General features: G+C 40.7%; 4 protein-coding genes across 6 annotated transcripts; 3 read left to right on the top strand and 1 right to left on the bottom strand.

Annotated features, from left to right (window-relative positions):
- Window positions 1–4,761: 4,761 nt before the first annotated feature.
- Window positions 4,762–15,059, top strand: LOC146568018 (bone morphogenetic protein 2-B). The gene is made up of 6 exons (XM_085283338.1): window positions 4,762–4,877; window positions 10,592–10,902; window positions 11,108–11,247; window positions 11,495–11,611; window positions 11,817–12,006; window positions 13,378–15,059. The coding sequence occupies exons 2-6, from the start codon at window positions 10,617–10,619 to the stop codon at window positions 13,782–13,784; spliced, it is 1,140 nt and encodes a 379-aa protein (XP_085139464.1). The 5' UTR covers window positions 4,762–4,877; window positions 10,592–10,616; the 3' UTR covers window positions 13,785–15,059.
- Window positions 15,060–16,049: 990 nt separating this feature from the next.
- On the bottom strand, window positions 16,050–25,503 carry LOC146568017 (uncharacterized). Of its 3 annotated transcripts, XM_085283773.1 has the most exons (4): window positions 25,382–25,503; window positions 25,228–25,311; window positions 24,875–24,962; window positions 16,050–23,887 (listed from the first exon to the last, which is right to left on the bottom strand). In XM_085283773.1, the coding sequence occupies exon 4, from the start codon at window positions 23,756–23,758 to the stop codon at window positions 17,594–17,596; it is 6,165 nt and encodes a 2,054-aa protein (XP_085139899.1). In that variant the 5' UTR covers window positions 23,759–23,887; window positions 24,875–24,962; window positions 25,228–25,311; window positions 25,382–25,503; the 3' UTR covers window positions 16,050–17,593. The 3 variants fall into 3 exon arrangements, with proteins under 3 accessions (XP_085139899.1, XP_085139897.1, XP_085139898.1); XM_085283771.1 differs by lacking the exon at window positions 24,875–24,962; XM_085283772.1 differs by having other exon boundaries at window positions 25,228–25,474.
- A 3,114-nt stretch (window positions 25,504–28,617) lies between these two features.
- On the top strand, window positions 28,618–39,349 carry LOC146568016 (uncharacterized). Its single transcript, XM_085283337.1, has 5 exons — window positions 28,618–28,685; window positions 35,054–35,104; window positions 37,689–37,796; window positions 37,929–37,954; window positions 38,978–39,349. The coding sequence occupies exons 1-5, from the start codon at window positions 28,625–28,627 to the stop codon at window positions 39,047–39,049; spliced, it is 318 nt and encodes a 105-aa protein (XP_085139463.1). The 5' UTR covers window positions 28,618–28,624; the 3' UTR covers window positions 39,050–39,349.
- A 2,072-nt stretch (window positions 39,350–41,421) lies between these two features.
- Window positions 41,422–65,824, top strand: vstm4b (V-set and transmembrane domain containing 4b). Its single transcript, XM_085283770.1, has 8 exons — window positions 41,422–41,515; window positions 43,344–43,751; window positions 58,571–58,624; window positions 58,864–58,971; window positions 59,084–59,117; window positions 59,235–59,359; window positions 62,267–62,331; window positions 62,838–65,824. Exons 1-8 carry the CDS (start codon window positions 41,422–41,424, stop codon window positions 62,961–62,963), a joined length of 1,014 nt encoding a protein of 337 aa, XP_085139896.1. The 3' UTR covers window positions 62,964–65,824.
- Window positions 65,825–71,333: the final 5,509 nt, after the last annotated feature.

Here is a 71,333-nt window from a genome sequence, read left to right as displayed (position 1 = left end):
CTGTCTCTTTAGAAATGTAACTAATTAAAAATTTCAATATTTCATGTTGCAAATTCAAGGAGACAGGCCCTAAGGTATGTCCGTATCACACTGGTTCAGAGGGTAGTGCCATCAACTCACACTGAGGTTATTGTGAGCACAATATCAGTTTTAGTAACAACCTGTTTAGTAATATATAGAAAACTAACACATTTATGAACTACAATGACTCTACATAAGGCCACTCTTGCAGTCATACTGATTACTCATGGTTAGGCTGATCAGGGATCAGATGAAAGCTGTGCCAGCTCTGGTGATGATCATTATCATGTGTGAAATATTGCTTCCTTTTTTTGTCTTTTCTGCATTTGTGTAAGATGAAGTGTAAAGACAGATACTTTTTGGGAGAGGTAAGGTTCTATTAAAAGGCCTGCAATTCATACCATCACAAATCACATATAAATGACAACATTAGTTATGGAGAGAATGAACACCCTGAAAAGGACAGCTAGCTGTTCTTGTTTGTGGTCACGGGCAATATGGATACACTTTTCAAAATAAAAAAGTAGAGAAAGAAAAAACATCAGATTGTAGCAGAGTTCGACATCCTTGTCATGTGTTTCCACTTGTGCTGTGACTGTATTCCTCTTCATTAGTCAGTCAAACAGAGGTGCAGCAGCACTGGGAAGCAAATGCCTTCCATGTGTCTCTAATTGCCTCAGTAGAGGTATTTAACACAAGGTGAAGCCATTAACACATGGACACACTTGTCAGATGTGGAGCCAGGCGGCTCTGGGTGAAAGAGAAGACAAGAGCACATAAAAGCTAATGCAAAATCCACAATGTCCATCCAAGGAACCTGAGTGATTGCTGGCCAGGATGCTGTGCATCAATTCAGGGCAATTCAGGAAAAGCAAATATAAGAGTGAAGCACTACATTTGTTTGTTTATCCACTGCAACCTAAGACTTTGATGAGTCTGAAAAAGTAAAATCTGAAACCGAAGAATTTTTTTCAATAAGGTTCTTTAAAAAAAAGTGTTCTTATAAAATAATATCTAAACTTTAAAAAATCGTGTATGAAACCATGCGCCCATACTTTCACCTCATGTAAACAAAGCGCATGGTTTACCATGTTTTAGGTAATAGCTCCACCTGGTGTTTAACTGGAAACACTGCATCATCCAGGAAAACAACTGATTATATATAAGAAACAGAATAGAGGCTGTAAACTCAAGATTAAAGTGTGAATTATCAGAGTAAAGTAAACATGATCAGTCTTGAACACATAGTAGCACGAGGGTAAAAATTAAAAGTGTAAAGATCGTTCAGTTTAATTCATTTTCACGGTACTGATACTGTGCTGGTTAAAGGGGACACAGAGCTGCTGTACCTTTGTTTAGTCACTCACTTTAATATGATACTGATGAAATTGTTTACAGAAGGAGGGTTTGGCTTTTAGAGATACAGGACAACAGAAGATTTCATAGCTGAGGAAGTTTGTCGCTGTAGCAATGTAGGGAAATCACATCACAAACTGTAGGACTACCCCAGGGAATGTTGGTATGTTGGAACGTATGGATAACACAGCGGGAGATTCTTATAACTCCTGTAAATTGATGGCTTTGTCATCATTTTTGCTGCCAGCAGGGGGCAGCACAGACCCTCCGTAAACAGACAGTAGCTTCACTCTGCAATGAACTGAAGTCGACTGCTGTCTGTCTCTTGATTGTACAGGTTTGTGACAAAAGTTATAACATAGAAGTTGATATATCCACTGGTCGGCATGTTTATTAAAGTTAAAAATGTTTTTTGTGTGAAGAAATTGTATAAATATGTGGTTTGGTGGGAAAGGTGGATTTGCTTTTGACTAAAGGCTGTGATGGTTCCATATTTGATACTGGCTCCTGAACGGGCTCAAAATATCCAACGTGAGAACAGGACACTGATCAGCATCTGTTGGAGAGTCTGATTAAACACTGCACTTAGTCAGTGCTTGACAGCCTCGGATGTTCTCTGTCACCCCTTCTTTCACACCTGTCTCTCAAAGAGCTTCTCCAGAGACACCTGCAGTGATACACAGCACCTCCTCGTCCTTCAGTAGAGGCTTTCGTCACACAGGGTGGCTGCAGCTTTGTACCAAAATGTCACCACACAGGAACCAACAAAGTCGGCAAGATCCACCCTGAAATTTTGAAACAGCTTGGATCCAGACACCTTCAGCATTGTGAACTGGTATGGCTGTTTCCTTGGCAGGGACCATGCTTAAATTTTGAACTACTTGATCAAAGCCTTTGTGACTACATACAAGACTGCAACCAAGGTCTCCCCATAACAGAGATGAGGCTGATTTTATAGCAGCTAGTAAATGCTCTGTCACATCTGAGTTCCATAGGAATACTGCATGTTGATCTCAAAGACATGGACTGCCGTTACTGCCTCCTTAAATTCAAAGTTACTGACATTAGTCTGGCACGTCCCATCTCTTCAGTGATTCCTGGTGTCAGCATGGCACCAGAGGTTATGCTCCACATTTCATTTAATGAACCCATTGATACGTGGTCTCTGGGCCATGGTAGCTGTGCAGCTGGCTCTATCAGCTCTACCCTGGAAATATGGAATATTGTCTCTTCAAGTTCATCTTGACTGACTGTGGTACTAATACTGAATACTGTTTCTTTACAAGAAAACTAAATGAAGAGCACTCGAGATTTAAATCATAAGAGCAATTTGAATATGAGATGAGGATTCCAACCACATAAAACCAAATGCTTAAAGCTTAAGGATCTTGATGAACTCGAACAGTTAATGAAGGTGAGAACAGGAAGCCACAGTGATCAGCATTTGTTGGTGAGTCTAATTTAAAGGATGCTGAGCTTGAATGCAAACCAGTGCATCACACCCAGCCAGTTCTCCAGCTTCCCTTCTTCCCCAGCCTCTCTAAGAGTTCCCTAGAGATACCTGCACTGAAAAGAAGAGCACATAGGACCAAAACCTTGTGGTTTCTCATCAGGTTTCCTGCTGGTAAACAAAAAGACCACACAACATCGACTGCAGTGTCCATCATCTGGCTGTATACCTGAATACTGCACTGATTACACTGTCTTACTGTTTTACTATTAGTATTTTAATTAAAAATGAATTACCAGATTACTCCAACAAATATCACTATGGGGTTTGTTTTGTTGTGCTGTTGTGTTTTGTTTTGTTTTTTCACTTTCCCCTCACCCGCTCTAACGGTCACGGCAGATGGCTGGCCCTCCCTGATTTCAGCCTGTCCTGCCTGACATCTTTTGCAAATTATGATATGAACGCACTGTTGTGCCAATCATTAGTTTATCCAAGACAACCTCTAGATTGTCTACAAGCTGAGGTCACACATTTCTGATAACAAATATGTGCCCACCCAAGAAAGAGAGACACCAAGATGAAGGATAAGAGCCCCAGAGAACCAGAAGCAAGCGACACGTACTCCTTCATAGGCTGGCTATCCTGGCATGAGCCGAGAACAAGGTGCCAGGCATCTGGGCCACCCAACAGTTAGGTTTAAGTCATGTTAAATAAAACAATGAGCATCAACCAATTGTTGTTTTTGATTCTTCAAAAAAACATGCAAGGGCCTTGACAACTAGCCTGTAGAAACTGAACGGTCACTTATAGAATTAGATGATTTTGGGTACACAAAGAATTCTGTAGTGTTGTAATATTGTAGGTTGCTTAACTTAAAGTTTAAATTGCCTTGAGGTAACAGCTGTTAGGATTTATACATGCAAACTGTAATACTTCCACACAATGCTTTGCTAGTTCTTTTAAACTGCGTGTGATTATGAGGTATTTTATAGCAGAAAACACTTATGATAAGATACTATGTGATAATATTATATGAAGATTATATAAAAATATTCAAAGAGATACGTCAGATGTGATACAGTTACATCACATAGATGTCAAAAAACTGCCAAAAAAAGACTGCTTATCTTTTAGATCTCTTCTCACCAGTACATTGCTAACATAGGTGGTTAATATAAAGTGGACTACAAGGCCCTGTCCACGTACAGGGGTGCTTTTTAAGCTTTAACTGTTTCTACTCTTCGTGCACACGTATACGACATTTTAGGTCGCTGAAAACAAAGGTTTTGGAAAAGTTCCTTATAGTGTATACATTTTAACAAACTCCATATCTGTGTTTGCATGTGGACAAGGAAAATACAAAAACAGTTGTCTTGCAATGTCAAGGATTTGGAGTCAGACTGTGTGTTATTGTGGCTTTTAATTTTTTCTTTGAATTGTTCTTTTTCCAGGTTTGAACGATTGTATAACATGTTTCTTTAATGACTTTAAAAACAAGAATTGGGTGAAGAAGTTCACATTTATTTTGGATTTTCTCTAAGCCACAGAATGCTAAGTGTATGGATGTTTGACAGTTTCGCTGAACAGAATTGGCAGAATTTATTTAAACTCTTGGGGTTTGCGGTATGGACCCTGCTTTTAAGCAGTCCCATAATTTTAAAAAACAATTGAGACCCAGGATGTGGAGGAAACAACTAACAAACAAAACAATAAAAAATTCAGAAGACTCCAAAATAATTAGTTCAAACAACTGCACATAAGTATATGTTTTTCTGATGTGTCACTACTTTGCCAAAGTTGGTAAGAAGAACAGGAGAGGTTTTTATTTTGTTTTCTCCCTCTGCCAAGTGTCTGATCCACACTCCCGTCCAGTGGGTGGCGATAATGAATCTTTAAACTTCTTTGCTAAGTGCAAGCAGACCCAAAAGATGAAGGAGAAGGCTTGGAAACCTTCCAATCATTTTTGACAGTTACCAATCAGCCAACAGCTGGTTAACTTAGTTTAGCACTGCAAGACTGGAGAAGGGGGCGCAGCTGATTTTGTCCAAAGGTAACTAAATTCACCTGTAAACATAGCAAAGGCTCACAAAACAGTATGTCTCACTGCTTTAGTGCTACCATAACAAAGATTTTTAAGGCTGTTATACATTCCAAGAAATTCCTTGAGCAGGACTAACGATTTTATTTAGGCTTGTCCTCGTCATGAAGGTGCCAGGCAGCAGAAACTTCAAAAGAAGTCACTGCTGCAGGCCAAGAAACGGATAGAAACACAACTTCTGTTGAACTACAGAGGCTTTTCTTTGTACCAGAGCAAATGGTGTGAAGGTTACATGATGTTTGGTCACAAAGCCCAGCGGCTTTCCTGGAGGCCTGTTTCAGACTGAGCCTGGTTACCTGTTTTCGCCTGACTTTACACTAAACTAGCTGGAGTTTCAAATTCAAATGTCAGATATTAGAATTACCTCTAGTCTGCAAATCTAAGACAGGAACGTGAAGTCCAGATGTCAAAATAAGGTCTTTAGCATCTATCGGTAACAAACACTGGGTGGAATCGCAAAACAGATCATTTATATCAGTGCTGAACGTTTTTCATGATCAACAAGGTTTGCATTTACAGGTTTGCATGTACTTCACTGAAAAGATGGCTTTGTAAGTTGATTATTTCAGAAAACATTTCTTTATGTGAAAGAAAGGGTGGCTGTGGCTCAGGTGGTCGAGCAGATCAGCTACTGATCGGAAGGTTGGTGGTTCAATCCTTGGCTTCCCCAGTCTGTATACCAAATATCCTTGGGCAAGATACTAACCCCAAGTTGCCCTCCAATGCGTTCATTGGAGTATGAATGTGTGTGAATGTAGTTTAGGTTGCACTTGAGCTTAGAAGTGCTTGTGTGAATGGGTGAATGAGGCATGTTGTTTGGACTCCGGGAGAGAAGAAAAGCGCTATATAAGAATCAGTCCATTTACCATCTTTCCTGAACTGCTTATGAGAACATCGGCCTTGCTTTAAATCAGTGTAAACGTCCAAGGGTATCCTAGTCTCACAAGCTTTTACATATACAGCGCACATGTCTAGAACAACAGAATTTTTAGAGAGGGGACTTTTTCTTGGGCATTAAGCACTCAGTACACTGCTCCATACCCTGACAAGACAGAAAAGTGGTTTCCATAGTTCCTATTTTAGTGTAAATTTTAAAGCAATTTATCTTTTTTTCTTCTTCCTCCTCCTTAGGTTTATTAATAGCATTTGAATAGTTCAATTAACTGTTGTTTCCAAATTATTTTGGGATTCTGTGCAGATTAAAACAGAATTCAATCGTTTGCAAATAATTTACATGATATGTTTAACTGAAAATATTACAAAGAAAACAGAAGCAGGAGTTACAGCAGTTAGTTTACCAATCAGAAGCTTGAATGAGTCGATCGATGGTCCCTCAAAGTCTGTATATCAACAACATACAGACAAGACAACTGATCGAAAAGCCAAACCAGTGATTATTCTGAGTAAGTAAGAAGAAAGACATAAAGTAAAGGCATAATGAGGCTTGTAGTAGAAAGTGCCTTCAGTGTGCAATTAGAATAGAAAACCAGTACCAGTTCATTTTCCATCTTTAGATCATGTAGTTGTGTGTTGTTGTTGTTTTTTTTTAGTTGTTGTTTTTTAAGTGATGTTAAGCCAACATTGTACTATTATAAGAGAGGATTTTGCCCACTAGGGGAAAGAAAAAAATTACCCTGACTTTTTTATTTTCCAAAGACTTGAAGGGGAAAAAGTCAAAGTTCTTTCTCTACTCTCAGAATTCTGACTTTTTTTTTATGCATTTTGTCTTTTTTCTCTTCATCATCTTGTTTATTTGTTGTTGTTTTTTTAATTCTCAGAATATAGATTTTTTTGTTTGTTTGGGGGTTTTTTTTTATCACGCTGATCACTCCATCTTCTCCTGTGTTGGAGACACACAGCAAATATGAGCCTCATTTTTTGAGGGTGATTTTTGATTGGTCAGACCACGGGCCGGTTGAGTTTGATCCCAGAGAAGGTGATAGTTTTGCTGAGTCTTATTTGTATGTCTGTATTGTTTTAAATTGCATCTGTGACTGTGGAGAAAAACTTACTTTAACACGCTGCTCGGTAGATAAGCCGTATGCCCCAGCGCGCAAAAAGCGAGCGCTTAATGCTCTAACAGCGCCGCTTTTTCTGCTGCCTTTATGGATTCTGGAATAATGAACTCCAACTGTAAAAGTGTTGAGGACCTTTCGGACATTCTTCATTCCTCCTGCACTGATATCTTGGACTCTATTGCTCCGCTCAGGACTGCGCGCTAAGCATTTATCAGAGCCATGGTTGAACGAACATACGCGACTGCAGACGCGCCGAAAGGAGATGGAAAAAGGACAGATTGCACGTTTCCCTACAGATTTTAAGGACTCGTCTTTCTGCTCACCAAGAAGCTGTAAAAACTGCAAAGACACAGTTTGTCTCAAACTTAGTGTCAGTAAACAGTCACAGGCCTCAGGTACTTTTTAATGTCCTTAATCGCTTTCTTGGTTTACGTGATAATGCCGGAGCCATTCCTCCACCAAGTATTTGCAATGATTTTTTTAGCTTTTTTTAATGACAAGATTCTATCGATTAGGGCTCTTGTCTCGTCGTCCGCTGCTTCAGATCCGAGTCTTTCTCCTATGTGCTCTTAGAGCAGTTTGATCCCGTCTCCCTTAATGACTTGACTGCGGTAGTTAGTAACCTAAGATCATCACACTGCCCCTCTGATTGTCTCCCTCCAAGCTTGCTTAAAAGCACTTTTAATACTGTTGGGCCTTTTATCCTGAGATTAATTAATACGTCCCTTGCTACAGGCTGCGTCCCATCATGCTTTAAACAAGGTATAGTTCAGCCTCTTCTTAAAAAAAAAAAACCTCGACCCAACTGTTCTGTCCAATTACAGGCCAATCTCAAAGCTTCCTTTTCTGTCTAAAGTTTTGGAGAAAGTGGTCTACTTACAGTTGCAGGCCCACCTTGACTTTAATATGATCTCTGAAAAATTTTAAGTTTTAAATCACTTCATAGCACTGAGACGGCACTTTTAAAGATTTTTAACGATATTCTTTTAACTCTGGACTCTGGCAGCCCTGCTGCCCTTTTATTGTTGGACTTGTCAGCAGCTTTTGACACGGTTGACCATGACATCCTGTTATCACGGCTAGAATTTCATGCTGGCCTAAAAGGATCTGCCCTACAGTGGTTTTGGTCCTACTTGTCAGAAAGGTCTTTTCATGTTGATATGGGCCCCCACAACTCCAAAATAGCCCCTCTTAAATACAGTGTACCTCAAGGCTCTATTTTGGGTCCTGCCCTGTTCGCACTCTATCTGTTGCCATTGGGCTCCATCTTCTCGCGGTACAGCATTTCATTTCAATGTTTTGCTGATGATTTGCAAGTTTATCTACCTTTAAAAGCAGGGTCAGACCATCCCCAGCTCTTATTACGCTGCCTTGACGATGACAAACAGTGGTTGGCATAAAAAACCTCGGTGTCTACTTTGATGGTTCTTTTAAATTGAATAAGCAGGTGAGTGCAGTAGTTCAGTCCTGCTTCTTTCAGTTAAGACAGCTAGCCAAGGTAAAGCCATACCTCCCGGCTAACGTCTTTGAACGTGTTATTCACCTTTTCCTTACTTGCAGATTGAACTACTGCAATTCATTGTATTATGGTCTAGATCAGGCCACCATCCATCGTCTTCAGATGGTTCAAAATGCAGCTGCTCGCCTGCTAACTGGTACCAAACGGAGAGAGCATATAACCCCAGTTTTAGCTTCTTTACACTGGCTTCCTGTCTCTTATGGGATCCAATTTAAACTTTTACTTTTTGTTTTTAAGTCACTTAACGCCCGAGCTCCTCCTTACCTATCTGAGCTCCTCTCTGCTTATGCTCCAGGAAAAACCATGACGTGTAGCCCAAAATTAATGCAGTCCATCCCACGGACTTATCTCAAATCTCGTGGTGATAGATCCTTCTCTGTGGCAGGTCCCAGACTTTGGAATAGTCTCCCCCTAAATATTAGATCTGCACAAACACTTGAGCAATTTAAATCATTACTAAAGACACATTTTTATGCCCTGGCTTTTGACACACTATGGCCCAAGCATTTTGGTCTTATTGGAAATAGTTTTAGTTATTGTTTTAATTCTTTCATTGTCCTATTATTGTTTTATATTGTTATTACTGGATTACATTGTTGCTTCTTAATGCCATTTTTATATTTTTAAGCACTTTGTGCAGCATCGGCTGTTTGAAATGTGCTATATAAATAAACTTGACCTTGACCTTTCTTTGAAATTTTAAGATTACAGCCATTGCTCCTATTACACCACCCTACCTTACATTCTGAAAGATTGAGCTTCTCTGGGAGGCTCTTTTAATACTATCCTGCTCCCTTCAGGGCTCGCCACAGAAGATCATCTGCCTCCATCTCACCCTAGCATTCTTTTCTGTCACACCAGCCCTCTCCATATCCTCCTTCACTACATCCACAAATATTCTCTCAGATCTTCCTCTTTTCCTCCTGCCTGGCAGCTCAATATTCAGCATCCCTTGTCCAATATGTGACTAACCCTCCTCTACACATGTCCAAACCATCTCAACCTTGCCGCTCTAACCCTCTGATGTATATATATTTCCTCTTTCACCTCAATTTTTTTTGTCAGTGCTGCCATCTCCAAGCTAGTAATGAAACTAACTAGTTATGCAATCTACAGCTTTTCAGTTATGTTTATTGCATTCAGGTTTTTACACACCTGTCTAGCCCTTTGGAAACAAGGTTGTATATCCAAACATGAATTTTGCCTTTTTATAGGAAGCAGTTTAAAAAGAAGTCAAAGCAGTTGAGTTAAATCCAAGTCTTGTTTTAGTAAATCCAATCATTTGATCCTCTTTGTTGCCTGGCTTTTTGCTTTTTTTGCTTTTGTCTGTTTTCAGGCTTATCTGACTGGATGGCTACTCAGTGATACGTTTTCTTTCATTGTCTTAAATGTGAGTAATGAGGGGGATCATCATTCCCGTGTAATGGTCGTAGATTTGATTAACAACGGGAGAGGAGATTGAGCCATCGATCAGCGTGACGAACCCGAGAGTTTGATCCCTTTTGTTGTACTTGATTGATCAGAGGTCAGCGGGGATTCGCCCTAATTGAGGAATAAACACGTCACGCTGTTAACTCTGAGTCACTGTCCAAACACTGGCAGAGTTTTTTGTGAAAACGTCCGCGTTAACAGGCAGCTTTTGAAAACGCGCTTCATTTGCGTCACGGCTCGGTTGTTCGTTTGCTCTCCAGCGACTGGCCTCATACTGATAACGCATGACGTGGGACAAAGGTGACAAGACATCATGATCGGATAATTTTATTTGGTCCAGCGAATAAAACGGTGGCACCGAAGGGCGAGGGGTGTAATACTAAATACGTGAAAGTTATTCTCTTCAATACATTTGAACCTATTTTAACACATGCGGTCAATCTGTCGTAAAACGTGCATAACAGCATGTCTGAATTAACTTTTCAAATGAACAGGAGCGTCTTGTAAACTACAGTAAGCCGGACAAATTAGTGGTGTGTTTATTTTTCTTTACAGCTGGATCTCTGCTCGTTTCCACCCATACTTTTGTGTATTTGTTTTTTTTGTGTGTGTGTTTTGTCATCAGTCATGGTCCAATCACCTCTTACTGTTTGCTAAATACAAGGGCACCCCCTCATTTATTACCTACCCTCACACAGGTGTAGAGCTCAGTCCAGTCTGGAGATGACGGCACGAGCTCCGCGCCTCTGCCTCCTCGCTCTCCTGCTGCTAAGATGCGTCACCCCGCTGGCGATCCCGCAGGACGGTTTGGACGCGACGAAAATGGCCAGGCAGAAGCTGGATCGTCTCTTCTATCTTAAGGATATCCCCAGACCAGCGGTGGCTCCTCAGAAGAAGGCTCCTCAGTTCATGCTGGATCTTTTTAACGTGGTTTCTGTCACGGATGGGACCCCGAAAAGCCAGACGGACATTCTGGAAGGAAACACGGTGCGGAGTTTCAGCGATAAAGGTGAGAAGCAACAGTAGCGGCTGTTCCGCGAGAATATCTTCCAATGAGTTTGCATCTAGGGCGCACAAAAATAAGAAGTAGTATGCGTATAAGTGCGTAAAGACGCAATCGCGCACGGCTATGTGTCTGTTTAAAAGCCTGCGCTTTTCCAGTGTATGGTTTCATCATTTCTCTAAATATTTTTATATTGTTTTGTCGTCTGCAGGACAACCTGGAGAGAGTTTTCACTTCTTCAACTTGTCATCTTTCGGCAGAGATGAGAGAATGATCAAAGCGCAGTTCCGCTGGTTCCGAAAGAAAAGGAAGTTTTATCCCGGAAGCTTTCACACGCCTCATTTCTACAAAGTAAATGCTTCTTGTTTGCTTGCTTTTAAAGACAAATCATTTTCACTTTTTTCTTATATTGTACAGGAAACATTGTGGCAATATTTTGGCGCACTAACTACTAAGTGTACTCGCCCGGTTTCTTTGTCTGCAGCATTTGATAATCGTGGGCCTTTAACAGGGATTCTGACGTTTTTGAAAACAAATAGTGATAGTTTCTGTTTGTTTGTTGGTGGTGGGGTTTTTTACTCTCTTTTTTTGTCTCCAGGTGGCTCTGTATGAGGTGCTGGAGAACCTTGTGAAGCCATGGCGAGGAAACCTCATCACCTCCAGATTGGTTCCACTATACACACAAGGATGGGAAGTCTTCAATGTCACTCAAATAGTAAAAAAAAATCCATAACTTCATTTTCTTTGTTTAAAATGAATGTTTGAGGCTTGTTGTGAGAAAATAATTCCTTTTAAGTTAAATCATTGGTCATTATTTCAAAAGTCAGATGATCAATTCCAAATAAAAACGTCTCATAATGATGACGATCATGGTTTGTGTTAGATTGGAGGGATGATGTCATGCTTGTTTTAAATGTCAGGTATCCAAGTGGATCCAGAACAGTCAGGAGGACAACGGCATCCTGGTGATGACTACACTTCCTTCCGGTAACTGGCTGGAGTCGGTGTTGCATTCATCTAAACAGAATGTAGAGCTGACAGACACAAGCGCCTACCTGGTCATATTCTCACACGACAAACAGACAGGAGCATCAAACCAGTCATACTTTGGTAAGGTGGTGAGAGAGATGTGGGCATATTGCACAGTGTGACCTTTCCTCTGTTAAAACAGTGATTGATTTAGGCAGGCAAGATGATTTTGCCATTTTTAACTTAATAAGAAATTCTAAGCAAATTGCAAGTGGAATATTTGGACTCCTGCAACTCATCTGGGCTTTGGTTTCATGCTTGGTGGGGTTTTTTGTTTGTTTTTGTCTTTTAGACTTGGGCTAATCAAGTCTCAGGGCAGATGATCACCATGAAAGAAAAAAAGTGAGGCATCTACACATCTCATGCTAGTCTGCTTAGCACCAGTTGACCGATCAATACAGTTTGTTCACTTAACCCGTCTCTTGACTGTGTGCTGTTCATGTGGATCCATTTTAATGCAGTTACAGTACGTTATACATAATACGGCTTAGTTTTTATCAGTGAGTAAAGTTCTAGCATTATGTCATTTAAATGCCAAAGTGAGATTCGAGTGAGTTTGAGGACGAGTAAATGGTGATCGTTAGACGACCGGGTCTAATCCTCAGCAGTTTTGTTTTCTGCAGTGGTCAGTATCTATTAAAAGTGGTCCAAAGAAGGAACCAGCGACAGGGTCGTGAGAGATGAAGGCTCACTGATGCACATGGGGAGTGAAGGTTAGCCGGTGTGGTCGATCCAACACATGAGCCACTGTAGCTCAAATTGCTGAAAAATTTAATGCTGGTTTTGTCAGAATACACATGCCATGCTGACCCCTGTCCACCGTCAAAAGCACCAACAATGGGCATGCAAGCATCAGAACTGGAGTATGGTGAATGGAAGAAGGTGGCCCGGTCTGATGAATTACGTTTTTTTTACATCACTTGGATGGCAGGGTGCGTGTGACTCTTACCCAGGGAACCCTATGCTCTATGGGAAGAAGGCAACCCAGCATAGGCAATGTGATGTTTTGTTCTGCTAGGAAGCCTTAGTTTCTGCCATCTGTGTGGATGTTACCTTGACATGTCCCACCTACTTAAGAATTGCTGGAGACCATGTACACTCTTTCATGGAAACAATATTCCCTGATTGCTCTGGTTTCTTTCAGCTGCGTCAAAGCAATAACGGATCAGGAATGGTTTGAGGAGCACAACAACAAGTTTGACCTCAAAATTCCCCAGATATGAATCCAATCGTGTGTCTGAGGTGTGCTGGACAAACTAGTCCGAACCATGGAGGCCACACCTCCATGCTTACAGGACTTAAAAGGATCTGTTGCTAACATGTTGGTGCTGATACCACAGCACACCTTCAGGGGTCTAGTGGCTGTTTTGGTAGCAGACTAACTGACTCAATATTAGGCAGGTGATCGAAATGTAAAAATGGTCATAATTTTCTATCCTAACCTCATCACAGGACAAGCCCAACCTGAACCGGCTGCCCCCGAGCACCGCAGCAGAAGGCCTCGTGCATCTTCCAGTGTCATGCCCCTCGACAGCTCCCAGCACTGCCAGCGCATTTCTCTGTTTGTTGACTTCGAGGAGATCGGCTGGTCGGGCTGGATCATCTCTCCCCGTGGATACAATGCCTATCACTGTACGGGCTCCTGTCCGTTCCCGCTGGGGGTAGGCATCAGGGCGACCAACCACGCCACAGTGCGTTCTATCATGCATGCACTCAAGGTTACTAGCGATGAGGTGGAAGCGCCCTGCTGCGTGCCGGACACGCTCCAGTCTATGAGTCTGTTGTATTTTGACGATGAGGAGAATGTGGTTTTAAAGCAGTATGACGACATGATGGCGTTAAGCTGTGGTTGTCATTAGCTGCCTGTGAGTCTCCTGGATTCTTTAACACTGGTCAACACATGGGCATGAAACAGTGAGGGTTAAGTTCCTGTGTTTTTGATGGTATTCACTGAGGTACTGAAAGAGCTATTTCATAGCTACTTGTTGCTAATCCTTTGACGATGCAAGTCCAATGGCCTGTTGTTGTTCTCCATTTTTTTAAAATATTGTTTATATAGTTTATATTGTGGCCCAAAGGCCCACTTCAGGTTCTTCTTCTGGAGTGTAATTTGAATGTTTCTGTGACACTGATATGTCCATGTGGTCCGTCCTACAAAATCATTACTTTTTATTTGGAATTAACTTTTACTGTTTCTCAGCAGACTGTGGTAGCTGCCACTAAAATGCTCAAAAATTACAATTAAAGGTGATGTTTTCAAGTATTCATTGTTTTGGTTCAGGAGCACATCAAATTAAAACTATTTTTACATTTAAGCAAAGAACTACTCCAACATTTTAAAGTAACTTATTTTGTAATTGGCTATTTAAAAAAACACATTTGGATAAACTGATTGAAAATGATTTCCAGGGACTATTATTTATTAAGTACCAAATATCAATGTTTTACAAGGGGATTTGGACTGAGTAATGAGTCAGTGTCAAAAGTTTTTTATATATATATATCTTTCAAAAACACAAATACAAAAATTAAAAAAGTGTGATGTACAAAAAAAAAGCTCTGGCTGTTGATTTCAAGGCCAAAAAAAAAGGACTTTGCAAGTTGTTACAACCTGATTCTGTAATGTAAGAAACAATGTTACATGTTTGTTTTATTAAAAGCAGGGGGGCTATGCTGAATGAACTGGGGGAAATTAAAAGACCCTGCATTGTGTTTTCAAGTTCTTATGGTATTATATTATATTAGAGCACACAGGAAATAAAAGAAGCACATCAGTGCCCAGAAACATTCTTGCTATTGTTCGGTGTCTTAGCATAAATTGGTCAGCAGGTAGGTAGGACAGAGGTGAAGCTGGAAGCTGCTAATGTGCTTAAAAAGAATACAAACTAATATTTGATGCTGTATTTAATAAAAGAGTTTTAAAGACAACTGCAGTGTTTTTAAATAAAAATTCTTTAAATTTGCTTTTTTTTAAATTCCAGTGTTTTAGAAACAGTCTACTTAAACTGTCAACAGAGAAAAACACTTGATTGCACTGTATGTCCAAAACATTTGTGTATTGTGTTAAAGGGAGTCTACAGAAGCTTGTTTCTGCCACTGGAATAAAAAATGCCATGCGTAAGAATAGAATAGAATGCCTTTATTGTCACTATACAGTTGTACAATGAGATACAGAGCATCTCCTACTCAGTGTAAACATGCTGGGGGGTACAGTTCTGCAGCGCTATGTACATATGGACAGTATTAACATAGGGAAAAACATATATATATATATATATATATATATATATATATATAAAATGTACAATATACAAGACGTAAGTAATATGTAATAAATAGTGTTATTTATATACAGTTGAGTTATTGCACATAGAATAGGTATTGCACAGTGGTGGTCCATAGAGGAAGTGGGAAGTGGGGGGGCTGTGTTATCTGTGCATGTGTGAGTTCAGAGTGGTTATCGCTTTGGGGGAAAAACTGTTTTTGAGTCTGTGGGTTTTTGTGTTGATGCGCCTGTAGTGCTTCCCTGAGGGAAGCAGGCTGAACATGTTGAAGCCAGGGTGGGAGCTGTCCTTGATAATGTTTGCTGCTCTGCTGAGGCAGCGGGAGGAATAAATGTCCATCAGGGAGGGGAGAGGGCAGCCGATGCTCTTCTGTGCTGTCTTGACCACACTCTGAAGCCTCACTCTATCTGCTTTGGTGCAGCTGCCGTACCATACCGTGATGCAGTAGGTTAGCAGGCTCTCAATGGACGAGCGGTAGAAGGTCAGCAGCAGGTTGGAGTTCAGCTTGTACTGTAACCTGTAAATGTTGAGCTAGGTATCTCAAGATTTTGAGTATATAAGTTGAAATTTTGAGAAAATAACTCAAAATTCCAAGTTTGCTCTGCAAATCAGAAAACTCTGTAAACGATGTCATCTGCTTCTGGGTGACAAGGAAATGACTTCAAATCCTTCAAAGATCTTCCCAATTGGCAGAGGCAACTTGAAATTTCAACTTACTAAAACAAAAATTTGAATTATTTTCTCAGAATTTCAAATTATTTATGTGAAATTTCTACTTATTAACTCAAAGTTTTTTCCTTTTATTTATTCCCCCCCCCCCCCACTGGCAGAGATGAGCTTCCATAAGTAACAGAAGCTGAACTATGGCTGGGGCTTTACTTCCATGCAATACCACTTTGTGCCAAAAGATGGTGCAACAAGTCAATGTAACCTTCATTTAAGCAGGCGAAAGTACTCACTGTTATTTACAAAGGCAGCCTGCGAAAAAAGGCTCAGCCCCGCAAGGAAGATTGAGAGAAATTGGGCTAAAAAGAAACTAAAGTTAAACAGCAGCAGGATGATAATTAGAAAAGGTAGAAGAATGGCTGTTCAGTGGTGCTGCTGTGACTCAGGTCGAAGAGCAGTTCGTCCCCCAAACAGGAAGTCAAAAGATATGTTTGTATGAATCTGTGTGTTACTGATGAATAAAGCTTATATTAAAAGAACACTTAGTATTATGTTGCTGGTTCAGCCTGTACTCTAACCATTCACTAATCCAATTTAAAGCAAATACCCATAACAGTAGTTATTTTCTTTTATTGGAATGCATCACAGACACAAGACAGCCCTGCTTGATTCTACAAACTTGCAAAACAAATTCTCCCTCATATCCTCTCCATACAAAACATGAATTCCAATAATACCAGTTGAAGCTTTCAGACAGTATAAATGCAAACATAATCAAAATGTGCAATTTGGACTTTAGCATGCAAAGGTTTCCAAAATGTTGTGGTATGGAGATAGTTAAAATCAATAAGATTTGGTTCAAGTATATCGAATGATAAATGACTGTATATGTCTGGTGAAAAAGGAACTCTCAAGACAACAAACCTTGCAGGTAGTAAAAGAAATGCTACAATATCTACACAGTTGTGGAGACCCAATACAACTGTAATATATAACAAACTGTCAGCATTTACAATAAATAAACATTTTACAGTGAAGCCCACCCTCTCTGTTTATACTTAAATACATTATGTACATGGAACATCCATGTCCATTTTACTCAAAAATCTTACGCAAACCCTTTCAACCACATTTAAATTAGCACATTCTACATCATTCATCCAATAAGTCGTCATCTTTTGTCAGGTTATGCTCATCTAAAAGCCATTCTCTTTTCACAAAGCCATTAATGGCTTCAGTAGCTTTACAAATCCAACACAACTTCAGTGCCTCCTGAAAATGGAAGGCAAGAAAAACAAAACCACAATCACAGATCTAAACTGCAAAAACAGTCAACACTGAAGGGAAAAAACGCCCTGAAATATGCATTGGCAATGAACTTTACATTCCTGGGAACATTTGTGGTGCATTTTTCCTCATTCTGTCTGTAACAGGCCAAATGTAGCAGTACAACAAAAAGTATTTACAAGAGCAATTATTTCTTTCTGGGATTGCTGTTTTGTACCAGCGTTCAACAACCAAACAGAGAAAGATCCATCACTACAGTGTTGTTGCTTTTTAATAGTCCTTCTGTCAAATGCCGGTATAGTATAAGAAGGCAAAGTTGGTTGGGAAAGAGTTTTAATGTGACAAAAGCATTTTTTAAAAAACTCCTGGAATGCAACAAACACCACAATTCAGTGATATAAAACAGCATTCCTTTTAAACCCTCTGGCCCATCAGCTAGGACAGTCGAGTTCCTCAGTGCCTATGAACTCCCCTAACATGTGTTCGTTCTGACCATAGAGAGGTTCCAAATATGGATGTGCATCTTTACAGTACATTTGCATTGATCTCTCTATATTCCTCTGCTCAAAGTCCTCTGGTTCCAAATGAGGTGCCTGAATTGTAGCTTTCGGACCCATGGGCGACAGAGGCACTGGGACAAAGCCATGGTAAACAACCAAAGGAGGGCTCAAGACCTCCATAGGGGATGCCTTAGGGACAGCACCTTCTGGTGGCTGGACTGGCAGCTGCACATAGCTTCCTGTTTCAGGATCAAAGAAGGTTTTCGTCTTGACTTGTACAGGCACGTCTACAAAAAAATACTGTCCTGAGTCTGGATCCTGGAGCAGCTTACGTTGGGTCATGGGGAAGGACTGCGTAACGATAGCATGCTCCATGCTAGACTGTCGAGACAGCTGGCTGGTGTGGCTTGATTGGCGGGATAGGGGTGAAGGGCGAGGTACTTCTGTGGCATATGCATCAATACTGTGGCTCCGTCTCAGAGGGTTGTCTCTGTTAGACTTGTTTCTGGCTCGGCCTCTCTGCTGAAGCTCATCCATGATGGATTTCTCAATGCGTTGGGTTCTGGGATCAAGCTTCTCATTGACCGGCATGTCGGCGCTGAGTCTGCGCTCGGCTCTATCTCCTAAATGCCGGTCAGTGCTTTGTGTTCGATGCAAAGCCCTGTCTGGCACTTGTTTCTCACTGATGTGAGCTTTGTAGACGGGCACGTTACTGATGATCCTGTCGCTACTGCAATGTCTTTGCTCTGTCTTATCTCCAGTGTGTCTGCGGCTGCTGCGGCCTTGTCTTTCCGATGCCATACTGGGTAGGGCTTCTCTCCTCTGGTTGTTACTTTCCAATGATTTGTGATCCTGTCTCAGAGTCTCATGCTTGACTTCTGATTTGTTGCAGCTGGGACTTTCTTTCTTGTTTAGCAGTTGCTCACACTGGCTGTTGCTGTTTTTACTATGGTGGCTTCTGCTGTGATCGTCCTCAATTTTTCCTCTGTGTTCTTTCTCGCTCCTCCTGCCATTTCTGTTACCAGTGCTGCTTTTGTGCTCAGACTTATCAGCCTTGTGTCTTTCTGCTCTGTGTTTGCTACTGTTGCTGCTGCTTTGAGAAGACCTGTGAGGTGACTTTTGGGCCTCTTCTTTCTTTATCCTTCTATTTGCAAGCTTGATTGCTTTTAGAACTGCCTTTTCCGATTTAGGTAGGACGGGCGGTGGCTTCAGCAGACCTGTTTGGCTTTCATTATCACCGCCACTTTGGCTGAACCCCATTGTCGTATCATATTCTGTCAGCCCAGCGTTTAACACCGTCTCCTCAGATGTGTCAGCTGTGCTGGTGGTTAGACTTTCCACTCCTTCTGATGATGGGCTTAACCCGGAAAATCTGTCTTCCTCCTGTGGCACAGTGAGGAACCCTCCAGCTTGTGACTTCTGTGGGTTTTCATCTTGAAGATCTGAAGGATAAACCAGCTGGGGTGCTGACTGAATCGATGTCATCTCTGTAGGCGTAAGAATGTCTGCTAGAATTACGGCCCTCCCACTGGTGGTAGCACTGGATTCATTAGCCAGTGTGAGCTCTGGACATTCCTTTGCATGATGTAGCTCATCCTCTCCCCTCTCTGAACCACTCAGACTCCCTCTGGGCGACCAGGGTTGTATGGTCTTCCTTAATTTGTTACTAAAAGTGTTGTCTTTGACTTTAAACAGGGAAGGGATCCCCAAGGTCGGTGAGAAAGTATTAACAGGTGACAGAGTTGCTGAATTACTTTCATTGTTACTTAATCTTTCATCTGTATCTGCATCTTCTCTCTCTTTGCTAGCCTTCCATACTTCCAGCTCTTGTTGAGGAGACTTTACGGGTTGCTTTATAGCATCTGGCTCGCTTTCGTGATCACTTAAAGAATAATATTCCACTTCTGCCCTGTCCGAATCGCCTCTTGTGTTCCGCGAAACATTTCGCACTGCCTCGTTAACCACCTTCACCTCTTCAGTTACATTTTCAAAGTTGTGGAGTGTGCTCTCCACAGAGAAGTACGAGGATTTCGAGGACAAGCTGGCCTGATCGGGCGGGCTCTGAGTTACACTAACACCATTCACCAGCAGCAAGGGCGATATTATGTCTCTGGGGATTTCGCTATGAGCTTCTGAATCCACATTTTTATCCTCAATCGGTTCATGTATTTTCGTAGGTTCTTCATCCATTACTACATTCTTAGTCACCGTCCCATCTGCTGTGATTAAATGATCTGGTTTTAATGGGGCCTTTCGCTTTATCCTGCATGCCTCTTGTGCCTTAGCAGCATTGTTTTCAGCTGATGCACTCCTTGGGCTCATATTTATGTGCAAGTTGTTGCAAGTTGCACTGAACTGTGATGATATCAGACTTTTCTCCAAATTCCACCTCTCGTTACTGGAGCTGATTTCACTCTGACTGGGCACAGCATAATCAGTATTTACCTCTTGTACAGCTAAATCTTTCCCCGTTGCGTTAAGGTGTACCTCAAGATTTTCATATCTCCCATCTTTGTTGCAGACATTTTCATCCACAGAGTCTTTCTCGCTAGCGACGCTTCCACGTCTCCTATTACCACCTTTTTTGATCCTAGGAGGAACAGGAGGAGTGTCGACTTTGCTGCCTACAGTTTCATTCATCAGGGAATCTCCGCTATCCTCAGACACCTGTCTAGCAACTTGTTTTGAATTAGCCTCTGGATTATCGTGACTAGAACGATCGGTAAGTTTGTCATTCAAATGTCTGCCTGTAGATTTTTGGAGTGTGTTCACCTCACTGCTAATCTTGTTCAAGCCAGGTAGTGCTACCCTACCGCCTGATCTGTGTGATTCTCCAAGTCTAGGTTCAGTCTGTGCCAAAATCTGTTTCAGGTGATTGTGGTCTCTCAGATCACTCAACATTTCTTTTAGTTCCTTTTCTTTAAGCGCAGAAGTGCTGTCATTTTCTTTCTCTCTCCTCACTGTGATAGCATCTTTTGTAGAGTTTTTACTTTGCTGTGCCCTTGCTGTATAACTTTCACTGCAAACTTTCTCATCTAACTGTGGATTTGCATCTGCTTCTGTTAATTTATTCTTCTTCCTCTCCCTTTCTGAGATGATCTCTTCGAGTGCCATTTTGGCTTTGTCATAGTTGTCATTTATGAGCGCTTTGTTTACGATTACATTGCTATCTAACTTTGCGAAGTCCTCCTGTTTGTTCTGCTCCTTTTCTCTCTTTGCAAACATTTCTCTCTTGGCTGACGTGTTGCCTCTTATCGACAGCATGCCTCTCTTTATATTTCGAAGCTCCCTTGAGATCAGATCATTTTTAGCCTTCGTCTCCTCGTCTATGTTAACCACCTCCAGTTTGCTCCTCGCGTTTTCGAGAATGCGATTACCAAGCCTAGCTCTCTCCAGCTCTTTCAAAGCATTCAAATCATTAATTATGTGCTCGCTGTCTTTAATTTCTCTCGCCTCCTCATCCAACTCCCCTCTTGCATTCACGTTCGGATTGCCCTCTTCATTCTCCTCGACTTGTTCATCATCGGTCACTGCAAATCTCTGATATTTTATATAGTTATTCTGTCTGGCTGAGAATATATATTTTAGCTTGCCTTGTTTCTGGATGGAATCATTTTCTTTTGGTGGCAAATCTAGTTTTGGTTCCTTCAATTCATCATTACGCATTTGCTGTTTATCAAGAGGAAGTTTAATATCAGATTTAGCAATATTTCTCACTGGAACAGGTGGTGGCTCTTTCTTGACATTACTACTGTTGCTAACCTGCTTTCCATTATTCAGTTCATTCCTGTTTTGGGATAAAAAATTGCTTTCTGCCACCAAACTCTCCTTCTTGCTGCCTAACACCTCCTTTGAAACATTCTCATCAATTTCTTTCTGCCGCAGTTCTTCTCTGTCTGCTGCGTGCTTGTTGATGCTATCTGACTGAGCTTTATTTTTGGCTGCATTAATTGCTTCCCTCGCTGCTCTGATCACATCCACTGTGCTTATTATTTGGCCACTGGCCTCTTTTTCCTTAGACATCTGCTGTGCCCCAAAGACTTTATCCTTCCTGTCTTTCACTGGACACTTTGTTTTCTCTGGCACATTTGGGGGCCTTTTCCCTACTGATGGCAGACCCTCATTCTCAAGCGTGTGGGGTGAAATTAGGGGTAAGCAATCTTTGATGATGTTTGAAGTGTTTGGTGAAAGCCCCGTGTTCGTTGGCAGTGCCTTAGGGGAAAGCTCTTTGTTTAGCATAAGCGGCGAAACTTTCTGCATCTCGGTTGGTGCATCTGTATGTGCAGGTGTGCTCTGAGGGACTTGAAGATATTTTATATCACCGTCAACAGGGCTGGCTTTCTTGTACAGATTCAAAGAAGGGTAGTTTTGCTTTTTAGCCATTGAGCTCTTGTTCTTCTTTGGGTATATAAAGGGGGGCATGGAGTTTTCTTCCCCAAGAGCCTCCCTTTTGCTCTGAAGTAGATTTGACAACAAATAATCGTCTGACAGAGGCCTGTCAGACCTATCCTCTGTAAGATCAACAGTTGGGGATCCGTGGGATTCCAAAATAGGACTGCAGACTGTCAGTCCATCTTTCGTCATGGCAGGTGTGCTTAAACCAGATCCACTGCCTTCAGAACCAGCTCGTGGATTTTTCTGATTGTCGTCTGTGCCGCCTTCGGGCAGCTCCACAGTTTTGAATTTAGGGGGACTGTAGCGGCTCTTCACCCTTTTCCTATTGTCTTTGAGGTTGAAGAGGATGCTGGAGGCCAGTGATTTGTAGCTGTCCCGCTTAACTTGAGGTTCAGGGGTCCCCTTGGCCTCAGAGTGCGGTCTGAGCGGAAGGTCAAATGCAGAAGGCGAGAGGACCGTTTGGAGGATTTCTGATGTTTCTGTCGGCTGCCTGGAGGGAATGAGCGGAGTCATCAGCTGGCAGATGTTGAACGGAGTAGAAGCTACAGAGCTGACCTCCTCAACTGCTTTGACTTCCACAGATATGACTTCCTTTTTGACCAACAAAAGACTTTCATCCACTGTTTTCAAATGGTTTTCTGGAGGAGTCATCCCAGGCTGATTGACCAGAACAGCACTTGTTGCTCTGGACCTGTTGCGCCTCCAGGGGGCAGCAGTTCCATTCCCTCCATCGGATGAGCACCTCTTCTCAGCTGGAGCCACTGAGGGCTTTGGTAGGACCTTTGGTGGTTGTGGGGGAGGCATGGGTTTAGGAGCAGTGGGAGAACAAGGCTGAGCTTCTTCTTTCTGAGATGACAGAGGCTTCTCCGCATGCAAAGTTTCTTTTCTACATGCCTTGGTTAGTTCCTTGTACAGCGGCAACTCGTACATTTTAGGGATATTATCTAGGGGGAGAACGGAGCTCACTGTGTCCCCCTGGACAAAGGGGAACTGGTTAAAATCAGTCCATGTCTGAAAAGGACTAAACTCACTGTGGAGAAAAAAGTTTTTAATGTTAAGTTTTCTTAATTTGACAGTGGCCTTCCCATTTTTAATCCTTTTGGATTTTCCTGTAGGAAGGCCAATGTCTTTGCCAGTTTTGTTGGATGAGCCATCAGCAGACTGATGCTTAAGAGGGTTTTTGTAATGATGATCTGTGAGACTGGTGTGATAATCTGAGGAGAATTCTGACAGCTCTCTCTGAATGCTGCGAAGTGCCGTTTTATCCCACGATTCTCCATTAGCATCAGTCGTGCTTCCATTTTTGATTAACATCCCCTTGCAGCTTTCCTCTGTGGCGCTTAAAGCTTTGAGGAAAGATGACATGTGGGATATAGTTTTCTGCTGATGGTGTTTCCATGGCTGGGTGTGATTTTTCTCACTTTTGCTTTGCCCCTGTTTTTTAGATTCCTTAACAGGATTCTTTTTAAGTGGCTCCTCCGCCAGAGGTTTGTGGCAGCTGAAAGGCGAGTATCCACACAAGAAGTCATCATTGTAAACTGCATCATCTCCAACGCAGAGACTTCGGAAGGCTCGATCGGTGAGAGTGCTAACCTCCCGATCGGTCTCGTCCATGAACAAGTCCGTGAAGCCATTGGGGAAGCGGTGGTGGAGCATGCTCCCTGCCCGATGGCTCATGTGTCGCTTTTCCACGCAGCTCATGATGTCAGCGACTGTCTTTGCGTCTTTGCATCACCAGCTGTGCCTCCTGTACAGCTGCTTCTCCTCTGCAGGTTCCAGTTTCTTCCAGCTCAGGATGACATCTGGAAAGCGGTGGGTTACGTAAATTTCCTAAAAAACAAGCCAGTGAAATCAGTGTTAGTTTTCACATAAGCTTTTCTAAAACCGTTTAACTGTCACACAGTTTAAGCAGTTAACTGTTAGCATTTGTGCAAGTCAAGAATCCAAAAATGGTTGTTTGACTGACATGATTACTTTAAATGGTTTTGAACTCGCTGCACTGATGACCTTTATGTACACAACATGTGCTGGCTACAGCCATGCTGTCACTATGCAGGCAGTAGACAAACACTTCATACCATGCAGTTATTTTAAGCATCGCATGATGCCTTAAGCTGTGAGCACCAAGCATGGGATGAAAATAAATGCTTCCCTTTTTTAGGAAAAATATGAAGATTTCTGTTATTTGTGTCCACATATTTGAAATAATGATATTCTTCACAATCAACATTCACTTTAAAAGAAGAAGATCTTTCATTTAAATGTCAAACATTTGTTCAGCTGTTATCTAGGTATATTTTTTGCTAAGCTTTAGATGCATGACAATATTGACATGAATCTATAGAAAAGAAGGCAGGAAATGTGAGTAAATCGTCAGTCAGTGTCACAGATCAGCAGCAGCTGCTCTACTGTAGCTTCCTTGAGCTATGTGGGGGAGGTTTTAGAATAGCTCATTAACCTATTTATACGGCCTGACCTGGGAGCATAGCCACAGACATATAACTCAAGTCTTCAACTATTCACACAACCATTGCTCTCCATATAAGAGGTTTGATTGAGACAAATATAACCGTACACACTTCATGAATTATAGATATGTTTAGCGCATTGAAATGGAATAAATGGAAAGCAGGTCTCTCTCCAAAGAAGTGTTTACATTCACAGTCAAGAAGGATTTTCAGGAAAGGTGGATACATTTAAAACAGAGAAAAATAAGATAAATGAATATTATGATATTTACTTTTATTTTATTATCTGAACCTAACAGATTAAATATCCAAAACTGTGTCGCTTTACTGTATCTTAGACTAGACTTACAGAAGACTTTGGCTTTCCAGGACTCTTCACTTGCCAACCATCTTAAAGCAGAGATCAGTTAGCGCCACGGTACTTTCCCAGCATCTGCCTGTGTATTTATACCCAAGGAATGAGTTATCCAAGTCACCTATACTGTATAAAGGCAAAAACCACTGGAGTGTAATTTTAGTTGTCCTAATTGTTCTCAATGTTAGTATATCTGATGTGAAAGTAAAATAAATAAACACGGTTATTTTAGAGTAAGAAAACTAATGTATGTCTGATTTTTGAGATTAATGTTTAGCACAAAACTTTGAAAAGTTTAAAGGTTTTAAGGTACATGTCTTCATATAAAAATCACACTGCTCCCTCACCTTGGTGATGGGTCTTTCATGCTGAGTTTAAGAGTCCGAGGTTTGCATAAAACCAAGTCCTAAATGTAGAATCCAAGGATCCGCCTGTCGAGAACACGTTTATAGTTAAATGTTGTCAATCGCTGGTGTGGATGAAGAAATAAAGAAAGCTCACCAAAGTGAGTCAAGCCCTGAGATCCATGTTCGAATGCGCTGGTGTGGCCAGGCTTCTGATTGTGAACTCAAATGATACCAAAATAGACGCACAAGTCGGTGTGGCCAAACTGAGCAGCAACAGAGGGCCCAGCTAGCTTGCTCACATTGGAATATCCAGTGGGTGTCGAGTGGCAGGGCAAGACAGAGGGGCAGGATGAAATGGACACTGTCATTGGTTATTTTTATAACAAGGCAGTGAGGGCTGATAGACATGGGCCCACTCTTTACCTTTGCCAACCCTGAAAACATGACAAGGCCTTCCTGTCAATAGAGATTAGCCATTGTTTGGGTTTATCCTTGGACAATAAAGACGAATGATGTACACTTTTATGGTTATACCACTCGCTAGCATTTAGCAGCTGACTAATTCTGCTACTGTCTCCCGGGGAAACAAGTTTTCTGATATTGCATCACAAAGTCCCTGAAGTGGAGATTGGCAGCTGGAGGCAGACGTCTGCTGACTGATACGGCGGAGCTGGGCTCATTGTTGAAGCTCTGTTTACAAGACTCTGTGTGACTGAGTAATCTAGTTTTAGGACCAGCAGCTGTTGTTGCTGTGAGATTACGATGAGACAGAGCTGGAATTTTGTTGACTTGTTACCCTTTGTGAGGCAGAGAAAGTCGATAGGTGAGGTCATATGTAGTGGTTAACCTTGTGTAGTCTCAAAATGGAGGAAGTTGAGTGTTTGAGAAACGTTGGGCAGCTCAAATTTATTTTATACGGGAAAATATAGTCACCAAAAATAGGTCAACTGTAGCCTTTGCAACAGCCATAGCTTCACCTATTTTAAGTGGAATAACTCAGTTAACTGGAATTTTGACTTTTTTCAGCAGCTGGTAAACATCAAGTAATTTTAGTAAGCTAATTTAGACATGGCTATTTCACTTTTTATCTGCTGTCATCTTGGCTAGCTCAAGCATTCAGAGACCTGCAATAGTAAGGAACTGTAAGGAATATGCACTCGCCAGCCTTTCTTTTAGGTATGCATTTATGATAAATGGACAAACAGCTCACACAATGTCTTAAAGCATTAGGCTAAACAATCTACAGTAAATATGAGCACTTCCACAAATACATACACTCCATACACATTTGTTTAACCTGGCATAGATGCACACGTGGGAATTAACACGGGAATGTTGGACAGCTTGCAACTGATGGAATTTTCCATGAAAGTTTGTTCAAACTTGTCAGAAATCTGATATCAGAGACTGAAAACCAGTTATGCAAAATCCATGTAAGCTAACTATCCGTTTTCTTCCATTTATCCACTGGAGCCAATCACAGCTGTCATAGGACGAGAGGAGGAGAACACCCTCAAGAGGTCACGAGTCTGACAACCATTCACATCTATGGGCTATTTAGAATCACCAGTTAAACTAACACCATTAAGTGAACTCATACTAATAAGGGAGAACGTGCAAACTCCAGACCACACCCAGATAGTGGATCTGAGCCCAGGACTTTCTTGCTGTAAGGCAACAGTGCTAACCACCACATCTATGCGTTTCCCTTGCATAGAAGTTATTTCTGGTTAATTGTAGTACTTCAAGGGTCTGCCTGTTTTATAGAAGAATATTACTGTAAATTATTAAAAAAAGACACTTTTTCATTGTGGTGCTGTTCAAAGTATACAATGTTTATGCATACACATTGATGAGAATCCTATCTCTGGTTATTTAAATATGTCGAACTGGGATATATATGAACATCAGAGGCATTGACTGATGTGCATAAAGAGAATGGAAAAAAACCAACAACCAATAAACAAGATCAGTGCCTCACAGTCCAGATCCAGGCTTTGTTTTTACCATTATGACTGACACCCACATCTGACACCAGCCTGGATCATGCTTCTTCATGCCTGCTGAGAATTGGGACAGGCAGGGAAAGGGGGTAACCGGCCTCAAGTTCTGGCAGGCTAATAAACCCAGGTATGGGAATTCTAGGACAGCTGAGACAGATCATGTACAGTGGAGGTGCAGTGAAGGTAAAAATAGGTAAAAAGCATCAAGAAAGACCTGATACATGACTTGTTGTTTTACCAGCTACATTCGTATCTTGATTATAAACTCAAACTGAGTAACTGCTATGTCTGACATCCCTTAAAATAGGGAATATATTGTGTAACAATTAAAATAAGATAAGATAAGATAAGATAACCTTTATTAGTCCCACATGTGGGAAATTTGTTTTGTCACAGTAATAAGATAATTATTTCTAAGATAATTATTATAAATAATTAATAATAAGATAATTATTTATAAGACTACTGATTTCTCAAGAAAATTTGCATAGTGAAAATAAAAGAGTCAAGTAGGTCACTGCAGAAAGGAAATTCTGCAAACTACAGAGCTGCTCTGTTATTATAATAGACATTAAAGGTGTTTTGTTAAACATTTCTTTTTCATCTGCAGCTGAGGCTAGAAATGTGCTTTGATCTGTTGGAAGAAATGACTCAACAGACTATCATTATTACCCAGAGGGGGACTTACCCAGAGGGGGACTTACACCACTACTGTAGTAATGTAAACCCCCAATGCTGATAAGGCAAGTAACTTTCAAGCAAAAGGATTTTAAAAATGCACTTGAATCATCATCATAGAAGACGTGAAGCTGTTAGACATGGCTAAACCATGGCTCTACCAAAATATTCATGACAACTTCATGACTTCATGGTACGCTGCAAGTCAATGCTGGTCTGGTGCCAGTTTGGTCTGAGCGGACACCTTGACCTGTAATATCTTGGTGACAGAAATAAATCCAATGGAACATCATGCTTACCGTGCCAACATCTCTCGACGCAAACAACCAACAATACCTGCCAACGCGTATCAAACGGATCAGTGCCACACAGTTAATGATGTTCATTAATAAACAGACGGGTGTGAATATCAAATTGACTGCACAAACAACAAACACAGACTGTTGACCACATCTGAGGAATTTATGAAACTTTTGTAGCAAACTTGCATTATAAAGCAACAGAAATACAGCACACTGCAACTAATAACACCCAGAAGTTGTATTTGTCAATTTAACATGCACAGGGAAATGTGACATACAAAAGAAGGAAGATAGATGTAATCTTTTAGTCAGCAAAGCTTTGAAGCCCACAAGCTCAGGAAATGCTTTGTTGTTGTATGAAAGGCTGAAAGGCAATTCAAGAAGTCAGTGAGTGTGTTGCAGACAGCAAGAACGATGAGAGTGTTTAAGACACGTGGATGTTTGCTGGCAGCAATCAGGATTATCTTTTTAACTGGTGAGTACAATGCATGCTTGTATGCACTTGTACATGTATACTCTCTGAACAGGTTCAGCGGCTTATTAATGCAAGTATTTAATCAGACAGCGTAGTTTGATTAAGATAACGTGCTGAAGTGAAGAGTATTTCGATCAGAGATCAAAGGAGAATGGACAGACTGCTTCTAGGAAGGCAACAGTAAGTCTTTGAATGCAAACCTTGAAGCAGATAAGCTACAGCACACCACACCAAGTGTCACTGCTGTCAGCTAAGACAGGAAACTGAGGCTACAGCTCGCATTGGGCTCGCCAAAACTGGACAACAGAAGATTGGAGAAACATTTCCCGGTCTGATGAGTCTTTCTGCTGCCACATCACAATGGTAGGAACAGAATTTGATGTAGATAAAGAGTTATGAAACAACATGAATCAGGGATTCAGCAGCATGAATAGTGTAGGTATAGGTAGTGATATGTAATGGTGTGGGGGATATTTTCTTGGCACACTTTGGGCTCTTTAGTATCAGCGGGCCAAGAATTGTTTACAGTGGCTTGCAAAAGTATTCGGCCCCCTTGAACTTTTCCACATTTTGTCACATTACAGCCACAAACATGAATCAATTTTATTGGAATTCCACGTGAAAGACCAACACAAAGTGGTGTACATGTGAGAAGTGGAACGAAAATCATACATGATTCCAAACATTTTTTGCAAATAAATAACTGCAAAGTGGGGTGTGCGTAATTATTCAGCCCCCTTTGGTCTGAGTGCAGTCAGTTACATAGACATGAGTGCCATGCCTGATGAGTGCCAATGACTAAATAGAGTGCACCTGTGTGTAATCTAATGTCAGTACAAGCACAGCTGCTCTGTGATGGCCTCAGAGGTTGTCTAAGAGAATATTGAGAACAACAACACCATGAAGTCCAAAGAACACACCAGACAGGTCAGGGATAAAGCTATTGAGAAATTTAAAGCAGGCTTAGGCTACAAAAAGATTTCCCAAGCCTTGAACATCCCACAGAGCACTGTTCAAGCCATCATTCAGAAATGGAAGGAGTATGGCACAACTGTAAACATACCAAGACAAGGCCGTCCACCTAAACTCACAGGCCGAACAAGGAGAGCGCTGATCAGAAATACAGCCAAGAGGCCCATGGTGACTCTGGATGAGCTGCAGAGATCTACAGCTCAGGTGGAGGAATCTGTCCACAGGACAACTATTAGTCGTGCACTGCTAAGATGGGTTGTGAATTCTTGATTTTGCACTTCGTCCTTTACCATCTTAGTATTTTTTGGAGGCAAAATTGACCTTATTTGGATAGAAAGTTGGAGTGCTGAGGTATCAGCTAAAGTTTACAAGCTTGTTTAACTGGGTGCATCCATAGATGAGACAGAGTGCTGTTCACTTAGATGGCTGTTGTGAAAGGGTTTCTCGTCACCATGGAAATGATTCTGCGATCTTCTACCACTGTTGTCTTCCATGGACGTCCAGCTCTTTTTGTGTTGCTGAGTTTACCAGTGCTTTCTTGCTCAGGATGTACCAAATTACAGATTTTGCCACTCCTAATATTGTAGCAATTTCCCCAGATGGGTTTTTTCTGTTTTCACGACTTGAGGGTGGCTTATTTCACCTGCATGGAGAGCTCCTTTGACTGCATGTTGTCTGTTCTAAATGCAAGCAACATACTTCAAATTAACTCAAAAACCTTTTACCTACTTAATTGATAATGACATAACGAAGGAATTGCCCACTTCTGCCCATGAAATAGCCTTTGAGTCTCAGTTTGAAATATTACAGTCTGAATATCTCTTACACATTCTGCTGTTTGCTCCATCTACTCCTTTATGATATATTCACGCAATGTTTTTTTTTATATTAATTTGTAATGTACATGGTATTAATATTTTCAGCCATTTGACCTGAGTCAAACCCTTAGTGAACAGTCAGACTGTGCCTCCTGTAACTACTGGATATGGCACATTATATAAGAGGTCATACAGTCTGTTCACTTGAAATTTTATCTTACTCAGTCCTGCAGCACTCAGGATGTGTTAAGCAGCAATTGCCATAGACCGATAAATAACACATAGATCTTTTCCTGACGAGTCACAGGTTTGACCCCAGCAACAGCCAGTCGTACAATCATCCAACTACTGCTTGTATCCTTCAGCAAGGCATTTAACCCACACTTGCTGGTTTCTGCTGAAAATCTATTTCCTTTGCTTCTCATTTATCATCTGGCTTATGGTAACAGCAGACCGAGTCTAAGAGCTGCCCCTTGAATGTGACTCATGGTTCCAATCTGTAAGAGAGCCAATTGCTGAGCATGTGTGCTCTGTTTCAGCAGCACTCTGCTGCAGTTATATACTTAACCTCACACAGCACCATTCCACTTATTTTGGCCTCTGAAGGAGCAGCTGGAGACTGAGTGCCTGGCTCAGGGGTGTCATAAATTTCAGTGTTTTCTTCCTGTGCTCTGCCCATGTCTGGTCTTGCATGTCTGGTCTTGCAGCTTTAATGCACCAAACAGGGATGATGTATGTCACTCCTTCTGTTGGCCTGAAACTTTGTGAAGGAATTGGGTAACTGAAACTTGTGGGCACACAACCAGCTACCGAAAAAATATAGATAAGCCTAAGTGTTGTTATTTTGGCTGCTGCCATGTAGTTTCTTTGGAGCCCAAGCTTGTATACTTATGCCTGCTACTTAGTGCAAAGCAACAGACTTATCTTTGACTGGTTACAGTGCTAGCATGTAGTAATCACCTATGCTTTGACATTTCGTGAACTTTTATGAACCCTAAAAACAAAAATACAAAAAGAATTACTCAGTAATTTAGTTGTTTTTTTCTATTGTTTTTGTGGAAATAAGAGCTTTGGTTCAGCCTAAGCTGGAAAAAAAAAAAAGGTTTTTCAATCAAAGTGGTAAATGTGGTTTTAATATAGGTAACAGGATCAAATCTAGCAAACTAAGGCCTAGGCCATGCCAGGACAAAGGGCATTCATAACGGGGAAATTCCGGACTGTTACTAATGTGAAACATATTTGGTGATAGACAAACATCAGTCAGCTATGCAAAAACTGTCTGATGCACATACGGGCCTTTATCATGTTCATGTTGTAGTCCTACTACATTTAAAGGACTATTATAAATCTGGTATTTAAAGTTTATCCTTTTGTTCTAAAGTAAAATGCTAAATGGCCTGCATTTGTATAGTGCTTTACTTAGTCCCTAAGGACCCCAAAGTGCTTCACACTACATTCAGTCATTCACCCATTCACACACTGGTGATGGCAGCTACATTGTAGCCCCAGCTGCCCTGAGACAGAGGAAGTAAACATAAATGGTATAAACTCTCTGTATTTTTTGCTTATTAACTTTTATAAATACTTTTGGCAAGAGCTGGCCTAAGGTTAATTTTTGCCAGACATTTAAGGAACTTCCACTCAGTGAAGCAGTGGGCAGCTATTGGGCACCTGGTGAGTAGTGTATGGGGCCACCACTCTACCTACTGAGTTATCCCTGCCACTATCAATTTGAGTAATATGAATTGGATCAGATTAGAATGTACCATTTGTGCTGCCTGTCATGGATGTGTAGGACAGCTATGATAGCTATTCTACCGATGGGTGGACAGTGCAGAGGCACTAATCATCAGACAGGACCTTGGTTGTGGCGTTCCACATATGCTCTGCCTGCTAGCATCTTTCATCCTGTTATGTGCTGGGTTGTGTCAGGGACATCTCTGCACAGCCACACCTAAGTGTTTGGCAGAGTATACAGGAACATCTATGCCAAGTATGGCCTGGAAGTCCCGAGGTCATAACGGGATATGAGAATGTCCAATCTAAGATCCTGTGGGACTTTCAGATACAGACAAACTGGTGATTGCAAACCAACCAGACAGAAGTGACGGACAAGCAGGGCAAGACGGTCGTAGTTGTACCAAGTGATGGCAAAACATCAAGAAGAAGAAAGCTTGAGAAATACTAAGGGCTGAGAGAGGAGCTTGAGAAGATGTGATGGGGGAAGGCAGCAGTGGTTCTTGTTGTAGTCAAAGCACTCAGGGCAGTGAGCCCCAAACTGGGGGAGTGGATCATCCGAGATCTCTGTCCAGAAGAGCGCAGTCCTAGGAACAGCAAAGATACTGCGCAGGACCATCAAGCCCCCAGAGTTCTTGGAGAAACTTAAAGGATAACAAGACTGAGTGGGGTATTTTGTTTTATGTATACATGGTCGCACAAACTTTAGTTCAAATTGGCCCATTACTTCACAATAGTTTATTGTGAAATATCAGTGCTGGATGAGATGGTGTATATGTATGTATGTATGTATGTATGTATGTATGTATGTATGTATGTATATATATATATCTATCTATATCTATATCTATCTATATATCTATATCTATCTATCTATCTATATATAGATAGATATACACTCAACAAAAATATAAACGCAACACCTTTGTTACTGCTCCCATTCCCCATGGGATGGACGTAGAGACCTAAAATTCATTCCAGACACACAATATAACCATCCCTCCCAAACAGTGGTCACAAATCAGTCCAAATGTGTGGTAGTGGGCACATCTGCTATATTGAAATAATCCATCCCACCTCACAGGTGTGCCACATCAGGATGCTGATCTGACATCATGAGTAGTGCACAGGTGTACCTCAGACTGCCCACAACAAAAGGCCACCCTGGAATGTGCAGTTTTGTCTCACAGCAAAATGCCACAGATGCCACAAGCAATGAGGGAGCGTGCAATTGGCATGCTGACAGCAGGAATGTCAACCAGATCTGTCGCCCGTGCATTGAATGTTCATTTCTCAACCATAAGCCGTCTCCACAGGCGTTTCAGAGAATATGGCAGCACATCCAACCGGCCTCACAACCGCAGACCTCGTGTAACCACACCAGCCCAGGACCTCCACATCCAGCAGGTTCACCTCCAAGATCGTCTGAGACCAGCCACCCAGACAGCTGCTGGAACAATTGGTTTGCACAACCAAACAATTTCTGCACAAACTGTCAGAAACCGTCTCAGGGACGCTCAACTGCATGCCCGTCGTCCTCATTGGGGTCTTGACCTGACTCCAGCTCGTCGCCGTAACAGACTTGTGTGGGCAAATGCTCACATTCGATGGCGTCTGGCACGTTGGAGAGGTGTGCGCTTCACGGATGAATCATGGTTCACATTGTTCAGGGCAGATGGCAGCTGAGAATGTCCCAGTTCTTGCATGGCCAGCATACTCACCGGACATGTCACCCATTGAGCATGTTCGGGATGTGCTTGACCGGCGTATACGACAGCGTGTACCAGTTCCCACAAATATCCAACAACCTCGCACAGCCATTGAAGTGGAGTGGACCAACATTCCACAGGCCACAATTGACAATCTGATAGACTCCATGCGACGATGTGTTGCACTGCATGAGGCAAATGGTGGTCACACCAGATACTGACCGGTTCTGGGTCCCCAGACCCCCAATAGTGCAAAAAACTGCACATTCCAGGGTGGCCTTTTGTTGTGGGCAGTCTGAGGTACACCTGTGCACTACTCATGATGTCAGATCAGCATCCTGATGTGGCACACCTGTGAGGTGGGATGGATTATCTCAATATAGCAGATGTGCCCACTACCACACATTTGGACTGATTTGTGACCACTGTTTGGGAGGGATGGTTATATTGTGTATCTGGAATGAATTTTAGGTCTCTACGTCCATCCCATGGGGAATGGGAGCAGTAACAAAGGTGTTGCGTTTATATTTTTGTTGAGTGTAGATATAGATATATAGATATAGAGATATAGATTAGTTAATAGCTCTCTCCTCAACACAGTGCAGCAACGTGTTGCTGACATAGTCTACTGTATGTCAAAGTGACACAGAAACAACCTTTTCCCAATTAAATCTAGATAATGGTTACTACTCCCTCCACAGTAAATATACGTAAACAATACCTCACATTAGTATCAATGACTGCATTTCTGTTAAAAGTACATCTGTTATATAACACTCAGCTTATGTTATCTGAAGCAGGAGGGAAGGAGTCAGGTTAACCTCTCTAACCACTGCAGGCTTGCTAGACAATAGCTCATATCTTCAACGGTTAAAACCCAAGTCAAAGTTCTAGACTGGCCTTCAATGCATTTACTATTCTCCAGCATTATTTTTAAAGCACTGCATTTACATGAACACACCTCATCATTTATGAATGTTGTGCAATTGCTTGTTTTGTAAACTGCACACAACGTTGAGACGCCTTATCTGATAGAAGCGACCTCACTGTGGCGTTACTGCCTTCCTGTTTGTCTTGAGCGGCCTGTTTTTGTGACCTGAAAATAATCTCACTGGAAAAAAATGTTTTTCAGAGTTTTTGCTGACAAGTGTGAGAGGAGACGGCGCAGATTCAGAAACATTAGGTGGGTAACAATAACAACATAACAATTTTAAGGTGGATTATAGTTGAAGCTCAAGTTAAAGACAGCAAAATGCCTGCAGATTTCTCTGACTGATGTTAAATTATGTGTCATTCTTTTTATATTTCACAGTCAATCATTTAAGAGTCAGTCTGTCCAGTAATTATTTACCCAGTCTACCCATTCAGATTGTTTTGATTTTACAGTACCAGTCAAATATCTGGACACATCTGCACTTTGTGGCTTTTCTTTATTTCTACTATTTGGGGATTGCAGAAAAAAATTTTTTTTTTAAATATCTCAATCATAAAATAGCCGTATATAGCAAACACAAGAGTGCAAACAAAAAAAGATTCCAGCATCCACCGTTTGATATTTTCATGCACTCCTAATTCAGCTCAATTCACGCAAGTGACAAAGTTACAGAGCATGGAGAGCACTGAAGCTTACTGATGCTTCACTGCTGCTTTGCAGCGGTGAAGCAAAACAAAAAGAAAAAACACAACTGAGGCCAGCTCATCTTTGATTGACACGAAAGGATGTTTCACAAAGCCCCTTCTTGACTTTTAGTCCATTTCTTATTTTTTACTGCCGGTGTGAATACAGTATTCTCTCGCAAGAGAATTCACATGGATTTCACCTAAAATGCTTTCCCAAATGTCAATTGAAGGACACTTTCTTCACTCTTAAACTCTGGTCTACCCCAACCCAACCTATCCCATATGGGTTTAGATCAGCTCGTTATGGAGACCAGGTTATATGCTCTGCTGCTTTCATTGAGCCTAAATGTGTGTTTTTGCTGATTCTTCTGTCATCGTTGCTGTTGTGAGCATGAGCAGGATGTGATGACATGATACTTATGTCTGTTCATCAAGTGTGTAATCAGACTCATCTGCCTAAGATCAATCTTCAGTATTTATCTCTTTGCATCAGTCGCAGTGATATGTCATCTGAAGCTGATATTTAAGATGGAAACATTGATGTGCATTCTAGTCTGATGCAATATTAACTGGAGAGAAACTGAACTTCTTCTCTGGCTGCACTTACATAAACTTTCGAAGTTCTGAAAGTTTTGTTTGATTACTCTAGTTCATATATTACATGGGTGCATACACCAATCAGGCATAACATTATGACCACTGATGCCTAATATTGTGTTGGTCCTCCTTTTTCTGCCAAAACAGCCCCGACCCATTGAGGCATAGATTCCACTAGACCCCAGAAGGTGTGCCGTGGTATCTCCACTAATATGCAACAGATCCTTCAAGTCCTGTAAGTTGCAATGTGGGGCCTCCATGGATCAGACTTTTTTGTCTACCCAGAGAAGCTCAAGATGATATCTGGGGAGACCAAGTCAACACCTCAAACCATTCCTGAACCATTTTTGTTTTGTGGCAGGGAGCATTATCCTGCTGTAAGAGGCCACAGCCAACAGGGAATACCATTTCCATGAAAATGTGTACATGGTCTGTAACCATGTTTAGGTAGGTTTTATGTGCCAAAGTAACATCCACACAGATGGCAGGACCCAAAGTTTCCGAGCAGAACATTGCCCAAATCTTCCCATGGTGCACATCGGTGCCAGGTGTTCCCCAGGCAGGGAATGTAGACAAATCTGCACCGGCATCCGGCCACCCACATAATGTAAAAGAAAACATGATTCATGAGACCAGGCCACAGTCTTCCATTGCCCCATGGTCCAGTTTTGATGCTCACATGCCCATTGTTAGCGCTTTTTAGACTAGTCTGTGACTATGCAGCCCCAAAAACAATAAACTGCAATGCTTGCAGCTCCCTAATAGTTGATTGTGAACTATTACTGATGTATGTTGAACTTCTCATGCACATTCACCTGAATCTTTGTCAGATTTCAAATGTTAAACAATTGAATCTTCCCATCATTTTGGTTCTGAATCAGTGATCATCTGTACCAGTAACTGGCAGTAAAGTTGAAGTTGCCTGTGAGGGATTTCTCACTCTGACCAGCAGTAGCCCATTTCCCTGAATGCTTCCTAGAAATGTTCAGGATTCAAATTGCAAACGCCGATGATGCAATTTAATTTGCAGGAGGAGCGTGACCCTCAGATCTTTACTCCTACAAGAAGTAAACAAGTTGTGAAATCAAACATCTACTCTCTTCCTTCTCCTCTTTCACATGCGCACACACACACACACACTCTTCAGAATATCAGGAGGGGCAAACATGAGCTGGCATTCCCCAAACTGTGTTTTGTTCCTTCGCAGGTGTTTAGTCATGACTGTAACTGCTTTCTGGAGTGACCCAGGTCTCGTGGGTTTGTTTATTTCCAAGCACAGTTCAAAGGAATCATTCCCCGTTCAGAGTAATTCAGCATTAGCTTTCAATTTGAGCTCTAATTTTGTAGACAGCTGAATGAGAGCTGTCTATAAAATGAGAGCCATTTAGTGACTATCAGTAAAAAGCAGTACTAGCGGTCTTCATGTGAGGGATTTTGGTTTTACTTCTCTAAATTATAGCTAAACTTTCTAACTGGGATTCCTTTACTCCATCGTTCATCACTACCTTGTTTGTTAATGGCTGCTTGGCTTCCTCTGGTTGTTCTTTCAGATATTAAGTATGTTTTGATCGGAGGTGGGATCGGCCTGTTGTTAGTTGCTGTATTCATTATAACAAAGATCTGCATCATTAGGAAGCAAGTGAGTCAAAACAGTGAAGGTGAGATGGACTGTGAGGTTATATTACAGCCACTTACTACTTGCAAAAATAATCTTTCAATGCAAAAGTATGCCACATTAAATGCATCACGCATCTTTAAAATGTGCAACTTTCCCCCCTGCTTCCTTACAGATGTCAACATGAGAAGATTTTCAGAGGTAGGGTGGTTAACCTCATAAATTAGTTGTGTACAATAAGACTAAACACAACGCATGTCTGTGTAGGTTCTCAGTCATCCAGGTCATGGTCATCTAAGGAGCTTGGAAAGAAAAGCGTCTGTACTTGAAGACGTTTCACCTTTCATTCGAGCTATTTAAACCTTACAACGCTTCTTCATGGCACCCCAGTGCACTTCAGACCCAGCCACAACCTCAGGCAAAATCTGGTACATCCCAGGGACAAAGCGACTTATCACGATTTATCACATACACAGTACAACATATAGTGTAATGCTTGTGTCCGAGCTGCAGCCATAGCCGTGCCATTCCAGGGTTTGGTTTTTTTAGCATGGGGGGGTCAAGCCAGGACCCTTACTGTATACCGGGCGGAAATCGAACTTGTAATTCCCACTCCAAAGGAATGTAGTCTTACCAGCACACTATCTAGCTGCTAGAACTAAACAACGTAATGTATGCTATGCTGTGCGGTGCAGCAAGGAGTGCTCAGACGTCTACATTGGAGAAACCCAACAGCCACTTCATAAATGCATGGCACAACATAGAAGAGCCACCTTGACAGTACAAGACTCAGCTGTCTCAGCTGCATTTAAAGGTCAAAGGTCAATTTTTCAAAGATGCCAATGTTCAGAGAGGACAGATGGTTTGAAAGAGTGAAAGATGCCATGTATGTCCACTGTGATCTTTGAACAGAGGGGATGGCTGTAGATCTGCCACTCATGTGACTCCCACTCCCACTAGGGCTTAAATAGCTGGGACTCTGCACCATTTGGTCTCAGAACTAAAGAAGCTTCTCGGATGAGAGGTGAAACGTCTTCAAGGAAACAAGTCCACTCACTTTCTTTCAAGCTCCTCAGATAAACACAGTGTAGCTCATCTGTCTTCTGTTGTGTTTTATAAATGTCAGTGAGGAAGACATGATTGAGTCTAAATAGTTTTTAAAAAGAGAAATGTTTGCATCAACTGGTGCACATGGCCTTAAATTTTATCTGCTCTCAACCACAGCCTCAGTTGCATTCTTTGAGCCATCTCAGCCAATCAGAACGTTCTGATGCAGCGGTGTCCAGGGCCGTGTGATGACAGAGGTCCGGCACAGTGACGATGCTGTCAACCCTGCTAAAAGCGAAACATCAACCTGGCGGCCCTTTTTTTTTTTTTTTTTTTTTTCTTTTTTTTTTTTCAGTGTTGGAATTGTTGCAGAATTTCAACACTGAGTTTTACCTCTTTTACTTGTTCTGTAACATTTGTTATAATGATGTTCATAAAAAAAATATCTAAAGAAGACTGGCTTTGTGCTTTTGTTGTGTTTTATTTGTCTGTGGAACGTTGGTGTGCTTTAAAGGTCTTATAAATAGGTTCAGATCATTTATAGGCTCCACTGACACACAAGCTGCACAAAAATTATGTAACACCACGCACCCGGAAAGACACAGCTGGCAGTTTTTCCACAAGGGGGCGATGTTTGCCAACAACCACAGTGGAGCCTTTCAGTACAGGAATATAAATAAAAATAACATATGATACATTTGTTTTTGAATATCTGACCTGTATCATTATTATAACATGTCAATATTAAAATTGTAAACACTTTAGATTATGTATAAGGTGAAACGTCTTCTATTGTTACACTCACTGTAAGCAGAGTTAGTGTTCAGTTTGTAGATCCATTACTTTGGCATTTTTCCATGTCCATACTATAAGATCCATATCACCCAAATCAGAAGTCTGAGTCTTTTGCCAAGTTTGTGGGATTGCCTTTTCCAGCTCAGAGACACATGAAGAACTCATTAAAAACCCCGTCTAATATCCTGGAAACCTTACACACAGACACGGAGTAATAACATGCAGATGTTGTCAATCCTGAAGTCACAATGTTTACTACACAGTCACTGAACTACTTTTGCACTTTCACCCAGATGAAAACTAGGAACATCTGGAACATTATAAGAATATTGAGCTCTCATTTCACCTATTTATTCAATACTCTGCAGAAACATATCATTTATAGACCTGCACCGTATGCTTATACTCTGTCTGTTTGCTAACAGGCAATGAACTGAATCAAAGGGCTGGCGAGTGAAAGGGTTTGTTTGCAGAAATGGACCCACTTTTATCCGTTTATCCATTTTAGGGTCTTTGAGCCATTTGTTTGTTTTGTTTCTAAACTGCCCTGGCCAGTGTGACTGAGCTCTTTCAGTTCTTATAAAGAAACTGTTGGGGGAAAAAAGTTGAAAGTGTTGGAAGTTACACCTTTTCCATTAAGATTAGAAGGAGATGTGCTGCTGGTTGTGGCATGGTTCTAATAATGTATGCATCTTGTTTACTTGATACTCTGTATCACTCTCTATGGAGCAGAGATTCACACATTTGAAGCTCTTACTCATCATTCTCAGCATACTCAACAAAGCCAGCTGATGGGTTGGGTTGGATGGTCTGCTTTGTTCTCCCTTTGGCTCAACCACTGCAATATTTTTATTCACACTTTAGACATTTGTGAGAATATAAATCTTTAGATTATTTATATGTGTGTACTTGTTTATTTTACTGCATATTCTGTGACTGGCCAACATTTTGACTCCAGGAGCTTCTAGAGCTTTCGCAAAGTGGGGACGTCTTTGTCAGAGGAACATCCAGGCTGGTCAAACTGTCGCCAGACCAGGAGCATTTAAAGAGGCCTCAGTCCTTTATCTACAAATCAGAAATGTCCCAGATCATCCTAGCGCTGCTTTCTGAGGTTTGATAAAAGCCGGCAAAGTGTTCCAACAGTCCAAACAAGCAGAAAGACTGATGTACAAAAATTCATAGGCGATCTTGTTACCAGCACAAAATTACAGAATTTCGAGATATGAACACACACAGACCTGCAAAGACACAATATTAAACACGAGTGTCTGGGGATCTTTGTGAAAGCAGGACGAACTACTGCCCCAGTGAAGCGCTTTAGGAAAAATTGAATTAATGCAAAGATTCCCGCACACAGAGTCTGCAACCAACCCTCCCCCTCCTTCTTCTGTGTCAGCACATGTGTGTGTGTGTGTGTGTGTTCTAAAATAAAAGCCCTGATTGAGGTCTGTGGCTACTGTCCTCCACAGCTGGAAGTGTGATTTGCTCAGCGTCAACCTAAACAACACTCCCCTCCCCACCCTCCTTCCTGCACAGGAAATTACATTTCCCAGTCCTCCTACCAGAACCAGAGATGGTGCATGCACATGCACCCACACACGCACACACACACACACATATGCTCACCTGCTTGTTTCTATATGTGCAAATGTGCTCATGTGAGCCTGCCAAATGTGGTCCCACTGAGTGTGACATAAGTGGGAGGGATTAGGGGAGGTTCTGACTAGAAACAGAGAGTCCAGTGTGTCATGTTACACGCCTCAGCTGGAGAGGCGGAGGCGCAGGAGAAGAAGAGGAGGAGGAAACCTGGGGCTTCTTTTCTTCACATGCATTTAACTGAGAGTTTATGGAGGTTGCAGTTGTGGAAAATGAAGATCTCCTCTGTGGTCTTGGCTTTCCTGACCCGAGTTCTGTTTGCAGGTAGGAAAAAGTTTACTTTGCTTCATGTCAAAGTGGATGTGGTGGAGACAAAATGCTTTCCACTGTTTTTCAGAGAAACTTAGACGAAAACATCTCAAAATCGGGAAAGATTTTAGAGTGATGGATAAATAGGTGGTGAAAAATATTCCCGTTTATCTCAGAAGGTTTGTGGACTCAAACTCAGCACTGCATGTCTTTGTCCAGTTTCTGCAGCTTTGTGTGATTAGAGAGTGTGTTATCAATAGAATACAGTTTATCAACGCAGCATATCTTTGCACAGATTGGAGGGAATTCCAGAGTGAAAATTGGTGGTTTTCCTTGTGTGTGTGTTTGAAAGTAAAACAGACTTTACAGTTTCACCTTCACATTCTTTTCAGGCGATTTAAGTAACTCATCACAGCAGCAGCACTTTACAGTCTCTAAGCTATATTTTCCTTGTTTTGTTCTGTCACTCAATACCAAATAAAAGACAAAACTGGGGGGGAAAGCCCTGATTGTAATTATGCACTGCGCTCAAAGCATGCGACTTGTTTGACAGTAAAACGTTTGCGTGTCGTGGAAAATGGGGATTGTGAAATGTGCCCAAAGTTGACAAAAGCAGAAGTGTCATATATAATGCCATACAACACGCGCAGCAGTAAAGTTTGTTCCTCAACCATCATCCCACGTATGTCATCACAGCTGCCAAAAACAACACTGCTGTCAGCTTGAGAGGGAAGAAAGCTGCTGAGCAACAACAAACTCACAAACTCACCGTGGAGTGTGTAGATATTTAGCTCTGATTTGTGATGCTCATGGCTGTTCTTTCTCAGTGCATTTACTATCAAAAGCTAAATTCAAGCCAACTATGCACTGATGTATTCTTCTACTGATGAATAACACTAGGCTGCCCACACTTACATTTGATACAATATGGACACTTTTTACACTTTTTGTGAACGGTACAGCTTTGACCCCCCAAAACTAAAACTTTTTTCAGAGCACTTTTATGATCTTTTGATGCGATGCAGTGACTTTGAGCGTCTCATTTTAAAAGTTGTTCACAATAGATTCACGTTATTAGTCAGTTCTGGGTCCAAATTAATAACATTCACAGCCACCGTTGAACCACCGTTCATCTGCTTCAGATCATTGCTAAGCTTGACACTTCTTCTTTTCTCCTCCAGTTTCCCTAAATTTTTTTGAGAACACTCTTCCATGCCAATATATGGCAGGTTTTTAAATATCACACTCGTGTTGCTCTTTGGGAATCACCTTATTGGTGCAAAAAATATTTACGTTTTTGCCTGTCAAACTGTGTTTTCTTGCATTTTTCAAAGGTTTAGCTAAAGAAATGGGAACAAATTATGTTGCTATGGGTACCAAGGTGCCTAAACTTACTTAGGTGTTACACATAAAAACAACAGTGGCTCAGGTGCCTCCTTTATGCTCGAATGATTCATGGGTCAGTGCTGAGTGGCTTAACAGAGAAAAAAACAGCAAAAGAAAGTTTAAAAATGTTGTAAATTGCACGTAATTCCATGAAGTGATGTTTTATATTACAGCACATTAAAGAAATACTGCTACTAAAAGATTACAGATGCATTGGTGCAAGTTGAAATGTTTACTTTAAAGATGGCTTTTTGAACGTGTTCATAAGTAAGCAAGTATTAGAACAACTAATCTCTGCAAAGACTTGAATTCTGCACCATGTTCGTTAACTTAATCTTAATCACTTAAATTCTGAATTATTTTACAGAAGCCACAATTGTTTTTGTTAAACAACCTGCAGCCAATGGCATCCAACAGTCCAAATAATATATGCTGTAATTCTTACTCGTTTCTACAGATCTGTGTTTGGCCATCAACGCCACCATCACCCCTTCTCCCTTCACGGTGGCCCAGGAGGGAGAAAATATCACACTTACTTGTGTTGTTTCCCAGCGACGTCGCAACACAGCGTTACCTGTGGTTAAATGGACCTTTCTACCGGCGGGCACAGATCAACCAGAAGACGAACTCCTCATCGCCCGTGTCAATATGAGGAAGGAGCGTTTCTATGGCAACTACACAAAAAGTTTCCCATGGCCAAAGATGAAGCTGACAGTGGTGAAACAGGGGAAGATCTTTGAGCTGGTTATCTTGAACGTGTCCGAGGGGGACCGGGGGCTCTACATGTGCCGGGTGCAGGAGTTTAAAAAGCATCAGGCTCGCTGGAAAGCTTCATCCAACTACACTGCTGCTACTGAGCTCAGAGGTGAGGGCTTGGTTTGCAATCTTTGAACTTCCCTGTAGTTATAGTTACTGTTTGAGATTTGATAATTTATAAGTGATTTACAAACCACCATATTAGAATCAGATCCATTGACTGAGTCAATACATATGGACCTTTGTAAATGTGAGAGTGGTGCTTATAGATTTAATCAAAGGGATGCTCCAATCCAAACTATGGTTCCCAATGGTAACACCCAGTTTTAGGTCATATGGATAACAATAACTTTCAACAGTGGATATTTTGCAGCTAAAAAGTTTAACTGGGAACAGGTCAGTAATATTACTGAGTATGAAAAGTGCATCTTAGTTTCTCAGAAGTAAAGATGGGAACAGGTTCATCAGTGTATAGCTGACAAATGTATCTGCAAATTCCAAAGACTTTAAATATCTCATGAGCTACAGTACATACTATGATCAAAAGACCCAGAAGCTGGAGAACATCCATCTCTGTGCACAAGTGACAAGGCTGAAAATCAATATTAGAAGCTTGTGGTCTTCGAGACCTCAGGCATCAATGCATTAAAAACAGACATGATTCTGTCAAGCAAATCACTCCACGGACGTGCAGAAATCACTGTTTCTGAACATGAAGAGTGTTCTGTGGTCAGATTAATCAAAGTTTAAAATTCCAAAGAGGAGAGCCTGCATCTCTGATAAGGATGTACGTGCCTATAGAACTGGCTTCTTGGATATCTGGAAAGGCAGCATGAGTGCTGAAATATCCAGCTTTTACAGCAACGTATGCTCCCATCTAGATCACATCCTTTTAAGAGAGGGTCTTGCATATTTCAGTGAGACAATACTGAACTGCACACTGCAGCTATTGTAACAGCATGTCTTCACTGTAGAACTATCCGGACACTGAGTCTGGGTTTGTGTTCTAGACCTTTCACCAACTTAAAACATGTGCCGCATGATTACACTAAAAATATGAGAAAGAAGACCCGGGACTGTTACCTGAAATAATCATAATAAATACATAGGACAGACAGATGCAATTTTGGAAGCAAAAAGTGGGTAGTCCTATACTGAATATAGTAACTTATCATTAGACACTGCTAACAGCTAGTATTTAGTTGCGATTCATAAACTTCAAATGATTCAGAAAATGGTCCAAGCAACTCATTAGCAGGCAGAGACACAGGCGTCTGAGTCGTTCCTCAGTTAGTGGTTTGTTAAGAAACTGTGTAACGCTGGGCTGGAACTTCACATTGGGTGGCCTGTTAAAACTGCCACACTGAAGATCCAAATCAACTTCAGATGAAACTTACACTTGAAAACACTAGGTGATGTTCACAAAAGCATATTGCTGCATTTACAGTCTACATCCTTGAAAAGTTGTAGACTTCAACACGTGTGCATGTTAAACCAGTTTCGCATATGCTTTCACAAAGACTCCTCTGCAACCATTTGTGAATCCAGAGTTTGAAATTGAATGCCCACTTTGTACATCCATCCATTTTAGTGGGCACACACAGTGCCCCTTATGTTTAAGGAATAAAGGATTAGCAAAATTACAGTATGTCGAATGTATTTGATGGAAAAATAAATGATCTTTAAATTTTGGAGGATGTGGAAATTGTCCTAAAACATTTGGGAATGTATGTGGCTTGCAGCATCACGGCACAGTTTCTCTTAGAAAGTCTTCAAATCTGATAGTGGAGGGTGGAGGCTTGACAGCTATCTCTACAACCACAACACAAGCAATGAGAAATGCAGGTTTGTTAATAGTTCATCTAAAAAAAATGTTTAAGCTGTTGTAGGTTTGTCTACAAAGATAATCCACTGGCAGCAGCAAAACACTGTCACTACCTTGGACTGCATCTGGCAGAAAATTGAAGGGGTCACAAAAGCCTCCAACTAAGGGCTTAAAGTAAATTGGTGACATTCATAAACTTACAGACTTTAAGAGACTCAAGTTAATGTCAACTGTGATAGCTATTTGACCTAAAGGGGTCATTATGTGTCAACAGTAGCAGTAGTGTGTGACCATAGCTGGATGATGTAATGCATCAGGCTGAAGAGGCTGCTGAAGTGGGTTTAGTGAGCAAAAACATAATCCTGCTTTAGATTTGGGAGGGGGAATGTCATTGGTTAGTGAAGAAGCCTGCCGATTAAAGGATCCGATCCTCCGTCTCAACAAGTTGCGGCTGTGACTGACTAAATGATCGTGGAGACAGAGCAGCAAGAAAGTAGTGAGGTTTCCACTGCTACCACATGAGACGTTCACATAATGGAATGGATGACACATTCAGTGGTACCAGATACTGCTCAGAAATCCACTCGCTTTCATAAAAACCAGAAGCATCTTTAAAAGGAGTTTTTCTTCCCTGCTTTTAATTTGTGCCAGATTTGCAGAAACCGTTCAGCAGTTTCTGTTGATCTCTTATTTGTTCTTGTCTCACCTGCGACATCTATAAGCTAAATATAGCAATATACTGTAAATAATAAGTGTAGCATACATAAAAGTCTAATAATAAGATCTTAGTAGAAGGGGTTAGATATGACCTCAATCGCAAGCACAGGTAGAGAAAATCAGGCTTCAGATTTGTGATCAGTTATCGTGGTTTTGGTTGTTGAAAAGGAAGCTAATTATTGAGCTAATGCTACCGTTTCATCTAGAAGATAAAAATGTTATCGCTGATGTTTCTAAATGACTCGTGTTTCATCAGTTTCAGTGAGTTAGTTCTAGAAATATGGTAGATCAGACTGTTATGGAAAGGATGTAAAAATATACTGTATGTACCTAAAACCTTTTTTAAACTTTTACCTGTCTGGTAGTGCTAGCAAGCAGAATCATGATCTGAATGCACTGTTGTGCCAAACACATTTTCTTGGCAAGAAGAAAAAAGACGTGACAAAGAGAAGAAGGGAAGAAGGACATAAAGAAAAATAAACTTGTTTTTGTAATATGACCTGTAATCTTTACCATCTGAAATTCAATTCAATTCAATTCAATTTTATTTATATAGCGCCAAATCACAACAAAAGTCGCCTCAAGGCGCTTCATAGATACAGAGAAAAACCCAACAATCATATGACCCCCTATGAGCAAGCACTTTGGCGACAGTGGGAAGGAAAAACTCCCTTTTAACAGGAAGAAACCTCCGGCAGAACCAGGCTCAGGGAGGGGCGGCCATCTGCTGCGACCGGTTGGGGTGAGAGAAGGAAGACAGGATAAAGACATGCTGTGGAAGAGAGACAGAGGTTAATAACAGATATGATTCAATGCAGAGAGGTCTATTAATACATAGTGAGTGAGAAAGGTGACTGGAAAGGAAAAACTCAATGCATCATGGGAATCCCCCGGCAGCCTACATCTATTGCAGCATAACAAAGGGAGGATTCAGGGTCACCTGGTCCAGCCCTAACTATATGCTTTAGAAAAAAGGAAAGTTTTAAGCCTAATCTTAAAAGTAGAGATAGTGTCTGTCTCCCGAATCCAAACTGGAAGCTGGTTCCACAGAAGAGGGGCCTGAAAACTGAAGGCTCTGCCTCCCATTCTACTTTTAAATACTCTAGGAACAACAAGTAGGCCTGCAGAGCGAGAGCGGAGCGCTCTAATAGGGTGATATGGTACTACAAGGTCATTAAGATAAGATGGGGCCTGATTATTTAAGACCTTGTATGTGAGGAGCAGGATTTTGAATTCAATTCTGGATTTAACAGGAAGCCAATGAAGGGAAGCCAAAACAGGAGAAATATGCTCTCTCTTTCTAGTCCCTGTCAGGACTCTTGCTGCAGCATTTTGGATTAGCTGAAGGCTTTTCAGTGAGTTTTTTGGACATCCTGATAATAATGAATTACAGTAGTCCAGCCTGGAAGTAATAAAAGCATGAACTAGTTTTTCAGCGTCACTCTGAGACAGGATATTTCTAATTTTAGAGATGTTGCGCAAATGGAAGAAAGCAGTCTTACATATTTGTTTAATATGTGCGTTGAAGGACATGTCCTGGTCAAAAATGACTCCAAGGTTCCTCACCGCGTTACTGGAGGCCAAGGTAATGCCATCCAGAGTAAGAATCTGATTAGATACCATATTTCTAAGATTTTCAGGGCCGAGTACAATAACCTCAGTTTTATCTGAATTAAGAAGCAGAAAGTTAGCGGCCATCCAGGTCTTTATGTCTTTAAGACATTCCTGCAGTTTAACTAATTGGTGTGTGTTATCTGGCTTCATGGACAGATAGAGCTGGGTGTCATCTGCATAGCAGTGAAAATGTATGCTATGTCTTCTAATGATACTGCCTAAGGGAAGCATGTATAATGTAAACAGAATTGGTCCTAGCACTGAACCCTGTGGAACTCCATAATTAACCTCAGTGTGTGAAGAGGACTCTCCATTTACATGCACGAATTGGAGTCTATTAGATAGATATGATACAAACCACTGCAGCGCAGTACTTGTAATACCTACAGCATGTTCTAATCGCTCTAATAGGATATTATGATCAACAGTATCGAACGCTGCACTGAGGTCTAGCAGGACAAGCACAGAGATGAGTCCACTGTCAGAGGCCATAAGAAGATCATTTGTAACCTTCACTAAAGCTGTTTCTGTGCTGTGCTGAGCTCTGAAACCTGACTGAAACTCTTCAAATAAACCATTCCTCTGCAGATGATCTGTTAGCTGTTTGACAACTACTCTTTCAAGGATTTTTGATATGAAAGGAAGGTTGGAGATTGGCCTATAATTAGCTAAGACTGCTGGGTCTAGAGATGGCTTTTTGAGTAAAGGTTTAACTACAGCCAGCTTGAAGGCCTGTGGTACATAGCCGATTATTAGAGATAGGTTGATCATATTTAAGATCGAAGAATTAATTAATGGCAGGACTTCTTTGAGCAGTTTTGTAGGAATGGGGTCTAAAAGACACGTTGATGGTTTGGAGGAAGTAATTATAGAAGTTAACTCAGAAAGATCAATTGGAGAAAAAGAGTCTAACTTAACATCGATGGTACTAAGAGTAGCTGTAGATAATATTACATCTGTGGGATGATTATTGGTAATTTTTTCTCTAATGATAAAAATTTTATTTGTGAAGAAGTTCATGAAGTCATTACTAGTTAACGTTAAAGGGATGGTTGGCTCAAAAGAGCTCTGACTTTTTGTCAGCCTGGCTACAGTGCTGAAGAGAAACCTAGGGTTGTTCTTATTTTCTTCAATCAGTGATGAATAGTAAGATGTTCTGGCTTTGCGGAGGGCTTTCTTATAAAGCAGCAAACTATTTCTCCAGGCTAAATGATGATCCTCTAGATTTGTGACACGCCATTTCCTCTCCAGATTACGAGTCATCTGCTTTAGGGTACGTGTTTCAGAATTATACCACGGAGTCAGGTACTTCTGATTTGAGGCCTTAGTTTTCACAGGAGCTACAGTATCCAGAGTCGTACGTAGTGAGGAGGTGAAATTATTAACAAGATAATCGACCTCTGTTGGGGTAGCGTTCAGATAGCTGCTTTGCTCTGTGTTGGTACAGGGCATTGGAGATGATAACAGTGGGTGGATTATATTCTTAAACTTAGTTACAGTGCTTTCAGAAAGACATCTACTTTGATAAAGTCTACTCTTCACCGCAGTGTAATCAATTATTGTAAAAGTAAATGTTATCAGGAAATGATCAGACAGGAGAGGGTTTTCAGGAAACACTGTTAAATGTTCAGGTTCGATGCCATATGTTAAAACAAGATCTAGAGTGTGATTAAAGTGGTGGGTGGGTTCTTTTACATTTTGAGAGAAACCAATTGAGTCTAATAACAGATTAAATGCCATGTTGAGGCTGTCATTTTTAGCATCTACATGGATGTTAAAATCACCCACAATAATTATTTTATCTGAGCTCAGAACTAAATTAGATATAAAGTCTGAGAAATCAGACAGAAACTCTGTGTAAGGCCCAGGTGGACGATAGATGATAACAAGTAAGACTGGTTTCTGAGTTTCACAGCTGGGGTGGACAATGTTAAGCATCAGGCTTTCAAATGAATTAAAAGTCTGTCTTGGTCTTTCATTAATTAATAGGCTGGTGTGAAAAATTGCTGCCACACCGCCCCCTCGGCCTGTGCTTCGAGATTTCTGGTAGTTAGAATGGCTCGGGGGTGTTGATTCATTTAAACTAACATAATCATCCTGCTGCAACCAGGTTTCTGTAAGGCAGAGTAAATCAATTTGTTGATCAATTATTAAGTCATGTACTAACAGAGACTTGGAGGAGAGAGACCTAATATTTAATAATCCACATTTCACTGTTTTACTCTTTGGTTCAGATGTGGATACTGTATTGTTCTTTCTTTGTGATTGTTTATGTTTAAGTTGTTTGTTGCTGGTTTTTAGTTTGTTTTTTGTCTTTTTGGAAGCTGACACAGTCTCTATGGAGATGGGTTTTTGGGGGGGTAGCAGGAGGAGAGAAGCTGCAGAGAAGCGTGTAAGACTGCAACTCTGCTTCCTGGTCCCAACTCTGGATAGTCATATTTTGGGGGGTTTAATAAATTTGTCCATATTTCTAGAAATGAGAGCTGCTCCATCCAAAGTGGGATGGATGCCGTCTCTCCTAACAAGACCAGGTTTCCTCCAGAAGGTTTGCCAATTATCTATGAAGCCCACATCGTTTCTGGGACACCACTCAGACAGCCAGCCACTTGGATGTTATAGTATTGCAAACAGTACCTAGTTAGCCGAGTTTGCTAATATTTGTATCCTATGTAAGCGAGGGTAAACACACTTTTGCTTGAAAAACCTGCTAAAACCACAGACCACATTTTGGACATTGCTTCGTCATGTGGAGAAATTCAGTGCTTGAGTGACCTCTCGTGCTTTGTTATGGTCGCTAAGCTATGATTCACAGTTCAAGAGAGTTTGGGAAAAGATTACTGGCTGCACTAGCAAGTCGACACTCGTCCACTCTTCATGGTCTGATAAAAGTGGACAATACACATTCAGAGTGCAAGAGTATTCGTTAATAGTGTCACTAATGCTAATGGCTACAGAAAGCACTTGAAATTATCATTCCGAAAATAATAGTTTATTGAAATAATTAGTTGAGTCAGAGTGTTTTATCCTCGCAACAATCCGAATACAGTTCCATTTTAAATTTATAACCATACGGTGTCTTCCTCCTTACATTTTGATCACCGCATTTTCCATGAATGCATTCCTACAGGCTGTGACTTTTGTGGCCAAGTCTGGGGCGAAGCAGACACGGAGTCCCTATTGAGAGCTGTTGACACTGGCCTTGAGATTGAGTTTCCCTCCCTAAAGTAGAACAGACAGGAAGCCCAGAGAGACTCAGCAGAAATGGAACAAGAGATAGCTGTGCTCAGGAAGGTAGAGCTTGAATATTCATTTACAATGACAGTCGAGTGGGCAGCAGGCTCGTGTTGGGCTCTTAACCTTTTGTGGTTGAGGATGTGGGGAGCTATTTTCATCCAAGGAAGCTCCATTCCATCATGGTTTGAGTGATGATAATAATAAAGAAGCTTACTGTGTCATTTTTCAATACTGCAATTAGGACATGGCAAGTACACCTCATGATTCAACAGCTTGTAGAAGCACCTTTAGCAGCAGTAACTGTGATAAGTGACCATTTTCTATGAGACTCGATTTAAATGAAGTTTTTTTTTTTATTAGTGCCAAAACACAGCAGTCACCTAAAGGCCTTTTATACTGGAATGTAAAGTTAGTATAAATTTATTATTTCGACCACTCTTCCTCTAGAAATGACTTCAGTTCAGTAAAATGTGTTATTTTTTCTTTCTTAAGCAGTGTGAACACTGGAACTCTTTGCACTTCGCTTTTGAAGCTGACGGCTGGTCGCTCCGGTTGCTAAAGTAACCGTCTAATGTATTTATGACCCGGTTTTCTTCAGTGTCATTGGTAGTCACTTCACATACTCATCTGGCAGTAGAGAAAAGTTTATCTTGAATTCTGCCCCCTTTCAATCATCAATGGTTATTACATCCATAGTCATCTGAAGACATGGATTGTCATTTACCTTCTATGATCTCTCACCACCACCTAGCTGTGCATCACTTCCTGTGAGGATTTGATCCTGTGCTTGAGATCATTGCCCTGTTCAATGACCCAGTTTTGGCTTTGGAAACACAGCCTCACAATTAACTCTAGAGTGCTTTGGCATACATAAAACTTCATAATCGACTCAGAGACTGCAGGGTGCCGAAGTCCTGTGGCTGAAAAAGAAAAAACCCAAATCATTACCCGTCCATCATTGTGCTTGATAGTTTGTATGAGGTGGCTGTTCTGATATGCTGTGTTTGGCTTGCACAAAACGTGGTGCTGTCCCTTATGGACAGACATCTCCACTTTGGTCTCATCTATCCACAGTTAATTGTTCCATAAGTTTTGCGGTTTGTTCAGGTGTAGCTTTGTAAAGCTAAGCTGTGCTGTCCTGTTCTTTTTAGAGAGAACAGGGTTTCTCCTGGCATCCTTTTCAAAACAAGCCATACTTGTTCAGCTTTTTTCTAAGCACGCTGTCATAAATTGTCATGTTTAACATACTAACTGAGGCCCATAGAGACTGAGATGTAGACCATGAGTTTTTGCAATTTTTATGAGCATTGGGCAGTTTTCTCGACATGCATTTGCCTCCACTTTGTTACATTAGGATGGACTCTCGCCTTACTTGTTACATATGACCAGAGACTCTTGGCATTTAAGACACTGGAAACCCAGTAGCATAAACTTTTCAGCATACAGGGCAGTTCGATAGAATTCTTTTTTAACAGACACAATAGACTGTACTCAGATTCGATCTGTTTATCTCACTGCTGTCAATAAATCAGAACCAATAAAATGGAAACGTTTCCTGCTCAAAGGTGAAGATTGCTCTATAACAGTAATGTAATAAGGCAAACAACAATGTTCTGAAAAAATGTTTTGCTAAACATTAATCTTAATAGTTCTGTTGCTTATAGCTAACCTAAAAGTGACTGAAAGTCAGAAACCAGAGGCACATGCAACACAAACGCTTGCCTTCTTGGCTCTTCATGCCTCTGCTGTCCATTCAACTTCCTTATGTAGACTTTTGTCTTTGTTATACTTCATCTATTCTGGAGCGCTATTCTTCGCATCTAGCCAGTGACATCTAACAAGCTTTGATATGTCTGTGAATGGAGCCCTTTCAAGCAAAAAAAGTTGTTTTATTTACACATTCGTCACAATTTGCTAATCAGACTTGTAGATTCCTGGTGCTGCTACTTACTCATGTACTTATTAAAGTCTTTCTTCCTCCATTTTTCCTCTCTGGCACACTTCAGAATCGTTGGCAAACTCAGAAAATATTCCATTAGTTTGATGGCTGCCTGCAGTGCTTCATAATGCTGCTGGTGTGGTGGACTTGACATAAAAAACAAAAACTCTCCTTTTTAGGAAGAATAATCCCACTGCTTTTATCGTGTATTACATTTCAGTAAAGTCTCACCATTACTTCTATTTCATCAAATTTCATGGAATTCTTATGCTGGGATAGCATCAGGTGACCAGGTGTTTCCACAATCTCACACAAACAAAATCCCGATTACTCTGCTTAATACTGCTAAAAAGAACACACCCAGAGAGGCTGCAGGGTTTTGTAGAAAAACTTAGGGCAGTGTAGAACGTGGGCACGGTCTCGTCTTGGCATTAACTAAGTGTACTCTTAGGTATTTTTGTAAAACATATGGGCCATATGAGCTAACTAGAGGTACATGGCACACGGATGTGGTATGGGTTTAGTCGGAACGAAGGAAAAATAAAATGAAAATTAGAACCATAAACATCTTTTTATAGCTCTTTCTATGAGGGGACATATGACTAAGAAGCCAACAAAGTATGTCTATGTTTGTGTCCATAAAGGGGACATGGGGACACAGTGAACAAGTGTACAGACTGACTCTTAGAAGAAAAGATTCATAGAGACAACAGGAAGTTAAAGGGTTTATTATTCAAAGCATTTTTCAAACCTTTGTTTAGACACACAATGTGGCTGTGTACTTACATTCATCTCTGGTCATTTATAATACAGTAAATTATCCTCTGTGATGGATTTAGTCACAGAGGATCATTATTCAGTCTGGTCTACGTCTGTGTATTGATGTTTACAGTGTTGGGTTTGTTGGTGCACAAAAAGAGCCACAACTCTGAAAGACAGTTGGCAGCCGAAGACAACGCCGAGCCTCTGAGAGACGAAAAAAGGAGAGTGATGAATGTTTCCACTGTAGCGTGATGGAGCCTTTCAAAAGTTGCACTAGGATGAAGACATTCTCAATATGAGGATAAAAGGCAGTTTTATGGCATACAGCACTCTAGATTTATCCAGTTTCTGATTATTCCAGCATGTGCATCTGCACTGACAGAGCTACACCGAACCTGAGGCAAAAACAAAAACCCACATAAATGTCAGAGATGTTATCAAGACTGAGCCTGTGAATAATTTACAATGAAGGCAGGGCTTGCATTTATATTAAATCAGCTGCCATTTATTTTGGCTGCTTTAAATATCTGACTGAGAAAATTAGCAGCTCACTGTGAGACGCTGTTTTGGCTCATAAGCGTTTTTGCTGTTGTTGGATCTCAAAGACTTTTGGTTTTATTTATCATTATTTACTAATGCTACTTTATGCTCGTCATGAGCAAAGGTGATAGTAGGGAAAATTAAATTTTAGTGTTAGTGTTACCATATAAAATATGGCATATTACATAGGAGGCAAACTGTACAGTGTACATTACTGGCAGTAACTGTGGAACTGATTGCTAACCTCCAGTCACACAGGCCTAAAAACTAGTCAGAAACACCCTGGTGACCACTGGTCACGACCAATTGGTGAGTATTTGTGGGAGGTTGTTTGTTGTCACCAGGTGAAACTGGTGTGGAAGAGATATACAATTAAGCACTGAAGGTCTCATTGTAATTATTTTGGTCATTAGCAGCTCAAACAGGTCATTTGATGATTGCTTTAGGAGTTAATCTCCAATCAGTTCAATCCAATTTCATTTATACAGCGCCAAATCACAACAACAGCCTTAAAACATCTATAATAATTGTAAAAAATAAAGTGGCTACTTCACGGATTTCACCTGTCGCGGGTTATTTTTGGAACGTAACTCCCACGATAAACGAGGGACTGCTGTATATTAATATCGGTGTTCATGCATTAAAAGTAGCCTGCGAGGTATCAGAATGAATATATCTATGGTCAACAGTGGAAACTGTCAAAGGAAGTTGGACAGAAGAGTGAGTCTGATATTATTATTTTCATCACAGGTTTAGATTCTGACAGTTATAATCCAATAGTTATCCAATCTTCTTCTTTTTTTAAAGTTCAACGGCTGTGTTTCCAAACAGCAGAATGTAGGTCACATACGGTCAGTCTAGGATTAGTGGGTTCACAGATGGTGACTAAATACAAAGGTACAAACAGTCTGAGGACCACTGCTTCAGTCCAAACTCTTCAATGACTACACAGGGCATGAAAAGCACAGTTCAGCTTACTGCAGACTGGGAAGGATCTAGCGTGGCTGGTTTGTGCATTTAAACATTTGTGCCATCTGCAGTTTTACATTCTGTAAAGGTATCATGTTAGAGAAATTCAGATCTTAAACCATGTGGCATTTGCAGAAACTCTTTTCTCTGACTTCAGACTTTCTTGTAAACTTCTTACTACTCTGTCATACTTGACATCTTCTAATTGTGAAATTTGTGATTGTGTGCATTTTTTGTCTCACACAGCTGCTTCTTCCAATATTTATGAATTTTCTGAAGCCAAAATCTGAAGAAATAAAATTTTAAAAATTCTGAAAACATTGCATATAGATATTTTAGCTTCTGGATTATCTGAGGTATGCTTATTTCCATACTTGCTTATTTGTCAGTTACCCAGTGTGCCTGTGGGAAAGCCTGTGGAGAGCCTGCCTGTCCTCAGCTGCTGGTGGTTTAGAGTATTTCAAGATGCACTGGTGGGTGTCACTTCACAAGCTTCCTGCCACCAGCCCAGCAAAAGTACAGCAGTGTTAAGACTCCTGTGGTGAGATGGGGAGGAGAAATGAGTGAGTGTGTGGGGTGAAATTTCATGTGGAGCATTGGAAACATGTTTTCTCTGTCATCTTGGACACATACAGCACGTCTTGGATTCAAATTACACATGCATTCATTCTCCATTCATGGTTATTTTTAATTTTTGGTGGTGTAACATTTTCTGACAGTAAAAACAAATATGGACGTAACTTCCGGGTTTGAAAATGAAAGCCAAGATGGAACTGCCTTAAAGATGTGTCCTTTCAAATAGCCACTAGGGGGCGATACCTGTGACTTCAAAAGGACTTCCTGTCCTATAGAAATCTATTACAAAACATGTCCCTCAAAGATGAGTTTATCAAGCACTTTTCTTGTTAATTTATGGGCTCAGTTACTTAATAAGGAATAAAACATTAAGTTAATTTTGAAAAAATTAGTCATCCTTATTTTCAGAAAAGAATGTCCAGGATATAGTTATCATCTATTGACTTGTGATCGACAAGCCAATTAATATTTGGTTTCAGACTCAGATCTTCACCTTACTTTTCACATCTTGCTTCAAATCACCAACCCAGTAACAGGAAACGTCATAAAGGATTTCACGAACGAATGGACGCAGTAGCTACATCAACTTACACAGATTAAGAGTAAACCCCATACTGTACAAGAATAGGGGAGACCGGGGATAGTTGTAACTCATCCTGTGCATGCCCAATTCAGTTCTGCTATCACATGTGAAAAATCAGCACATTTTGTCAAACACAGACAATTTAACACGAAAAAAAGTAATTTGTATGCCAAAAAGTAAGTTTTTCTACTTTATTTCAATTTCTAATAGCATTATCTGCATATGTTATTTGTATGTCTATGGGGATATCTTCTGTGTAAGTCTTTAGTGCTAATGTTTTAGCCGTTGGCTGTAATGTTAGCTAGTTCATGGCTACAGGAGTCTGGGTCAGTTGTAACAGCAACAGTCTGGGTTAGTTGTAACAATAATGCAGATGTTACAACTTACCACACTATTACTTTAACTTATATTAAACAAGGCAACGACATCAGCAGAGAGAGGTTCACTGGTCGCATTTGTATATGCGGTTAATGCCGTTGGCAACACAATTCCTCCACTGTTTGTGTTCCCACACATACATTATGCAGACCTCTGTGTCAGAGATGGACCAGTAGGAAGTACTGGTAGTGGAAATAAGTCAGGATGGATGCAAGAAACAGATTTCCTCATCTTTCTGAAGCACTTTGCAAACCACACCAAGGTAAGCCATGATAAAAAGTAATGGAATTGCGATGCTGGTGAACAACTACATTTTTTCAGCTTCATTGTTATGTTCAAAATTGGTGCAAGAGTTGTAGGTTATAATGCCCACTGAGCCAATGAGGCCAAACTCAAGGAAGACCAACCAAAATTAATGAAATATTCAGTTGCAGAAAATTCCATAATTTGTCTTTTTTGGGGGGTTGGAATATGTTCAAAAGTTAGATTTCTGCATTCTGTCACACACACACACACGTAGCTACATTAATGGATGTAAGTGCATTCATGTGTTGAATAAACAAAGATTACATGTTAATATTTTGTTAGTACCCTTATTTCATTGTGTTACATTTTACCCCAGGATATGTTACAACTAACCCAGACTATGGGGTTAATTGTAACATTTCACTCTTTGTGTTTGAGACCACACCATGCAATGGGTAATTGTGCTGCAGAGAAAATAGCTGCACTATTTAATAGCAGAGACATGTAAATACTTTGCATTACGTTTTGAATCCACTACCTTAAAAGAGCTCCAATTTACAGACAGAAATGTCAAAAATGTTACAACTATCCCCGGTCTCCCCTACTATATATGTTTTGTACGTGTGTATGTTTACACATACATTCACATACATAAAATCAAACATACTTGGCACTATTTAATTTAATGAGCTAAGTTGGGAAGGCCCAGAGACCAAGTTTCTAGCTCATGGAGCTAATGTTAATTAGCCTACTAGCTAATCAATCAACTTAGTCAAGTCAACAGACATTAAATTCACTTGTTCAGCTGCTTTATGTAAGCTACTCACAGCAACAACAATTTCTAAAAGCTTCCAGTTGATTGGATGGAGTGTTGCAAAGAACTCACAAAAAGATACTTTTTTAACATTTATATTCACCAATCTGGAACTAAAAGCTAAATACTGCGCTAATGATATAATACTGGTTACTGATAAATGCTAATTTCGGAATAGATCAATGCATTTCATTTTATTTCATGATCCATCATCAAGTTCAGGAAATACTCACTAGAAATATGTTCAATGTTAAATGGACTTGTTCTTATATAGTAATTTTCTACTCTACCTGAGCACTCAAAGCTTTTTATACAATGACGTATGCTGGCCACACAAAGCCCGGTGCTACTTGGGTCAATTGTGATGTTTTGTCTGGAGACGAGAAACTTAACAACCCATGTAAGAGAAGAAACAAGCCTGAGGCGACGTGTTTAGCCAAAGTGTGCAGAGGTTGCCCTTTTCTTAACGTTGGATTATGTCTGAGTGTGAGGTGAAAGTTTGCAAAGATGCATAACTGTTGCACTAATGTCTGACTCAATAAGATGTTTAGTCTTTGAACTGTGGACGGTGAATCAGAGACAAAATCAGGCAGGGAGGAGGCCAAAATAGACTCCCTGTCCTCCTGCAATTAGCTTTATTTAAACTCGAGCCGGTGTGTAATCAGGCAGCAGGGAACCCACAGTGATGACTACGGACTTCATGTGTTTCTTTTCTCTCATTTTCACTGTAGTGCATGTCCTACCGGCCACCAAGGCCAAAGAAAGTCTGTGGAGCTTGTTTGAAGGTAAGTGCAGATATTTTTAGTCTGTGAATGTGTGTGTTTGCATTTGTGTGGTGAACTGGCACTGTATAGTCCTTGGTAGATAAAAATAGCCCAACCCAAAGGATGTACTCCAGTACCTTGAAATAGTTTGGCCAAACATGTTCTCATTTTTTCTTCCATTTACATTTTTGTGCACAGTTAAAGTTACAGTACAGGCTCCTGCAGTGTTGGACTGGTGCATGCCTGTTTGTGTTTTTCAGATGTGTACCTGTGTGCAGTGCTGATCTGCTCAGTGGGTCTGCTGTGCATGTGCATGTTCACCGTGACAGTGACCTGCCAGTACATACATAGGAAGAAGAGGCTAAAAGGTCAGCAGCATTAAAGTCTAGTCTTCTTGTAACTCTTTCTGACGTTGCCGTTTTCTTCTTTTTGTCTATGATTTCATCTTTTTCAAATAACAGTCCGATATTGTCTTTGCAGACAATTACCACTTGGTCAAAAGCCCGCAAAACAGGTAAAGGTTTAAGAGCAAGCCATCTCTAAAAAAAAATCTACAAAATTGTAATAATAATTAAAAAAAACAACTATTACTCACATAAACTGAACCTTTGCTAATGTGATTCCACTACAGCTCAGGAGAAACAGTCACCAGTGTGATCAGTGTGTCTCCTGCTCTACCAAAGAAGGAGAGGAGATACAGGAAGAAAAGGAGCCGAGACTACCAAGAGGAGATACCACCAGAGATACCGGCAAAAGGTAATCACAAGTTTGCTGATTTAATGTTTTCTAAAACATGCTGGAAAACTTGAGTGAATACTTAAAATTAGTCTTACAGATATTTATATTATATTTATATTATAATTTCTGCAATAGCAGAACATATAGTTGTGAAAATCTAAGTAGACCCTTAGTGCTCCCATAGGAATTAAGAAGATAGGTAGCAGGCACGTTCTGCTCATTAAATACATTTGATTAACTGATCAGCAATTGTGACCACGTCTAGAAATGCAGAAATTCTGGCATTTTAGTAACACATCACAATATTCCCAGGAACAAGTATCCTAGCAAATTCCCAAAAATGCAAGATCTATATGTTAGTCTCTACAAGCCTCTGTGAGCATGTTAAATGTTAAAATTCTGACAGTTTGGAAGGGCTGCCAGCTGAAAGCGCCTTCTCTCTAAAATGAACATGGGAGCACAGGTTAGGTTTGCAAAGCTGCATGTGAGCAAACTATAAGACTTCTGGAACAATGTCCTTTGTACAGACTAAACCATATGGAAATGTTGGCCAAAAGAAAACCAAACATACCAGCTGTGAAGCAAGGTGGTGGAAGAGTCATGACTTGTTTTGTAACTACAGGGTCTGGGCAGTGTTACGAAATCAGTTTCACCCCGGTTCTTTTATTCCTCAAGGCATCCAGAGACGGCACCGGACCTCAGTAGTCATTTTCACAAAAACCTTTATTCATCTTCATTTAAGCATGCATCTTCTAGAAGGGGAGACGTGCAAGGCCAGTGTCCCTCTGCAAATCTTCCACTCCTTTGTTTGTTACAGTCAGCTTTATAGAAGCGACCCCATCCTAAAACCCCCATGGTGTACTGCAAACTCTGTGTCTCTGTGTGTATGCACGAGCACGTGAGTGCCTGTGTGTGCGCGTACCCGTGTGTCTATGTGAGTGCACGTGAGTGAGTGTGCATGTGGGTGTGGGTGCGTCATAACAATCAAAGCACTGTGTGTGTGTCTCTGCGTACGTGACTTCCTGTCGGTCATAAAAGTAATCTCCTCACCCGAGCTACACCAAATTCCTCTACACAACATAGAAAACAGAATTAACATATTACAAACACTGAGACCACCACTCTGCATCCACTGGGCCATTGGCCTCTTGTTGTCTTACATTTACAGATAAGGTGGAGAGTCTCCTACAAACCTACTTCTAAGTTTATAACAGTTATGAGTTTTATTAAAGGTACAAGCATCAGCAACACCCAACTGTAGCTTCCTGTCTCCTTCTATGGCAGGCAGACCCCCAGTGTCCATAAATTCCTTTCTCTCTAAACAATTACACACACTCTCAGGCCTACAGCTAAGCCAAACTAAAACACACCTTATTCCTCTGATCTAAACAAATTTAACACATCATATTATAATAATTATTTACAGCAGCTTTCACTTGTTGAGTTGACTATGAACTCTATATACCAGTATTCTAGAGCCAAATGGAGGTCATCTGCCTGACAGCTAAAGCTTGTCAAAATTGAGTTATACAACAGAACGGCTGAAAACGAAAAGAATTGTAATTGTACAGTTAAAGACCGGGCTTCCACACAGTAAATGCTGTGGCAGGACCTTAAGAGAGCTGTGCATAAACAAAAGACTGCAAACCTTAATGAACTGTCACCACGTTCTAAAGAAGAGTGGATCAACATTCCTCCACATCAAAGCGAGAGACTGATGAAGTCATATAGAAAATATTACTTCAAGTTGTCGCAGCTAAAGGTGGCTCCACGAGCTGCTAAATCATGGGGTGCGCATAATGTTTTCAGAGGACTGTACAGAGTTGTGTGAAGATTGTTTCTTTGTACATGACTGTAAGAAAAATCCCAACTTAAAAGTTTGCTCTGACTTCATGTTGTTCTCATAGATTTCTAAATATGAAAATACACTGGCATTCCACATATACACTTAGTTATGGAGCGGTTTCCTTAAATTAGCTGGGAACATGTTCCCACTCTTAAACCAATGCTGAGTCACACCAAATTCACTTCTTAATTAGCAAGTGGAATTCTATGGATAATTTTTCCAATGATAGGTAAAAAAAAAAAGTTATTCTGGATTTTCACTCCGCCTAGGTCTTAAAAAAGATTTTAGAATGACCAGAATTCCTAGTTTAGAAACATTTTAGGACAATTATCAGCAAATTACAGAAATTATAGTAACTTTGAAAACTGAAATGCGTTCCTTTTGTGTCTTTTGTGTCTTTTGTGCCTTAATAATTTTGCGTAATTTTATGTTAGCTACTCCACCACATGCTTTCAGTGGGTTTTGCTGCTTTTTTATTACCAAGCAATGTTGCCACACTGTTATAAGATAGATGAACGTAGTTTAGGGTTGTCTTGCTGTGATATAAAATGTCTGCCATGAAAATGTCTCAGCGATGGTATAGTATCTCTCTCCAAAATCTGTACTCATTCAGTGGGGGGGGGGGGCCATCTGCCGCAACTGGTTGGGGAGAGAGAAATTAATGAATTAATGGGGCCATTAACCATACACTAATACACAAATGCACTCCCCATACAGATAGTGGCTCTGAACTGTGCTGACAAGTTAACTGATTCTTATCTTTTTTTAGGTCAGAAGATGATGAAGTTTTTTAGAAGTGTTCCTGCATCCATGTAATGTGTTACAGAATGACCTTGTTTTTAATGCAGTTCTCCCCGAAGGCCTAAACATATTGTCCGTTTGAAACAAATTTCTTGTTCCTAGGTTGTCTTTGTACTATTTTGAATTGGGGTTGAGTTATTTGCAAATCCCTGCATTCTGTATCCCAACTTTTTTGTAGGGAAGCATGGCAATGCAACTGGGACCTTCAAATATTCCCAGTTACAACAGTATCTACCTTCTATTGGCTCAGTTAACAACTTGTCTTGTCCCTTGTGCAGTTCCCATTGGAGACAAAACACACAAACCGAAACTTTTAAAACCTCAACCAAGAAAAGTAGTGTTGGTGAGTACCATTCATGCCTGATTATCAGTTAGCAATGTCCTTTTTTGCATGTTTAAGGTGAGGTACAAGGACTGAACTGAACTGAAAAAAGAGTGGAAAACCAGACAATGCAGACAAAAACTTTTAAATATAACTTTGAAATTAAATGAACAGTTAAGCAGAATGTTTAAGGGCAAAGGTGCCAGAAAAACTGTGCCACATAACCAATCTTTTATTGCTGTTGGCATGAAGTGGCTCTGTGGCAGCTTGGTATGGTAATGTCATAAAATACTTGAAGAGGTAATTAAATTTTAGGTTACCTCAACCCAGAACTGCTGCAGGGTGGTGTTTACACACAGCATGCTCCAAGTTACCAAAACCAGTGATTTACCAAACCCTACAGCATCTTTAGCAATGTAATATATTCATGCAGTTCTATAATTTTTTTCTAGCCTTCCTTTTCTAACCGCTAACTAGCTCTCTCCTCTCCTCCATCATTATTTTTCTCTGTCCTCTTTGATCTCTAGCCGAGGATAGTGGAGGAGAACCTGACCTACGCAGAGCTGGATCTGGTGAAGCCAATTCCAGAGACCAAGGCATCACGTAGTGGCACAGTGTACGCCCAGATACTGTTCGAAGAACAGCAGCTATGAGAGAGACACATACACCACTAGTACCTGTGCCTTGTGTAAAAAAAAAAGTACTTTCTATTTATAGTCTGTATTGTTTTTTATATTTAAATGATTTGTGAAGGAAAAAATGTCTCAAAATTATGGCAAAATATGATTTTATATGAACTTTTGTATAACTTCTTTTTGTGAGACCACGGTGCAAACGGATTATTTTTTATTACTGGACTTCTTATTTCTTGTTTTCTTTTGTACCCACAATTGAAACCTGTGTAGCCGAGCCTGGGAACGCAATCGAAGACTTCTGTGCTGATTTAGACCTGATTCGTCTGTCATGACAATCGGAAGGGAAAATGGAGGCTTGGATATGTGAGACAAAACTTTACATGTTAGTGAGTGAATAAGGTGCTGTGAAGCTGACATGACGAGTGACAGTCAGGTTTGCTCTGCTGCTGTTTGTGACTTTAAAAAGATAACTTTTGAAGTGTCGTTTCAAGCCAAACAAGGTTGATACGCTCATGTCAAGCAAACGTTGCGTCTTAACTGCAGAATTCATTGGAAACAAATAGTTAAACAAAACACTTTATGCCAGCTTTTGTGATTCATGTATTTCAACCAGTATTTAATAACTGGTTTTGGTCTTCTCCTTCGGCAGAGTAATGAGCACAGGAGCACTTCCTGTTCCTCCCGTGTTGTTGTATTTCAGGCTGGTCCTGTTAGCTCTCTGCTTTTCAGTGTGACTTAGCTCCTGAGCTGCAAAGACAAACTTTCAAAAATACAGTTTCTGAAATATGAGATCCAAACCAGGTTTCAAATTCAAATGCAGTCCAAAGAAATCTGAAACCTCTGGTGCGTACACAATGGCAACGTTTTTCATGATTTTCCAGAGAAAGTCATCTTCTCCGTAGCCCGTCTGTCCAGTCAGCACATTAACAATAATTACATCGCTTTTGGCTTGCGTTGCCATGCGCTAGGGCTACATTTACCATCCTAAGATTCTGGCTTGGCTTCTCCATTGTTTTCTCTTGAGTCAGATTTATAGTTATGCATTTATAGAAGGGCAGTGGACAAAGGCGCAAAAGCAGTAGTCAGCAAGGTGGGGTGCAAATCCAGAATTTCTCTGCTTTGAATGTAACAACATGAGCAAAGCATCAGTCTTTTTCACCCAAGCCTTTCCCCAAGTGTTCCTTTGAAATCATTAATGCACTTTATTAAAACGGCGTCATTTAGAATAAACTGAAATACATGAAGGCTTGATCTTAATAAGAAATCCTGTTTTATATGCTTTGCTTCATACAATAAAATGACTCCAGTGATAGCCTTTGATATTTCTTAGGCCAGCTGCACTCCCTTCCACAATGAATAGCTGGAAATCCCATTCTGAAGTGAGTGGATTTATAAAGGAGAGAAAAGGTTAATTAAAGACATCTGTTGTTATGAATGTGAACCCAAAGCCCACCATTATCAAATGTGATTTACTTTCTAGTGAGTTCCCAGCTTTATCTGCTTCCCAGCATCTGTCTTCAGTCTGTTTTTGTGTATCAAGCTGCAGTTTATATTGACCACAGCCCCAAAGAGTTGACACAAAACTGGTAATCAGCCCTCGGACCTCCCCCCGCAGGCAAACACTTAAGATCACACAATTCTTTTCATCTGGTGCCAACATCGGCTTAGCAGGCTGTTAGCAACTCATGAACTCATTTATATATACATACAAGGGTGGAGTTACATGAAGGCTAAACACCCTCATCACTGACTTACACAGGCACATAGTGTAAATTCACAAGGCTGCCAGCAGTTGTGACACCTGATCTGTGGTCAGGGTCAGACTAAGAGTTGTGTTTGGGCTGTTTCACATTAACGCCAGTCACGGATTTTAAATCTTGAGGTGATTTGCTGTTTCAGATAAGAACCAAAAGCCACTTAGGCGACGATCCCACATACCTACACTAAGGTTTCCTTGCTTTCTCGTTTTCCATGAATCTGAGTGTGAAAGTGCTTTAGACCTTCTTTTTTTTTCAATTTAATGATCCTTTGGACTCAGGCATGGAAAAGCGAAGGAAAGCTTTTTTAAACAGTGAACTTGAAACCCAGACACAAAGGCACCTGATCTCTCCCTTCCCCCAAGATGTCTGCTATCAGAGTTCTCTGCATTCAGACTGCTAGTCTCACTTTTTAAGCTTCTCTGAAGTTCATCTCAAAGTGGCGTTTTGCTCCATTTCCAGCCATCAAAGGTTGGCTGTACCAGCTTTTAACCAGTAGTTTGAGATAGCACGGTGAATGCAATCACTTCAAAAACAACGCTGAACATGTATGTGGTATTAGCATTAGAAATACATATCATCAGCCAACCCTAGGGCTGACTTACCAGAGCTGCTGTGCCAATTCAAAACAAATCTAAAGAGCTCACCTACCACTGCAGACCTACAACACATTCCTAAGGCAAGCTGGTGCTTATAGACCCGGACATGTTTTCTTCCCTTGGCTATATATTACTTTACTATGTAAACCACTGCTGACCTCTACTTTTGTTAGCGCTCCAACTTTCCCGACGTTGCCCTCTAATGTTCGCTTCAATGGCACAGCGAGCATTTCCCCTGCATAAATGAAATGACTGAAAGTGACCTTTCAGCGGTGAGTAGAAGTGTCTTAAAAATGCCCCTCGACTGTGAAATGTAAAGTTTCTTCCAGACCACACTGTCCTTAATAGGAGTCTGCTAACTAGAACCATGTGTGTGAATTGTGCCTCTGTGCTCTCCCCTTTTCCCTCTGTCTCTCTGCTTACCACTGATCTCTGCATTTATCAAGATTCAAGCTTTTCTACTCATGTTCATTTTGTACATTTCAGCTGTATATTGAATAAAAATAAGTGAAATAGAAATGAAATCTAATATAAACTGGGTGTTAACTGCTTTGGTGTGAGTGACAGCTATTTGTTATCACGACACAACAATTAACCAAATGCACATGCATCCTGCAGGTGAACCTGAACTGCTAATTCTTGGAGGTGAGCATAACCTTAGCATGAGAGGTCACTACCACAATGCCTGTTTTAGTACCCCCAAGGGTACTGAAGTGATTTCAGTGACGACATTAGGACAAAATTTGTATTTATTCAATGGTAGACAAATTCATAGTGCAGCAAGGCATCTTGTTATGATTAAAGCTCACACGTTTGCCTCCATGCAAGCATTGAAAGTAGACGTGAAAGGGGCACAGCCGTTAGGGACTGGGTGTCAGCTACTCTTGTGGTGGTGAAAGAGTTGTGATGAGAGAGGGGGAGGTTTAAATGTTAGCTTTAGTTTACTTGCAGCCTCCAAATTATTTTAGAAAAAGAAGCTGCGTGAGAGAGACAAGCGGAACCCCAGAGGTCGTATAAAAATATCTCACCCACAGAGCAAACACAAGGCGTTGACAAAAAGACAGGTCAGTACATGGCTCGTAGGAAACCGATCCAATGGCAATAAAATATAATAAGTAAGGAAAATAAATTTTAAATTGTTTAAGTAAAGAGATGGAGGTGTAGAGTGGCAAGGAGGAATTTCAATGAAGACACGAGAGAAAATGTATATTTATGGGGCAAGGAAGATATATAGGACATATGAGCTGTGGGACAACTCGATGTTTGTAACATGTCTGAGGACGGGCCAGCAGCATTTGCAGGCACCTCCTAAAACAGAAACAACTGATGTCACCAGTCAAGCAGCCAAACAAAACCTATTGTTAAAGCAGAAACCTTTGCGTGTGTCTGTGCTCGTTCTATCCCAAGCATGCCATCATGTCCGTCCATAGAAATACAATACATAGTAAACATAGTCTACAACCAACATATCCTGTGTGGTAAGGGTAATGCATAGCTACACTGGCCTTAAGGCAAGGGAAAAAAAGAGTAATGAAAGACTTCTGCAAGTGGAAATCACAGGAAGGACAATTTAAGATTTAGCTTCTGAACTGTAAGCAACATCCAGTGTCCAGTACAGTCAGTTCATGTTGGAAGGGTGATCTCGTCCTCTTTAATCCCCTCTGTAAGTACAACAAATAAGGGCAGTATCCACAGGGCTTCAAAGTTTTCACTAAAGCACAGTACACTGGCACAGTGTGGAGGTCCTGCTGAGAGCTGGCTCAGAAGAAGCAGTCTATTAGCCTGCGGGTGAACACGTTACCCCAGATTTGCCATTGTGACCGCTTGATTTCAAGGTTCCTTCTGTAGACTTTAAAAAACAAAACAAAAAAACAAGACTATGATGGCTCAAGCTGTTAGTACATCACAAGTCTTTTGCCTCTGCAGCAGTTAAGATGGTAATTGCTGTTAGTCTGGAAGGCTTCTTGTATTTAAAATAGTAGCTGATGATGTCATGTGCTCTTGTTTGGTAACCATTATTTTTATCTTCATCTTGCACTTGGATGTGTTTGACAGACATGCAGTTACTGGTGAGACATTTCACCATGGGATTTATTAGTCTGCACGGCAACTTTCAATTCCCAGCGCTGTGATTCACTCTGCTGTTGTGTGGAAGTGAAGGCCAAGCAGGACTAATGTGAAACAGCTTTTTGGGCCCAAGCTCACCGGCCAGCTGCCTGTCACCCCTCTGAGCTCTTGACAATAATGACATCATACTACAATGACTTCCAAAGACTAGCAGTAAGAAGACAGTAGGGGTGCAAAGTTGTAAATGATGAAGTCAGAATGAGGATTCCCCAACAACGAGGTTAGAAAGCTTTTCTGGACTTATGCTTCCATCCAGGTTTTAGATCTATTTTCATTATACAACGCTTAAAGCTGGTCAAGTTAATGTTCTGTATGAAAGGAATAAATGAGAAAATTTCGTTTGTGGCAATTATGGTTCATAGATGTGAAAACGGCATTAGTCAAAAATTTCAAAGAGGCAATACACTAAAAGAAACACCACTCACAGCTACGCCAAGCATCTGTTTTTCACCAACACCAACTGGCAAGCAACCATTAAAAAAGGGGGAGAGAAAAGAGAGAGAAAAGTATTAGCAACTCCCTGCTAAAGACAGTAGCAAATATTCATCAACTTTGTAGTTACACTTTGCTAGTATTGGGTTGGGACTTAATTCGTTGTGCTGTAGATTCAACGAGGTGTTTGAAACATTCCTCAGAGATTTCTGTCCATGTCGACATGATAGCATCACTTCACTACAACAAATTTTCTGGCTGCTGCAAATCTGCCATTGTCATGTTCAAGAAAGCAGTTTGAGATGATTTGAGCTTTTTGATATGATGCATTATCCTGCTGGAGGCAGCCATGAGAAGATGAGCTGACTGGCATGGACATGATCAGGAACAACCCTCAGGTAGAGATTGCGGTGTTTAAGCAGTGCTTAGTTAAGAGAATACCTCCCACACCATTAAACCACCAGCCTGAACCACTGATACAAGGCAAGATTCATGCTTTTATGTCAATTAGGTCCAATTCTGAAACTATTTAGACCATTTTCCAGTCTTTTCCATGTTTTATTGTGCAATTTTGTTGAGCCCATGAATTGTAGCCTGAGTTTTCTGTTCTTAAGTGACACCTGATGTGGTCTGCTTCAAAGTTTGACATGCTGTGCATTCAGAGAGGCTTTTGAATTACAGATTTCTTTTCAGCTCAAAACAGTCTCGCCATTCTCCTGTTTTCTCTTTCCTGGACCATTTCACATAAACCCAAGAGATGGCTGAGTGGGAAAATCCCAGTATCAGAAATTTCTGAAATACTCAGACCAGCCTACAACCATGTCATGTTCAGACTCACTTAAATCACCTTTTTCTCCCATTCTGATGTCCAGTTTAAAATTCAGCAGGTTGTTTTGATCATGTCTATATGCTTGAACGCATCAATTGATGACCAGTTGAACAGGTGTACTTAACAAAGTGACCAGTGAGCTACTACAGGTGTAGATTTTTACTGCATGAACATGTAATGTAGCATTTAAAACGCTGATGCATCTTGGATGCCAGTTTAGTGGGTGAGTAGGTGACCATATACCAGCGGGCCCCAGACCCCGGACCGGTACCGGTCTGTGAGTTGTTTGGTACCGGGCCCCAAGAGATGAGGCTCGGATGTGAAATTTATGGTTTTCGGGGTTTTTATCGCTTTATAGCATTGTTTTTTATTGTTTTTATCATTAACTCAGTTCCCCTGGGTCTTTTCCCGTGCGTTATGAATAAATCTTCTTTTTTTTGGGTACTGGTTTTATTTTGTTGTATTTATCTGTGACACCTTAAAGGCCAATCTGTGAAAATATTATTGGACATAAACTGGTCCATGGTTGGGGACCGCTGCCATATACCACATGACCAAAGTAACACCATGGATGGTTCCTTCGTTTATAATATTACTGTACGGCACGTCTCGCAAGGCATTATGGGATGTCAAGTCCACTATACATTTGAAGAGCACTAAAGATGGAAAAAAAATCATGTTGCTTTATTAACAAAGGCAGATAGCTAGCATCCATATCCCCACAGTACCCTAATATGTTACTTTGGGTTTAAAAATAAATAAAATAAATAAATATGTCATTAAATATAATTGTAATCCACAAACCAATCGGTGATGCCATCCATGTTACTTTGTCCATTTTTATTTACAGTCTATATAGTTACGGTGACATAATCTGTCTCTGAATTATGAAATGAACCTGTCAGGTATTGCAGACACATAACTGTAGAAAATTACCTTTTTTTCAAGGAAACAAGTCATTCTGCTATTTTGATTTAGAAATGATCATCTACAAGCTGTAAAAATGTGTTTTCTATCACGTCTTCATGGAGTTTAATAATGTGTTGGAAATGATTCAGAGGCCTTAAATGTAAGGGCTAATTACTTTGTCTTTTTTTTTTTTAATTTTGGACACATTCAAATACCAAACTAATCCAGATTCAGTGATTTTATCCATCATAACTAATTGATTTAACCACCAAAAGACACTGCCACAGTCCCAGTGAACATTTAATGAGAGCCCTTAGGAGGTTTTTCTTTTAATATGATGTAGGCAAACATTTACAAATGGGTAAAGACTTTGAACTGGCAGCCCTGAAGCAAAGTACCCTACAGTCGCAAAGTTTGGAGGAAAGCAAAGCCACGTCCACTCAGGGCTTAGATAAACACTTGAACGCCTCTGCTTCTGCGGTGCCAGCTTTCTTAAACGGGCAGCACAAAAAAGGCTTTACTCTTGTTTTGGATCAGAAGGCCTAAGGGACAGTTTGTAAAGAAGTATGCTGAGGCACGCAGGAAATTAGAAATCCCAAAAACAAATTCTGGAGCCTTCACCCAGCCCTGTGGCTCCTTCCACGCGTCTGATCCTAAGCAGGAAGACCGCATCCTTCAGGCATCATTTAGGCATTTTAAAACATTCTGCAGTCTACTAAAGCTCACTAAGCAGGAAATATAGGAGCTTTTTGGCATTTATGTAAGTCATACATTTGCTCAGGGTCCTTCAAGAGAATTTTGTGAGGCTTCACGCAAGTGTCTCTTCAGCCCTAGATTTGTTTTCCTTTCCTTTGCAGTTCATGGATTTTTTTCCCTCCAATGGAAACTGTTCTACCTAAGCAGTTTTAAAGGGAAGTAAAATCATTACAACATGACGAAACTGCAACGTGTGACAGTTTACCAACATGTGTCGCATGTGATGCTTTGTTTTTGAGGTTTAGGTGGTAAAATCCTGTGTTAACTGCAAGTTGCGGAAGTTCTGTTTACCAGATTCACTGCGTCAAATGTCTTGCACACAGACATTTAAGAAGTAGATTTTTTACAAACCTTCATTCATCATTTGTACAATGATAAGACACTTGGGCGATAATGGTATGTTTGAAAGCTTTGTGGTTCTCTACAGGATAGCAGCTAAAAATGCTGTCCAGCAGCTGTGAAAGAAGACAGGAAGGAAGGAAATGAGTGGATGAAAGACGGGAAATCCTCACTGTAAAATTAGCAAATGATGATGATGATGTCAATGATAAATGCTGCTTTTGTTTAGATTTTGGTGTGATTATGTGTTGTCACTCTATGTTTGATTTGCTGCCTTTAGCCTACCCTCATTAATGACCCTATGCTAGGCTTAAACAGCCCATTTTTGACAATGTGATAATGTGAATGGTATGTTTGTTCCTTAACCTCCTGGCGTCCACATATGTGGACATCACATTTTGGGTAATTTAGACCAAAATACTCAATTTTGCTCTACAGGGGCCTGATAACCACTTACAAGGACATTATACTGCTACTGTTCTATCGAAATTTTAAACGAATATCCTCATATGTGGCTCTCATTTTTCTTAGAAACAAAAATTAGGTAAAAAAATAATAAAAATCTGGTAATTCTTTGTTTTTACAATCATCAGGTCCCAATCAGCCCAAATATCAAAGAGAAATTAAAAATGCATGCCGT

Source organism: Mchenga conophoros, linkage group LG8 (genome assembly GCF_057382185.1).
Source record: "Mchenga conophoros isolate Kocher_MC1m ecotype Shallow Benthic linkage group LG8, M_conophoros_male_GT1.1, whole genome shotgun sequence".
Taxonomy (NCBI): Eukaryota; Metazoa; Chordata; class Actinopteri; order Cichliformes; family Cichlidae; genus Mchenga; species Mchenga conophoros.
The sequence above is the reverse complement of the archived record's forward strand: the minus strand, read 5'-3'. Positions and strand labels throughout refer to the sequence as shown.

What these genes read in the sequence shown, in the direction of transcription:
- vstm4b (XM_085283770.1), top strand. Translation starts at nt 41,422, where the DNA reads ATGCATTTAACTGAGAGTTTATGGAGGTTGCAGTTGTGGAAAATGAAG. An exon ending in TGCTGCTACTGAGCTCAGAG is followed by an intron (nt 43,752 to 58,570) that starts GTGAGGGCTTGG and finishes TTTTCACTGTAG; the next exon opens with TGCATGTCCTACCGGCCACC. An exon ending in GTCAAAAGCCCGCAAAACAG is followed by an intron (nt 59,118 to 59,234) that starts GTAAAGGTTTAA and finishes ATTCCACTACAG; the next exon opens with CTCAGGAGAAACAGTCACCA.
- LOC146568017 (XM_085283773.1), bottom strand. Translation starts at nt 23,758, where the DNA reads ATGAGCTGCGTGGAAAAGCGACACATGAGCCATCGGGCAGGGAGCATG.
- LOC146568016 (XM_085283337.1), top strand. Translation starts at nt 28,625, where the DNA reads ATGAGAGTGTTTAAGACACGTGGATGTTTGCTGGCAGCAATCAGGATT. An exon ending in CGCAGATTCAGAAACATTAG is followed by an intron (nt 35,105 to 37,688) that starts GTGGGTAACAAT and finishes TTGTTCTTTCAG; the next exon opens with ATATTAAGTATGTTTTGATC. An exon ending in ACATGAGAAGATTTTCAGAG is followed by an intron (nt 37,955 to 38,977) that starts GTAGGGTGGTTA and finishes TCTCAACCACAG; the next exon opens with CCTCAGTTGCATTCTTTGAG.
- LOC146568018 (XM_085283338.1), top strand. Translation starts at nt 10,617, where the DNA reads ATGACGGCACGAGCTCCGCGCCTCTGCCTCCTCGCTCTCCTGCTGCTA. An exon ending in GCGGAGTTTCAGCGATAAAG is followed by an intron (nt 10,903 to 11,107) that starts GTGAGAAGCAAC and finishes TGTCGTCTGCAG; the next exon opens with GACAACCTGGAGAGAGTTTT. An exon ending in ATCAAACCAGTCATACTTTG is followed by an intron (nt 12,007 to 13,377) that starts GTAAGGTGGTGA and finishes ACCTCATCACAG; the next exon opens with GACAAGCCCAACCTGAACCG.